The sequence below is a fragment of the Rutidosis leptorrhynchoides genome, chromosome 11 (genome assembly GCF_046630445.1).
Source record: "Rutidosis leptorrhynchoides isolate AG116_Rl617_1_P2 chromosome 11, CSIRO_AGI_Rlap_v1, whole genome shotgun sequence".
NCBI classification, from domain to species: Eukaryota; Viridiplantae; Streptophyta; class Magnoliopsida; order Asterales; family Asteraceae; genus Rutidosis; species Rutidosis leptorrhynchoides.
In genome coordinates, this window is record NC_092343.1 from 38,841,851 (window position 1) to 38,913,939 (window position 72,089).

The window sequence follows — 72,089 nt, forward strand, 5'->3', positions numbered from 1 at the left end:
GTTTAAATGACTACAAAATGGTGACGACGATGGTTTGTTTATAGTGTGTGGTGATTCACTGTTATGGTGGAGAGTGGTGCAGGTGGGTATGTATTGGCTCATGAAAAGATGCAGCAACAGCCGTCATTAGTTTATGATTTTAAGGTTGTTCGATGGTGGGTTTGATCGAAGTAGAACACAGAACAAGTACTAGTAGTATAGCAATAAACCTAGAACTGTAGCAGTAACATCGAGCGGTTTTTGTTGGGTTTAAAATGGTGTTTTACAATCGTGAAAGATGGTGGTTTGGTCGTGTTTACGGTTGTCTTACAGCAGCTACAACAATGTGTAAGTGTTGTTGGTGGTATTTGTATGATCCACGAAGGAAAAGAAAGAGAAAGAAAAAAAATATATAAGGAGGTGGTAAGGGTGGTGGTGCTTCAGTGGTTGAGAGAGTGGTGATGGAAGGCAATTCATGGCGTTAGGATGAAGTTAAAGGTGACATGGTGATGGTCGAATGATTGTAGGTGGTGATGAATTTGTAGAGGTTGAAGCACAAATACATGTGTGATTAGATCGTGATTCAAGTCCAGTTATAGAATGGTATTGGTCATAAGTAGCCATGTATATGTTGTTATGAATTAAAATAAGTTGAGGTTGAACTAAGTTTTCCAATGTTGTGGTGTTTGTCGATAGTGGGTTGTGTTAGGAGGTGGTGAAAGGCCAGGTTAAACGAACAATAAAAGCTCTAGTGTGATGGTGGTTTTCGACTAGTGGTTGTGAACCATGGTTGTTTGTGAAGATCAAATAGTAAGGTTGCAACAAGCTTGCTAATATAACTTGAATATGAAAACAGCAAAGGCCATAGTTGATGGGTGGATCGTGGTTGAGTCTTGTGTTTTATGAGAGTCAAATATGTTGTTTTGTGGATACACCACTCACATGTACGTGTGTATATATATATATATAGTGATAATATTAGAGAAAACAAAGATAGTGGCAAATAAAATATTCAGAAATCAAAACATGTGAATCAACAATAGCTGTCATTTTGTACCATTCCTACCGACACTTTTTCATGGACCGAAATATCGTACCCCGTTGTTACTCAGTGGCGAATTAAAAGTCTTCAGAAAATTTTCAAAATTTTAACTTAAGCATCTTTATTTATTTAGATCATTATGGTATAAAATTTATTCATTAATTTACTAAATAAAAATTACATCAACTGTCCCTCTCATTTATGGGTAAAATATAAAAACTGTTAAAATTAAATAACTAGATCCTAAATATATTTTTGGTAAGCCTAAAATTTATAGAACTTATTTCCGTATCACCGTTTATTTTAAAATCATAAATATTTTCAATATTTATATACGCGTTGCGAGTTATTTATATATTTAATTCTAATAATTGGTATCCTATTTATATAATCAACTTATGTTCTTTAAACAAAACATTTTCATAATCAAATTCTATTAGGTCGAAAAGCGTTTCCGCACATTTGAAAATAAATCAGTCAATTATTATGAAATTCAATTCTCCACTAACTTTTGTCTAATTTTCGTTAATTGATACATTTGTTCTTACTTGTAATCACTTTACCATTTATTTCGAATACCGTTAAACAGAAATGATTTTCTCAAATCAACGTGGGCCTTGAAACAGAGACTCATAACCATACAATGTACCTGATAAATCAATCATTTGATATTATCTTCTAATTCCATCTATAAATATATTGAACAAATACGTTCATGTAAAGTATTATACGTTTAATACTTTGTTAATATTTTCAATTTATGATACATATAATCATATTCATTTATATAATGGTTCGTGAATCGTCGAGACTTGGTCAAGGTTGAATGAATGTATGAACACAGTTTAATATTTATGAAAATCAACTTAACAACTTTGCTTATCGTGTCGGAAACATATAAAGATTAAAGTTTAAATTTGGTCAAAAATTCCCGGGTCATCACAGTACCTACCCGTTAAAAAAATTTCGTCCCGAAATTTGAGTGAGGTCGTCATGGATAACAATAAATATGTTTTCCTGACGAATATGAGATGATAAATAGAGTTTTTATCATTATTGAATAATACAGATAAAATAATTCAATTATTCGAAGAGCACGAATGAAGCTATCACAAAAGAGCGAAATGAATAAATGAAGTTTCGTTTTAACTTTTGACGTTGCCTTGGTTGAATTCCGGAATTCAAGGGATTTAAAGAAAATCTTGAAAATCTATAAGATCTGATTCTTCGAGATTTATGGGAAATAAGATCTCTATAATTAAATGCGATCACTTGTCTCGATTGCTCTTGTCTGGTATTTTCACTATAAATGAACTTCTTCCGTTTCATTATTTCCCATCACTTCCAATTTCTATATTTTAATTCATTCTTCCAAATCATCAATCAATATGCTTCATCCAGTTTTAATTCTGGATATATTCCTGACTTTCATATTGATCATTCTCCTTTTTCATCTATCACCGGAGAAATCTGTCTACTTCTACTATGCTCTTGGGTTGATACTATTCTTAATTATACCGTGCCTTTATATTGCTATTTGTATTAATATCCACAGTTTGTAACTTCTGAGTTGTTGTTGGGTTTTATATCTTCCTTTCTATTTCGATGTCTCTGCTTCTGTCCTTCTGTAATTATTGACATCCACAGTTAATACTCTCTCCAATTTACTGTGATTTGTACTCTCATTTATTTCAGATCTTCATTCTTTTGTTTTCTCTTCCCGACTTTAAATCAAGCGAATAATGATCCAGAATTCCTAAATGTGGAGTTTTGAATGAATTTAATGTTCTAAACAAGAAAGAACGAAATCGTACGATTTTATTTGTCAAATTACTCGAACCGCTGAGAATGGAACTATCAAGAATATATATTCTTGATATGTTCAGAAGTTAAGCAGAATGAAAGAGTTATGTAACATGGCACATGATGACGTTATGATCTGTGAATCATCACGTCACATTAGAACTCAGCATGACTTACTGTAATATAATCACGTTGATCAAGTGTCATTATATTATACTAACTCATGCATCAATTCCCAACATTACTTCAATAACATTCATATTTTAATCTCGAAAGTTTATAGAATATAGAAACTAACAGTTTCTATATGATGTAACGCTGATAGCGCGAAGAGATTAATAATTTCAGATAAGAATAGTTATGAAAATATCTTCAAAAATATGGAGAATTATTTATAATGAAAGGTACGATGATATCTTGGAATTTCTAATATCGAATGATAGTGAAGAAAATTTTTCGCACGATTTTAACATGACTTCGGAGCGAGATATTCTCTAAAGATTTTATCGGATCCAGAATTATCTGGATTCTTTGAATATAGGGTATGGTCCTTGTATTTGTCCTTGGTCTCCTTCGTGGTTAGTTCAATCCGTTTTCCAGTTCCAACTTTTCTGAGCTTTTCCAACATACTATTCTTTATCATCAAACTGCCGATGAGTAAGGTCATTTACGGTTGTCTACGGTTTCTGCTGCTTCATTCAGCTTTTTCAACATCCAGAGTATTAATTTGTAGACCGAGTGATTTTCAGAATTTCAGAATGAAGGATCATAATTCTAAGAGATAAATGTCATACATATAACTGTTGATGTAGATATACTGTGAGTTTTCAAAGTACTGATTGCTGATTCTCGATGTTTGGTACGGCAATTCTCGTTATCAGATGCAGATGAGTAGATGATAGGATTTCAATGAATATAATAAATTTTTATAAAGTCAAAGATCAATGATGTTGCTAGTAAGTTTACTGCTAATGTAGTGAGACATAAACGGTTTTTCGGTATCGATAACGAAAGGCAACTTATATATCAGGGTTATAATAAGCTATTCCGAGTGAAAAGTCGAAGTTGACTTGTTGGAGCTGTGATAAAATCGGCTAATTTGGAAAGGGATTGCAAAGTTATGTTGGGCAATAATAACACTAAAGGGATTAACACAGCTATGTGTTAAATGTTTACTCAAGTTCCGAGTGTTTTCAGGTGCATAACTATATGCATAAATCTTTCCTTCCGTAGATAAAGTGCAGTTGGTTCATCCTCTTGATTGAGGTGTTTTCAAGAATTATGAAAGTTTGAATGCAGATTGGAATCGTCAAGATACAATTAAGGTTTAAGATGAAATCAAGTGGCAAACTTGAAGAATTGTTTAGTTTCATAAGTTATAATCAATATTTTAATTCATTTTAATTGTCCAATGTTGATAGTCCTCAGTTGATAGTCCACAGTTAGCAATTCAATAATTCATATATAATTATATATATAACATTCGAATTAATACGTATCGTGACCCGTATACGTCTCAGACTCGATCACAACTCAAACTATATATATTATTGTAGAATCAACCTCAACCCTGTATAGAGAACTCGATCATTGCTGCATATAGAGTGTCTATGGTGATTCCAAATAATATATATAGATGCGTCGATATGATATGTCAATACCTTGTATACGTGTCCCGATTTTTAAGTGCGTAAAGTAAATAACAGAAATTAAATGACGATAAATTAAATTGCGAGAATATAAATTGTGATAAATAAATTGCGATAAATAAAATGTAATCAGTTAGCTAGGAATAGTTTGCTAGGAACAGTTAGCATGGATTCTTACCAAAATTTTCTCCTTGTTAAATTGTTTCTTTCTAACAAATTTTATTTTGTCCAATGTGCTCTTCATTATGCCACTTGTTGGATTCTGATAGGTCAAAATCTGAATATGAAATTTAATGAAAATGATTATTCTGCGGTGAACGGATACGTTTATCGATGGATGTAAGTAGAATAGTAAATGACTGTTGAATCAGATTCGAAGAATGTACAATGTAACTTATTAATGTGAAATCTAAATATTCCTCGGGTATTACCTACCCGTTAAAATATTTTCACCATTAACAGTTTGTACGAAAGAATTTTTAATTTACAATCTTTATGAAATTATATAAACATATATATTTTTTCAGATGTAATTATAGATTTAATGAGTTAATATAATATTAATCTCATTTGATTTACCGTTAGAACTAGAATACATAATCTTTAAAATATTAGAGATTACATAATTTCCATGAAGAACGAAGATAATTGATGTAGAACGATACGTAGAACGATGATTATACTCGAGATACAGAATGAGATGTTGAGGCATGTATTGTTAATGGTACGGGTGCTGTTATTGATGGTACTGTTGGTACCGGTGATGTTGCTGAAGCTGGTACGTTTTGCACCATATTTTCCAAATTGATTACTCGATCGCGAAGTTCGTTGACTTCTTGTATTACTCCGGGATAATTGTCGGTAGGAACGAGCAGATGAATAAGGTTTCAACTTGTGGATAGAATATAATCATGTCGAGCTACTCTGGAAATGAGGGTGAAGATGGTGTTTCGGATTGATTCACCGATAAGTGCTTCGGGTTATCCGTCAAGAGGTGAATTTGATTGATGGAAAAGATCGCTTTCTTCGCGTCTCCATTGATTAAGTCGATTACGAACCCATCTCCAATTCATCCAGAATAAATAATGGCTAATTGGTTGACTCATTCCGGTTACACTGCTTTCGGAGCTCGAGTGGAAATCCACATCGGAATAGTTGTTGGAATAATTATCGGAATAGCTATCGAAATCTGAGGGACTCGAATTGGTTGAGTGATTCATCTCGTATGATTAAATGAAGTATTTTCGATACGAATTAGATTATAGGATGTAAATTAGTACCCTACAATACATAATTTACATATGCATATATAATACTAAAATCCCATAAGTTACGGAGGAATCTATGGAATATGTCAGACAAAGTTACAGTAACAGATACGCTAAGATATAAATTTATCTATACACTATTCATGCAATCAATGCAGTAATATGTGTCTAGACTAAGAATGATAAGCAGATAATTTCCTAAGGATGATAAGTAGATGATTTTTGACACGAAATGATAAGCAAAACTTTTGACATGCAGACACGGTCAAAGTCCAGACTTACTAATGCATCCTAATGACTTATCAGTTAGACACACTAATGCAGACCTGGTTCGCTAAGACCACCGCTCTGATACCAACTGTAGAGACCCGTCCTAATCCATCCGGACGAAGTCCATATCGATTACAAACGATTCACGAGAGTTGATTACATCGCGAGGAAATTGACCTCTATATGATACATTTTACAAACATTGCATTCGTTTTTAAAAGACAAACTTTTGTTACATCGACAGTTGACAGGCATGTATAGCATTTCATAATATATCCAAATATAATTGACTTAATAATAATCTTGATGAACTCAAAGACTCGAATGCAACGTCTTTTGAAATATGTCATGAATGACTCCAAGTAATATATCTAATATGAGCAAATGCATAGCGGAAGATTTCTTTCGTACCTGAGAATAAACATGCTTTCAAGTTTCAACCAAAAGGTTGGTGAGTTCATTAGTTTAACATAAATAAACATTTCCATCATTTTAATAAACCACAAGATTTTCATTTCTCATAAACATACGTCCCATGCATAGAGACAAAATATCATTCATATGGATTGAACACCTGGTAACCGACATTCACAATATGCATATAAGAATATCCCCATCATTCCGGGATCCTCCTTCGGACATGTTATAAATTTCGAAGTACTAAAGCATCTGGTACTTTGGATGGGGCTTGTTGGGCCCGATAGATCTATCTTTAGAGTTCGCGTCAATTAGGGTGTCTGTTCCCTAATTCTTAGATTACCAGACTATAAAGGGGCATATTCGGTTTAATAATCCAGCCATAGAATGTGGTTTCGATATTTGTGTCTATTTCGTAAAACATTTATAAAATCAATGCATGTATTCTCAGCCCAAAAATATAAAGGGTAAAAAGGCAAATGAAACTCACCTAATGTATTTTGTAGTAAAAATACATATGACAACATTAGTCAAACTGAACAATGCAGGGTTGGCCTCGGATTCACGAACCTATATCAGTAATATATATTAAAACCTATAATCACATAATTCCATCTAATAATTATATAGTATTTATTTATTAAGTATTTTATAATACTCATACCCAATTCTAATTAAGATATATATATATATATATATATATATATATATATATATATATATATATATATATATATATATATATATATATACACATATATATACATACATATATATACTTTACTTATATTATATTTTTAATTATGTTACATATACTTATTTTGTAAAATAATTAATATTCATACATATAGCTATATTAATATATGTATATAAGTAATTAGTAAAAATTAGTAGTTTGTTATATGTAATATTTATATAATTAATGTTAATAGGTTTATTCTAAAATTTTATGTAATACTAATATCATTATATTATGTATCAAATATACTTTTATGTATCTAATATCTACAATATCTATTTGAATAATTAATGTTAATAATAATTATTTTAATAAAAGTCATGTTAATAATAACAATGATAATAATAATAATAATAATAATAATAATAATAATAATAATAATAATAATAATAATAATAATAATAATAATAATAATAATAATAATAATAATGGAAATGAAAACAAAAGTGTATACCCTTCTAAATTGTTTTTCCAAAAAGAAATGCTCCAAACAAGATTCGAACCCGAGACCTCTCGTTGACCCGCTAACACCCATAACCATCTACTCCGATTTTGTTTCTCTGTTTTAATGCAGCCCTATATTACCTTAACCCGTCGTCGCTATTCCCATAAAACTGGCCCATTCGGCCCAAAAGTAGAAATTCACGGCCTACCCGAATAAATGATCCATTAATCATTTAAGGAAGCCCAACAATATAAATCAAAAGCAGCCCAAATCATTGTCAATTAATTTATCAAATAGGTTTTAGTTTTGGAATTCAGTCGTCGTCAGTTAGAAGTAGAAACAGCAACAAAAAAAATGCGCCGGTAGTCATCAAACATTATAGGATCGTATTCTATATTCATCATCATACTATCGATATCCACCATCATCATTATTATCTATTAACATCATTAACTTCATTCTTCTTCGTCATCAATCATCATCATAAATCGTCTCCATATATCATCATCATAAATCATACCTCACGGTTTCTTCCATCACCGTGGATCATCATTATCATAATCAATCGTCATATACTGTACATACCCCTAACCATCATCGTTCGTTCAATCATAATCAAAGATTCATCATCGTTTTTATCATAATAATATCATCATCACCACTCACCATCATATATAATCGTTATCGCCATCATTAACAGAACTGGTGATGGTTTCACGATCATACTTAAGAGAGAGAGAAACAAGTGTGATGATCAAGGTGGTGGTTTAAATGACTACAAAATGGTGATGATGATGGTTTGTTTATGGTGTGTGGTGATTCACTGTTATGGTGGAGAGTGGTGCAGGTGGGTATGTATTGGGTCATGAAAAGATGCAGCAACAGCCGTCATTAGTTTATGATTTTAAGGTTGTTCGATGGTGGGTTTGATCGAAGTAGAACACAGAACAAGTACTAGTAGTATAGCAATAAACCCAGAACTGTAGCAGTAACATCGAGCGGTTTTTGTTGGGTTTAAAATGGTGTTTTACAATCGTGAAAGATGGTGGTTTGGTCGTGTTTACGGATGTCTTACAGCAGCTACAACAGTGTGTAAGTGTTGTTGGTGGTAGTTGTATGATCCACGAAGGAAAAGAAAGAGAAAGAAAAAAAATATATAAGGAGGTGGTAAGGGTGGTGGTGCTTCAGTGGTTGAGAGAGTGGTGATGGAAGGCAATTCATGGCGTTAGGATGAAGTTGAAGGTGACATGGTGATGGTCGAATGATTGTAGGTGGTGATGAATTTGTAGAGGTTGAAGCACAAATACATGTGTGATTAGATCGTGATTCAAGTCCAGTTATAGAATGGTATTGGTCATAAGTAGCCATGTATATGTTGTTATGAATTAAAATAAGTTGAGGTTGAACTAAGTTTTCCAATGTTGTGGTGTTTGTCGATAGTGGGTTGTGTTAGGAGGTGGTGAAAGGCCAGGTTTGTAACGACCCGGATTTTTCCAATCGTTTTATACTTATGAGATTAATATTTACATAAATTAAACCTTACCAACATGATAAGCAATCCAAATTGTTGAGACTTGTGTTTTTGAAAAGAGTTTTACACAACGTTTGACCGTCCAATTTAACCGATGATATCACGAACTATATAACATACGATAATTATACATTTGTGTATATATATATGTATTTATATATATTTAATATGATCTGAGGATGGTTTAACATCTCATTGTGTACTAATGACAATGAGTTATAAGTATATTTTGAAACTACTAACTTAAGTTTTCAAAACGATAACTATACGTAACATTCTTTGATATATATACTTATAACCTGTAATGCTTATACATGTATCGTATATATAATGTATTTAATCACTTTTTAAGGACTTAAATACATAAAACAATATAAGTATATTCACAAAAGATAGCTATATTTGAATTCTCATTCCGTTTCCTCAAGATTTCTATACGTATATCTAGGGTATATGTACCCGTATCATACCCAGCTTCTATATGTATTTACTATTGGAATATACACATCAAATCAACATCCTAATCAACATTATTACTGCCCTAGATATGAGGTAACTAGGATTTGTCAAGTAGCATGAATTATTAGTAAGAAAACAAAATTAGGAATCCTTTTCTTTCTTTATAAACTAAAAACGTTTTTATGAATGAACACCATTTCTTCACTCCATTTTCTCATACCTACATCCTCATTTCTCTCTCAAAATACTCCTAACTTCATACTTGATCATCTCCAAGCATTTTCCCCATCATTTAGCTTCAATTACAAGCCTTAAACACCATAAGAAAACTCTTTCAAGAACATATCAAAATAACCACCCATTTGAAGAAGTATACTTCCAACCTTTTGATCTAACTCCACCACTCTTTGATTCCAAGATTTTTTCTTATCTCTTACAGTAACTTTGTCCAAGTAACTTGAGGTAGTAACCTTGTTCATAATCTTGTTTGATTCATAATTATATAGCTATCTTATTTTATGTTGTAAAATTTTAACAACAAGAACATAGTTTGAATGATTTCAAACTTGTTTGCAAACTAAATAGATCCTTCTAACTTAACTTTTAAAACACTTCAAGACCTGTAATACATCATAATGATATGCTAACTTAATAAGATATAACTTGGTTTTACAAAGAACACCTTAAAAACTGAATCTACGTCGTCGGAGTGCAACCGGGGGCTGTTTTGGGTTGGATAATTAAAAACCATCTTGACCTTTGAATTGGAAGTTCATCTTTTGGAAAAATGATATTTCTTATGAATATGTTAACACATAAAAATTTCATGGTTTAACTCAAAGTGTAAGTATTTTTAGAAAAATGATCATTAAATGTTGTTTTTATGATGGAAAATGATCACTTTCATAAGTTTTACCAAAGTTTGACCTATAACCTGTGATTTTGAATACAAACTAAGGTATTTTCAGTTCATATTCTTAAAATTTGACTCGATCCAAGGAAGTGGCAAGTTGAACCAACAAAAACGGAGTTGTAATGAAGAAACTACGACTAAAACAAGATTGGGTATCCGAAACTAGTTTAGCTACAAAAATATTTGGAGATAAAGTAAATTAATCATATCTTTTCTAATTAATATGATATTTTATATATAATTACTTATGATTTGATTTTATATATTTCAGGACCACCCGTAAACAACACGAGAAGATTAATCATAAGACCTCATGATTGTACGCAACACGTCATTTGACAACACGGTACTTTATGTACGCAACACATCATTTGACAACATGGTACCATGGGTCGAGATTAATTCTGATCAATACGAATACGATGGGGTCTTTATTTATTTTATTAAGCAACTAATTGTGGACCACTAACATCGGACTGCTAACTACGGACTAAGAAAATATTAAAAATATTATAAGTATATATATATGTAACGATTACTTGAAAAGAAAATATGTTGATATATTATATATATATGGTTAGGTTCGTGATATCTATCGGAGACCACATCGAGTTAAATACCTTCAAGGCAAAAGTGAGTATATAGTCCCACTTTTAAACTCTAAATATTTCGGGATGAGAATACATGCATTTTATGATTTACGTTATGGACACAAGTGATAAAAAAATATATTCTACGTTGACTTGTACCACTGGCATACTTCCCTGTAGCTTGGTAACTACTATTTACATGTGGTATTGTAAACACGAATCCTGTTGATAGATCTATCGGGCCTAACAACCCCAACCGAACTGGACGACCAGTATTCAACGGTTGCACAGTACTTCATTTCGGTGACTACACTTGGTACAGTGTAGTGAGATTTCATAATAAAGGGAATATGCGACGTTGATTAAATGTTAAGTATAGTTATCAAGTGCTCAACCACTTAGAATATTTTTATTAAAACATTTATGTATATGAAATCTTGTGGTCTATATTTATAACGCTGCTAGCATTAAACCTATATCTCACCAACTTTATGTTGACATTTAAAGCATGTTTATTCTCAGGTTCCTAGAAGTCTTCCGCTATTTGAATATATGTTAGAGAAACCATGTGCATGGAGTCATACATGTTTTATTCGAGGAAGCATTGCATTCACAAAATCATCACCGTGTATTTATTTTGACTGCATTGTCAACGGAAGTATTCTTGTAAACTGTTATTTACGGTGATTGTCTACATGTAGAAATCATCAGATGTCGAAAACATTGAATTTTAAATATTCATTTATGGTATATCTTTTCAAAAGAATGCAATGTTTATAAAACGTATCATATAGAGGTCAAATGCCTCGCGATGTAATCATATGTTATTGTATTCGTCCCTATGGATTGGGTCGGGTTGTTTCATGTGGTATCAGATCGGTGGTCTTAGCGAACCAGGTCTGCATTAGTGTGTCTAACTGATAAGTCGTTAGGTTGCATTAGTGAGTCTGGACTTCGACCGTGTCTGCATGTCAAAATTTTGCTTATCATTTTGTGTCGAAAATCATCTACTTATCATCTGTAGGAAATTACCTGCTTATCATCTTAAGTCTAAACGCGTCTTACTGCATTCATTGCATGAATGGTGTATAGACAAAATTCATATCTTAGCATATTTGCTAATTCATATCTACGCGTATCTGTTACTGTAAACTTTGTCTGACATATTCCGTAAATCCCTCCGTAATCTATGAGATCTTTTGTTCTATATATGTGGATATTCTATATAATTAGAATACCACCCGATAGCCGAAAAATCATTTCATATCGAAAAATCCTTTATTCAATCATACGAAATGGAACTCTTCACTAGTTGAAGTCCCTCGGATTCCGATATGGAATACCACTCAAGCTCCGAAAGCAGTGTGACCGGAATGGATCAACCAATCAGTCATCATCTATTTTGGATGGATTGGGGATGGGTTCGTAGCCTCCTCAATCATTGGAGACAAGAAGAATATGATCCCTTCCATCCACCAAATTTCCCTCTTGACGATGAACCTGAAGCACTTACCGGCGAACCTGTTCGAGAAACCATTTTCTCTCTCATTTCTAGAGTATCTCGTCACGATTATATACTACATCAAATTCTAGATTTTATTTATCCGCTCGTCCAAACCGACAATCACCCCGGTGTAATAGAAGAAGTCAACGAGCTTCGCACTCGGGTAGTGGCTTTGGAGAATACGGTACGAAGGTTACAAACACCATCAGCAGCATAACCAGTACCGTCAATAACATCAACATCGCAAGCCTCAATACCCTAAGCACCAGCAGCATCACCAGCATCAACGTTATCACCATCATCAACATCAACAGGATCATTACCACCACCAACAATCACATCCGCATCACACGCCTCAATATCACCATCCGTACCTCGGATATCAACGTCACACGCACCATAGATACCAAGAAGTACCAACAACAACAAACGATGAAGTATTGATTCATAACTTCATCGGAGAAACATTCTATGGTGAATATGTAATCTCTAAAGACATAGATATTACCTATTTCTGCCTTAACCATAAATCAGATGAGTGGACAGAAATGATAAAAGGAAGAATAGAAACTCTGACAAGAATGATGCGTAAGGTACAAGCTAGACTTGTTTTACCAACAGCATCAGCAGTACCCTTAGCCTCACCAACACAGTCAGTGCTGTCAACATCGTTAGAATCGTCAGAAACTTTAACATCATAAGCTCCACCAGTTCAAGAATCACCGTGGACATCATCAATAACGCGTATATTGCATCAACGAGTTATGAAGTATTAACTCATTCTTCTGAAGAATTTATATAAGTATTTTATATATATGAATTCGGAAACCAAAATAAATCTTTTCGTACTAAGCTATTAAGTATGAATTGAAAAAGGGTAGATACTACTCGTTTAAATTCATATTACAAATATGCAATGATGTACGTCCTTCGTCAGCAACTTAATCATCGTTAACTACAATCCCTGTTTCAATTCAATGAATTTCATTTTATAATAAACCAAGTGTATTATTCAATAATATGTTTGATTTTACACTTTCATCTTCAATGTACTAGAAGCTTACTGGGAAACAACATTCATATCTTGCGAAGTTAGCAAGAGTTCAATGAGTATCAGCATGATTCACTAAGGAAATATATATAAGAATAAATAATGAAGTATTGATCCATAACTTCATTAATATTCTGTGAATAATATGTGGTTCCTAATCGTTTTAGAGATTACTTATTCTAGCTCAAACTGAAAATCAAATGAGTCTAATATTATATTGACTTATTAAATTCATGATTACATCTGAAGAAGATATATATGTACATATATTTTCATAAAGATTGTAATAAAATTCTCTGGTACAAAACATTACTTGTGAATTTTTTTTTAACGGGTAGGTAATACCCGAGAGATATATAAATTCACAATTAATATGATTATATTCTTCGACTCTGATTCAACAATCATCAACTATACTCACTACCTTCACAATAATATACATTCTTTCATAAAATCAAAACAACCATTCTCATCCAAATTTGATTACGACAAAATGAAATCCAAGTCAAGACTTAACAGAAGACATCACTCTTAGGACTCTTACATCTTTCAAAACTATACTTCGACTTCAAAACTATGCTAGAACATCATTCGATTCTTAGAACCCAGAAAAAATATTTGTATCATTCAAAGTCCTAAAACATCATATGTATATTAATGATTACAATCTATGATCAAACCCTTCAAAATTCCTGAAGACACTTCAAATAATGGACAATCGAGATGATGATCCAACCACACATTACCCGCAGTCTTGCACCTAAAAAGCTCTCGAAACCAAGGACATAATTTAACACGTATCCGCGTTAAATCTTTTAGCATTTATTAGCAAAAATAACTTTGCGATTGCTTTTCAAAATAGCAAATTTTGTCACAGTTTCAGCAAGTCAACCTCGACTTTCCATTCGAAGTAGCCTTATTATAACCTGTAATACATACGATTACCCTTTTGTTACCAGGGAACCTTTTATATTCCACGACATTATCAGCAGATGTACCAGCAACTCGTTACCCCTTTGGCGGAATCAACAATTGGTATTTTGAAATCTCGCAGCATTTCTATTTTGGCAGTTATATATATATATACAACGTCTATCCCCAAGAATTACATATTTCAAATGTGAAGTTTCTGAAAAATGCTCCAGTCTACGAATTAGTGCTATTAAGTTTTGGAAAAGACTGATAAAGTGGTAAAGACAGTAGACAACAATTACGGTCAGAAGTTTGACAATAAAGAATAATAGATTGGAAAAGCTCGAACGAAAAATTTGGTACTGGAAAACGGATTGAGCAAAGTATAAAGGAGGTCGTGGACAAATCACAATGACGAAATCTACCTTCAAAGGATTCAAATGATTCAGTGTCTGCTGAAACCGTTAGTAAACCTTACTCCTTATTCTAAACCTTCACAGACAGATTTTCCGCGTCATTCCCTGATCTTAGATATTCTAAGATATCATCGTATTTTTCATTATAAATATCTCCGATATTCCTGAAGATATATTCCCAACTATCCTCATCAAAAATCATTTATCTCTTCACAATATTTGCGTTACAACATAAAAGAAACTGTGTTAGTTTCTAAATTCTGAAAAATTCGAGTTTAAAATATGAATGTTTTGAAGTAGTGTTGGAAACTGAAGCATGAATTAGTATAATATAATGACACTTGATCAACGTGATTATATTACAGTAATTCATGCTGAGTTTCTAAATGGAACATAATAATTCACAGATCATAACGTCATCATGTGCCATGTTACACAACTCTTACATTCTACCCAATCTCCAAACATATTAAGAACATATCTCCTTGATAATTCTATCTTTTCGAACATTCTAGTAACTTACCAAATCAAGATCGTGCAATTACTATTTCCTTCTTAGAACATTAACTATGTTTATTTCAAAATCCATACCTACGAATTCCGTACCATTATTCGCTTGACTCGAAGTCGGGAAGAGGAAACAGAAGTATGGAACTGTTGAATATAAAAGAAAATATAAAGCTCGACAAAAACAAATAAATTACAAACCGTGTATATCAATACGCATTGCAACGTAAAGGCACGGGAGAATTAACAATACTATAACCCCAAGGTAATAGTAGAAATAAATAAAATCCTCCGAATGTAGAATGAAAAAGAAGAATGACAGAGATGAAATTTAAGAGTATATCCAGGATCAGTACTGGATGAAGCATACTGATAAATGTTTTAAAGTATGAATTGAGGGAGGAAGAATAGAAGGTATGAGTTGTAAGAAAATGAAGGGAGGTGGATTTATAGTAAAAGATCCGACAGAGCAATCAAAATAGATGATCGCATTTAAAGCGGATTCTAATTTCCTTGATTATCGAAGAATCAAATCTCATTATGAAGATTTTACTCCAAATCTCTTGAACTTGGAAATCAATCCTATCTACGTCAAAAGATATGATGAATCTATACCTACTCATTTCACCCTTTGGTGATAGCCTCACTCGTACTCTTCACAAAAATCAAATTGCTTTATCAATATTACTTGATGATAATAAAACTATAATTTCCAACTCATATACGTCATGCAAACATACTTATTGTCAGCCATGACCATCCCATTCAAATTTCGGGACGAAATTTATTTAACGGGTAGGTACTGTAACGACCCGGATTTTTCCAATCATTTTATACTTATGAGATTAATATTTACATAAATTAAACCTTACCAACATGATAAGCAATCCAAATTGTTGAGACTTGTGTTTTTGAAAAGAGTTTTACACAATGTTTGACCGTCCAATTTAACCGATGATATCACGAACTATATAACATACGATAATTATACGTTTGTGTATATATATATGTATTTATATATATTTAACATGATCTGAGGATGGTTTAACATCTCATTGTGTACTAATGACAATGAGTTATAAGTATATTTTGAAACTACTAACTTAAGTTTTCAAAACGATAACTATACGTAACATTCTTTGATATATATACTTATAACCTGTAATGCTTATACATGTATCGTATATATAATGTATTTAATCACTTTTTAAGGACTTAAATACATAAAACAATATAAGTATATTCATAAAAGATAGCTATATTTGAATTCTCATTCCGTTTCCTCAAGATTTCTATACGTATATCTAGGGTATATGTACCCGTATCATACCCAGCTTCTATATGTATTTACTATTGATATATACACATCAAATCAACATCCTAATCAACATTATTACTGCCCTAGATATGAGGTAACTAGGATTTGTCAAGTAGCATGAATTATTAGTAAGAAAACAAAATTAGGAATCCTTTTCTTTCTTTATAAACTAAAAACGTTTTTATGAATGAACACCATTTCTTCACTCCATTTTCTCATACCTACATCCTCATTTCTCTCTCAAAATACTCCTAACTTCATACTTGATCATCTCCAAGCATTTTCCCCATCATTTAGCTTCAATTACAAGCCTTAAACACCATAAGAAAACTCTTTCAAGAACATATCAAAATAGCCACCCATTTGAAGAAGTATACTTCCAACCTTTTGATCTAACTCCACCACTCTTTGATTCCAAGATTTTTTCTTATATCTTACAGTAACTTTGTTCAAGTAACTTGAGGTAGTAACCTTGTTCATAATCTTGTTCGATTCATAATTATATAGCTATCTTATTTTATGTTGTAAAATTTTAACAACAAGAACATAGTTTGAATGATTTCAAACTTGTTTGCAAACTAAATAGATCCTTCTAACTTAACTTTTAAAACACTTCAAGACCTGTAATATATCATAATGATATGCTAACTTAATAAGATATAACTTGGTTTTATAAAGAACACCTTAAAAACTGAATCTACGTCGTCGGAGTGCAACCGGGGGCTGTTTTGGGTTGGATAATTAAAAACTATCTTGACCTTTGAATTGGAAGTTCATGTTTTGGAAAAATGATATTTCTTATGAATATGTTAACACATAAAAATTTCATGGTTTAACTCAAAGTGTAAGTATTTTTAGAAAAATGATCATTAAATGTTGTTTTTATGATGGAAAATGATCACTTTCATAAGTTTTACCAAAGTTTGACCTATAACCTGTGATTTTGAATACAAACTAAGGTATTTTCAGTTCATATTCTTAAAATTTGACTCGATCCAAGGAAGTGGCAAGTTGAACCAACAAAAACGGAGTTGTAATGAAGAAACTACGACTAAAACAAGATTGGGTATCCGAAACTAGTTTAGCTACGAAAATATTTGGAGATAAAGTAAATTAATCATATCTTTTCTAATTAATATGATATTTTATATATAATTACTTATGATTTGATTTTATATATTTCAGGACCACCCGTAAACAACACGAGAAGATTAATCATAAGACCTCATGATTGTACGCAACACGTCATTTGACAACACGGTACTTTATGTACGCAACACATCATTTGACAACATGGTACCATGGGTCGAGATTAATTCTGATCAATACGAATACGATGGGGTCTTTATTTATTTTATTAAGCAACTAATTGTGGACCACTAACATCGGACTGCTAACTACGGACTAAGAAAATATTAAAAATATTATAAGTATATATATATGTAACGATTACTTGAAAAGAAAATATGTTGATATATTATATATATATGGTTAGGTTCGTGATATCTATCGGAGACCACGTCGAGTTAAATACCTTCAAGGCAAAAGTGAGTATATAGTCCCACTTTTAAACTCTAAATATTTCGGGATGAGAATACATGCATTTTATGATTTACGTTATGGACACAAGTGATAAAAAAATATATTCTACGTTGACTTGTACCACTGGCATACTTCCCTGTAGCTTGGTAACTACTATTTACATGTGGTATTGTAAACGCGAATCCTGTTGATAGATCTATCGGGCCTAACAACCCCAACCGGACTGGACGACCAGTATTCAACGGTTGCACAGTACTTCGTTTCGGTGACTACACTTGGTACAGTGTAGTGAGATTTCATAATAAAGGGAATATGCGACGTTGATTAAATGTTAAGTATGGTTATCAAGTGCTCAACCACTTAGAATATTTTTATTAAAACATTTATGTATATGAAATCTTGTGGTCTATATTTATAACGCTGCTAGCATTAAACCTATATCTCACCAACTTTATGTTGACGTTTAAAGCATGTTTATTCTCAGGTTCCTAGAAGTCTTCCGCTATTTGAATATATGTTAGAGAAACCATGTGCATGGAGTCATACATGTTTTATTCGAGGAAGCATTGCATTCACAAAATCATCACCGTGTATTTATTTTGACTGCATTTTCAACGGAAGTATTCTTGTAAACTGTTATTTACGGTGATTGTCTACATGTAGAAATCATCAGATGTCGAAAACATTGAATTTTAAATATTCATTTATGGTATATCTTTTCAAAAGAATGCAATGTTTATAAAACGTATCATATAGAGGTCAAATGCCTCGCGATGTAATCATATGTTATTGTATTCGTCCCTATGGATTGGGTCGGGTTGTTTCAAGGTTAAACGAACAATAAAAGCTCTAGTGTGATGGTGGTTTTCGACTAGTGGTTGTGAACCATGGTTGTTTGTGAAGATCAAATAGTAAGGTTGCAACAAGCTTGCTAATATAACTTGAATATGAAAACAGCAAAGGCCATAGTTGATGGGTGGATGGTGGTTGAGTCTTGTGTTTTATGAGAGTCAAATATGTTGTTTTGTGGATACACCACTCACATGTACGTGTGTGTGTGTGTATATATATATATATATATATATATATATATATATATAGTGATAATATTAGAGAAAACAAAGATAGTGGCAAATAAAATATTCAGAAATCAAAACATGTGATTCAACAATAGCTGTCATTTTGTACCATTCCTACCGACACTTTTTCATGGACCGAAATATCGTACCCCATTGTTACTCAGTGGCGAATTAAAAGTCTTCATAAAATTTTCAAAATTTTAACTTAAGCATCTTTATTTATTTAGATCATTATGGTATAAAATTTATTCATTAATTTACTAAATAAAAATTACATCAACTGTCCTTCTCATTTATGGGTAAAATATAAAAACTGTTAAAATTAAATAACTAGATCCTAAATACATTTTTGGTAAGCCTAAAATTTATAGAACTCATTTCCAGATCACCGTTTATTTTAAAATCATAAATATTTTCAATATTTATATACGCGTTGCGAGTTATTTATATATTTAATTCTAATAATTGGTATCCTATTTATATAATCAACTTATGTTCTTTAAACAAAACATTTTCATAATCAAATTCTATTAGGTCGAAAAGCGTTTCCGCACATTTGAAAATAAATCAGTCAATTATTATGAAATTCAATTCTCCACTAACTTTTGTCTAATTTTCGTTAATTGATACATTTGTTCTTACTTGTAATCACTTTACCATTTATTTCGAATACCGTTAAACAGAAATGATTTTCTCAAATCAACGTGGGCCTTGAAACAGAGACTCATAACCATACAATGTACCTGATAAATCAATCATTTGATATTATCTTCTAATTCCATCTATAAACATATTGAACAAATACGTTCATGTAAAGTATTATACGTTTAATACTTTGTTAATATTTTCAATTTATGATACATATAATCATATTCATTTATATAATGGTTCGTGAATCGTCGAGACTTGGTCAAGGTTGAATGAATGTATGAACATAGTTTAATATTTATGAAAATCAACTTAACAACTTTGCTTATCGTGTCGGAAACATATAAAGATTAAAGTTTAAATTTGGTCGAAAATTCCCGGGTCATCACAACTACTTTTTCTGTTAAGGGTGATTTGATGGGAGTACGGAATTCTATTTCATCTTCAACGGTAACAAATAGCTCACCTTCTTCCAGGCTATTATCCGGCACCGGTGACTTGACTTCCGGTACAAAATTTTCTGATGTGTTGACCATCTCTTCTGCAGCCTTGACTTTCTCTTTACTCAAAGCTAAATTTACCTTTTCCATTGAGTAGTGTAATTCTTTTGGTTGAATTGTAACCGGATTGGTTATCTTTTTGGGGGTTTCGTAAATTGGGTTTTGGAACCCAACGGTCGGATTTTTCGTGACAGAAATTGGTGGACCAGCAGGTGAAGACACCGGAGGAGTATCCGGGATGCCTTGTTCTGAATCCGGCGAGTGAGATACCTTAATACCTTGAACTTTGTTATGTTCATCTGAGTTTAACAAGAAATCAATAAGTTCTTTAATTAACTCTTCTGATATGATTTCAATAGGTTCATGTTGAATGATTTCTTCAATCCATATTTTGCAAGTTATTTCATCTATCAAGCTTGCAGACTCAAATTGACCGATTTGGCCAGGGTCATTGGTTTCGATTAGAGCATACATGATTTCAGGATTAACAAGATTATGTGTGTTCCGATCGATATGAATGGTTCTGCCTATATTTTTCACAGCTTCAATAGTGCATTCAGGGGAGCAACAATCGAAGGGTATTCCCCTAATACCCACTTTTACAATCCTTGTAAACCTATTCTTTCTTTGCACCATTGGAATAACTTCCAAAAATTCCATTACATTCAATGAAGGACCCAAGTTTAACCTTTTGAAGCTTTCAATATCTTTACACTGGATGATGTATGCAAACAAGCCCCATGACGAAATAGAATCAACAGCTATCAATCTGCTCTTTAACCAATAAATTAACTTACTTGCTTTGATAGGATTTTTGTCGATGACCATAGCAGTTAGATTTAAACGTGAACAAGTTGTTTGATTTGGAGATATGTAAACAGGTAATTTTGAAATCTTATTTGTATTAAGTTGAACAAAAGGGGATGGAAGGATACTTGTATTTAACTCTTTCTTTGCGAAACCCACATAGATATTTCGATCGTTAAGAAATTTGCCGTTTAGTTTGAGTGATTCTTCAGCTTGGAATGAATTCTCGAATCGAACAAATGCAAAAGAACGGTCCTGTTTCCACGAAATTCCAATGATGATGCCAAACCTTTGAAAAGTATTATTGATGATTGTAGGATCTACGAGCTTGGAAAGATTACCAAGGAAAATGGTTGAGTTTTTGATAAAGTTAGGGATTGATTTGTTTGAATGTTTTGGCTGATAGGGATAAGAATGATGTGTTGATTTGTTAAATTGTTTGATAGGAATTGAGTTTGGGAATGAAGGCTTGAAGATGGAAGGGTTTTTTGGGTGAGAGAAAAAAAGGAGCCATTTACAATTCAATTATTCTTTCCGGTAACTTGACCTATCGAGTCGAGTTATATTTAATACATAAATATATTTAATAAAATAAAATAAAGGAATACAAATAAATAGTGAGCTCTACTTTTTCTCTTCACAAAAATCATAACAAGACGCAGCAGCCTAGACTTCCACCCACGTGCATTTTAATTAAAAAATTGATGATGGATGGATGTCATTTGGTAGTTAGACAAATGAGCTATTGACGACACTCAACAAGTGTTAATATTAACTTTTAACAATCTTTTGAATACAATTATGGCTTGTATTAACAAGAGAACTTAAGTTTAACGAAGATATACATATATATTTTTTTGGACAAAAATAACGAAAACTTTTATTAAACAGAAAATGTTTTCGAAAACAAAAAAAACGAATTCAACAAGAATTACAAAAGAAAATCCCGACGAGGCTCGAACCTAGAAAGCGATACCGACAAACTATCTATACTGAGCCATACCTACCCATAACCGGAATTACAAAATACTAAATGCATCCGAAAGAACGAGATACAAAATTTTAAGAAAACAACTAAACAAGAAAGTAAAAATTTTAACAAAGATATATGTTAGTTTTTGTATTCGTTTTATTAGCTTTCCATTCGTTTTGTAAGCTTTACAAATTAAATTAAATTTAGTTTGATACATATCTTTGCAGATATTCTTTTAGAATATAATATCTAAATTTGTCTTTCCATCGTTTAAGCACATCATACAGACTTTAACGATGGAGGATTGTTACATTCGTTTTTTTTTTTTTTTTTTTTTTTGAAAAGCAAGCCAAATTACATTCAATAATCAATAGAACAATACCATGAGAGATGATGGTTACTTGCTTTTATTTGAAACTTTTCAGATTTGTAATTTATGAACGTAATTGTAAAGTAAATATTTTTCTTTTAATTATTAGAAAATGAGGATTAGAAACCTGTATTTAGTAGAAAACATGTTCTTTTTTGTCACAATAGAAACTAGTTTAAGAAAAATCAGTCTCTACATTGCACAAAAGGAATCGGTTTTGAAAATAAGAACCTCTTTTAAAACAGGTTTCTATAGGTCTTAAAATAAGTTCCTTGAAAAGTAATACAGATCGAACACCAGAATAACATCTCAATCACAGAGGATCGAATAATATTAATAAAATTTCAATCACAAAGAGATCAAGATTCAAGCTCTAACAATCTTACAATTACTAAAAAGAAAGAACTGTTTTGTATTGATAAAACAAGTAATTGACAAGGGTATTGGTCGTTTATTGATTCAAAGAATTGATAAGCTTGTATTGATTCTTTTGTTCTATTACAACAGACCCTATTTATACAGAAAAGATGCTAACGGCTCTATGCTAAAATTGTGGAACAAATCTTCTATTTCTGGAAACAATGCTGGCATGATTGTATGATGTGCTGTCATATGAGGGATATGATGATATTTTTCTGATCCCCTAAAATCTTTAAACTTTACTTTTTTTGATTTCTAACACTCCCCCGTACGTTGAATAGTGGGATTCCCAATATTTAACTTGGAGAGTATTTCTTTGTAGAGTCTTCCATTAACGGACTTGGTTAAGATATCGGCTAGTTGGTCTTCAGATCGGACATGAGGAAGAGAGATTATTTCGGCTTCGAGCTTTTCTTTGATGAAGTGTCTGTCTATCTCTATATGTTTGGTTCGATCGTGTTGAACAGGATTTTCGGAGATAGCTATTGCAGCTTCGTTATCACACATGATTTTGATAGGAGCATTAGGAGGAAAACCAATTTCTGTTAGAAGTTTTTTAATCCATAAAGCTTCGGTTACGCCTCGAGTAATTCCTCTAAATTCTGCTTCGGCACTTGACAAGGCAACAACCTTTTGTTTCTTGCTTTTCCATGTGACTAAGTTACCTCCAACAAGAGAAAAGTATTCGGACATTGATTTTCTATCCCCTTTTTCTCCCCCGTACCCTGCATCTGTATATATTTGTGTTTCTAGGTGATTGTTTTTGCTGAATAAGACCCCGTCTCCTGCGGTCCCTTTTAGATATTTGATTATCCTCCATACGGCTTCCATATGATGATGTTGTGGTTGATGCATGAATTGACTAACAACTCCAACATCCGGGAAAGTATGAGCAAGATATATGAGTTTTCCCACGATCCTTTGGTATTGACTTCGGTCAGCTAATTTGGCTTCTTCCTCCATGTATAGCCTTTGATTTGGAATCATAGGGGTGTCAGCAGGCTTGCAATCGATCATACCTGTTTCAGCAAGAAGATCAAGGATATATTTTTTTTGACAAATAAAGATTCCCTTTTGGGATCTCAAGACTTCAATCCCTAGGAAGTATTTAAGGCCACCCAAATCCTTCATTTCAAATTCTTTAAATAAGTTAGCTTTTAATTTTGAAATTTCCTCTTGGTCATTTTCGGTAATGATCATGTCATCAACATAGATTATCAGACATGTGATAAGATTGTTTCTTCGCTTTAGGAAAAGTGTATGGTCGGAATTACTTTGTTTGAAACCGTAGTTTTTCATTGCTATGGTAAATCGCCCAAACCAAGCCCTGGGATATTGTTTTAAGCCATAGAGAGATTTTTTAAGATGATAAACTTCCCTTTCTTTAAAGGTAGACGTGAATCTGGGAGGTCCTTCCATATAGACTTCTTCCTTAAGTTCTCCATGTAGAAAGGCATTTTTAAAGTCGAATTGATGAAGTGGCCAATCTTTATTTGCTACAACTGAGAAAAGAACTTTGATTGTATCAATCTTGGCTACTGGTGAAAAGGTTTCTGAGTAGTCAACCCCATAAGTCTGAGTGTATCCCTTTGCCACAAGTCGGGCTTTGTATCTTTCAATAGTTCCATTGACTTTGTGTTTAATGGTAAACACCCATCGGCATTCAACTGGTTTCTTTGATTCCGGAAGTATACATTTATCCCATGTATCGTTAGCCATAAGGGCTTCCATTTCATTTTCCATTGCTTTCTTCCATTTGGGTGATTTTAGGGCTTCTTCAACGGTGTTGGGAATTTTTTCAGAGTATATAGCAGAAGTAAACTGTTTTGCTTCTTGTGATAGATTTCCTTTGGCGATGTTTGCCATTGGATATCTTGATCCTGGATTTTCTCTTTTGGGAGAATATCTTTTTGGTGGTATTCCCCGATTAACTCTTGGAGGAAGAACATATTGCTCTTGTGGTGGTTCGGGTTCAGGTTCGTTTGTTTGATCAGGTTGACTTTGTTGATTAGGTTCCACAGTTTGATCGGTTCTTTCCTGTACTGAAGAATTCATCTCATTCTCAAAGTTAGTAGTATTAGTTTTAAAAGGTTCAGAACTAACCTCAGTATGATTGGAAAGATTGTTGTCGGTAGTACCAGCAGGTGGGTTATTATGAGTCACTTCTTCGAATGATGGTAGATCAAGCCAACTCACAGTGTCACTGGATTCTGACTCCCCCTCACTCGTGTGTTGGGTATAGAAGTATTCAGTTTCTAAGAAATCACAGTTCATAGAGGTGAACACGTGTTTTCTTTTTGGACTGTAACACCTATACCCTTTTTGATTAACCCCATAGCCAACAAAGACACATTTTTCAGCACAAGGGTCGAATTTTGTTCTTTCCCCTTTGGGAATATGAACAAAGACCGTGCATCCAAATATCCTAGGCTTTAGAGTAAGGTTTGACGGAGGTTGTAACGACCCTGGATTTTCCAACGTTTATTTATTATTAATTATTATTATTAATACGTATGATTAAACGAATGTATGTTATTACATTTACTTGATGCCATGATTAACCGTACTTGACTTTTATTGTCCGAAACGTCTTTGTGACATGCGAAACTTACACGAATAATATTTTCAAGTATTATTTACATTCATGATTAGTTTTATTAATCATTTTAATTAACTAAGACTATTAGTTAGTTACTTGGGCTTTTAATTGAATTTATTTGTTAATTATTGAACTTGGGCTTTGATTAGTGTAATGGACTCTTGAATATGGGCTTATAAACCCACCCTACACCTTAAATGGTTTAACTAGCCCAACCTAACATGTAAGTACCACTTTAGAACTTAACTAGTTGGTAAATACTTGTAGGAATCTTGTTACTTGTATGGTTACTTGTTCTTCCAACACCATGCACACTAGTAACCACCTTTTTGAACCTTTACATGTTAGAACCTAATGGACCCTCTTCTTCCCCTTCCTTTTTCTACTGGCCGACGGTTAAGCCTCATGGGGAGGTGGTTTTTGCTTTCAAACTTTGTTTATTTCTCACTTGTATTCTCTCATTCAAACACACACATTACTTGCATCTTATTTTCTCTCTTTACTCTCTCTAATTCTTGTAAGTAACAAGCTTCTTCCCCTTTCTTTTCTTTGGCCAAAACCGTGGCCTAACACCCCAATATCATCATCATTCTTTGCTTGTTAATTACTTGTTCTTGTTATTGATTAGTTACTTGAACTTTATTGTTACTACTTACTTACATGTTTCAAGAATCAAACTCTATAGTTTGATTCTTCATATCATCTTGTTCTTACAAGACAAACAAGAACATAAACTTACTAGTTATGTTCTACATATACTTTCTTAAAACATTGCAAGTTCATGTGTTGATTAAAGTCATACTTGAAGCTCATGAAGTAAACTTAAAGTTTACTTTCTAAAGATCAAACTTTGGTTTGAATCTTTAAAGTATGAACAACCATGACTTATTAACTTGTTTATTTAGTTACTACTTCATTACTTGCACTTTAATTTTATGATTTTGGTTGTTGTTGGTCAAGTACTACAAGTTAGTCTTGATCTCATTTCTCTTGAACTAAAAGTTAACTTTACTAGTTCAAGAACATGTAAATGAAACTTTTTAATTATAACTTTGTACACTTATGTTAGATCTAGACTTTTGAGTCTTGGATCTTCAAGATCAAACTAAGAACTATGTTCTACAACTTAAGATCTTGATTTCATAAGTTCACTTTCAAGTGTGTAACTTATTATTAGTTTTAAAGTTCATATATGTGTTAGATCTAAGACTTTGATGTAACTTTGGTTCATCAAAACACTTGCAACACTTAAGTGAGTTGTGCTTCATGTCTTAGACTTGCACTTGGGTTATGATGGTCAAAACATGGTAAAGATAATGTAAACACATCAATGAGTTGTACACTTGAAGCTATAGGCATCAAGGATGAGAACCATGATGAACATCAAGCACCAAACTCACCGGAACCCATTATTTTTCTGCTTTCTGTCTTCTACCTACTGTTTTCTGGTTTCTGTAACAGACCATTAGACCTGGGCTGTTGTGATTATGATTTTCAAATATCTCTGTTCGATTAGATAACTTTTCATATAGGACTCATCTTAATCCGAGTTACGGTTTAGGATTTATGGCCCTCCGATCGTCACTATGTCCTTTTAACGTTGTGCAGAAATTTCTGACCTACTCGCACTTAGACCGTCGCCACGGTCAAACGAAGACGAGTTTTCTTCTGTAAATTTTACCACACTTAAAGGACTCATATACGGAACCATGACCACTGGTATCACCTTAATTCAGTAAGGGTAGAGGCCGTGGTTACTGACCGAAGTCAGCCTTTGTTTTAAACTACTTTCATAAACGAAACCTACTTTACGCCTTTTGTTTGATGATGAATGATGATGACCTTTAAGACCTTATTTACATACTTTTAAACCTATTTGGACAATTAACTAACTTAGTACTATTTGACTTAGGTTGAGGACCCGTTTGGACAACCTTCATTACTTGCTTACTTTCCGAGTCATACTTTACCGCTACTTTATCATTGTGAGTTATAGCATTCCCTTTTTACTTTAACTTATTTTGGGAACTGAGAATACATGAGGATTTTATGTTTTACATACTAGGAACGAGTACTTAAACTTATATATGTGTGGGTTATATAACGGCAGAAACATTCCCTTTAGCTCGGTAACGTTTAGTCATTGTTTTTTGAACCGGTGAACGCGAATCTTAGATATGGATCCATAGGGTTTGACATCCCCACTCGGGCTAGTAGCACTAGCATTTAACGAGTGTTTAATACTTCGTAGACATACACACTTGCCAAGTGTACTTTCAGGGGGTATAAACGTTAAGTTAGTTACTAAGTGCCCACGGTTAACATATACTTTATCATACTGTTTTGAAACGATCTTTGTAGCACTGAAATCTCGTGGCCTACCTTACATACTGTTATACTTAAACTATAGCTCACCAACCTTTGTGTTGATGTTTTTAAGCATGTTTTTCTCAGGTGCTTAAGGTTATTTGCTTCCGCTGTCGTGCTAGTCTTGCCGTAGACACCCGCTGCTCTAGTGTTATCACCACATGAACTGTTTAACTGCATTCAAACTTTAATACATTTGAACTATGTTTGTAATGACCTAAGGGTCACATACATTTATTCATGCTTGCTATTCGTAGAAGCATACTGTTGGTGTAAAACAATTGACGTCGGTTATGACGTCATCTTTTTATCGTGAATGCAACTTCTTTTATTACAGCATGTAGTACTTAACCTTATAATGATCCTGTTGTTGATGATTCGTACACGATGGTTTTGTACGGGGCATTACATTTGGTATCAGAGCATTGGTTGTAGGGAATTAAATTTGCATTAGTGAGTCTAAGACCGACCCGAGTAGGATTCACTAATAGGACTAATCTACAACTTGCTAGTTTACTTGTTTCTGCTGAACTTACTGCATGCTGCTGCTTACTTTTACTGCTATATGCCGTATGATATTACATGATTTCACTACTGTATGATATTACTTGCTTTCGATTGCATGCTACTTCTGTGTGATTCCTTATTATTGCCATGCTACTTATTGTTATACATGATTTAAACTGTTGGCCTAATACGTGCTTGCTTTATGACTTACTGACATGGAAAATTTATTTTTCCTTGTTCAGATGTCGGATGTTCCACATGCTATCGTTTTGGGTAGTTTAGACTCGTCAGCTACCCCACCTACCACCGTTGCCGATCCACCGATCCCGATACGCACGAGTGACCCCGGCGCTTCATCTTCCGGGACTAGCAGCCAGCCGCCTGCACCAGTGGCTACTATCGACAGACACGTGGACCCTACGGAGATTCCAGCTCCGTCTGCTCCCGGACCCTCGGAGCCACAGCCCTGCATCGGTGGTGTTGTGATTTCCGCAGAGTTCGGGGAAGGGCCATTCCGTAACCATATGCGCATGCCGTGCCGACGCGCTCCTAATGGACGTTTAGTGCCGATTCTGCCATTCAGACACAGAGAGATGTTGGCCGCCTTCGGACTGCCAGTTCAGCCACCCGTGCCACCACCACATGATTCGGATGACTCATCATCCGCCGATTCTTCATCAGATGATTCTTCATCAGACTCCAGTGATGATGAGGACCCTACCGATATACCTATTTAGCCACCCTCCACCCCGCCGAAAAAGCGGTATCGCTTCGATGGTACCATCATTCCGGGGATCAACGGAGGCCGTGCTTTCACTGACGCATTTGGTCGGCATCGTAGGGTTACTGCTCGTAAGCGGCTTGTGCCGTACCCTGCCGACCCACAAGTGCGTAAGAAACCCCATTACGTACTGACTATTTCTGGAGCCGGAACGTCTGCACCTCGTTTCGTGCGGTCTGCACTACCTGCACCACCGACACCACCCGCACCACCAGCATCACTACACCGCCTACCCTACCATCTCCCTCTAACGAGAAACTGAGGAGGGAGGTGGGAATCCTCCGAGCTCGGGTTACTGAGCTCGAGTAGCAGTTGGCTCAGGTTTTAGACATCCTACACCCACCGTCACCGTAGGACCATTTGTATTAGATTTCATGATGTAATCTAGTTGTAGTTTCATATTTCACTTATGTATTGTACGAATCTATCATGATGTATGAAACTTATTATTAATGAATGGAAACTTTGTAATGTTACTTTTTGCGCAAGTGTTCTATTTACGTTACCGTATGGTGTTTTGCGGTACTTGTATCAACTTGCGTTACTTAATTAACATGTGTTGTGCTGTTTACATGTTGGTTGTTATATACTATATTATTATATATTGAATGCTGGATTTTGACTTGAGTCAAAATGTTTGTATAGAACACCATGGCTAACGGTCGATCCACACCTACTGCTGCTCTAATTGAAGAGATGATCCAAGAACGTGTAGCCGCAGCCATTGCGGAAATGCAACCCCAAGCTCCACCGCCACTGCCACCACCACCGGTTATTCAACTCGTTCGAAATGGGTGTACTTACAAGGAATTCCAGAGCTGTAAACCACATAACTTCAGCGGCACTGAGGGACCGGTTGGTCTCACCAGATGGTTCGAGAAACTTGAATCAGTATTCCGAGTTAGCAACTGTTCGGAGGACAACAAAACCAAATTTGCTTCTTACACGCTATCTGACGGAACGCTCACGTGGTGGAACACAATGGCACAGGTACAAGGCATTGATGAGGCGTATGCTACGCCATGGGAGGAATTTAAGTGTGCTATGATTGAGGAGTATTGTCCGAGAACCGAAATCCAAAAGATGGAAATGGAATTCATGCAGTTAAAGGCCATTGGGAACGACCTTGATGGTTACAACAGGAGATTTTTGGAACTAGCCCTGATGTGTCCGACAATGGTCACCCCAGAATTCAAGCGAATGGAGAGATACTTCTGGGGACTCCCTAAGAGCATTAAGGGAAACGTCACCTCGTCCAAACCACCGAATGTTCCCGAAGCGATACGCATGGCGCATACTTTAATGAATCAGATAACCATCGATGAACCGGAGAAAACTAAGTCTGAAGCGGGTACTAGTGAGAAACGCAAATGGGATAACCACAACAATAACAACAACAGGGGAAGAAACTATGAACAGAACCCGGTGAAACGACATGAGGGTTTTAGGGGAAACAACAACGGTGAAAACCCCAATCCGAACACCAACACGAACCCGAACTACAAGGGAACCCTACCTCAATGCAAGAGGTGTTACAAACACCACACTGGGTATTGTAATGTTGTCTGCGAGAAGTGCCAACGGTCTGGACATGTTGGAAAAGACTGCAAGGTCACCACTTTGAATGGGAAGCTAAACCCCACAGGGCCAAGGAAGTGTTACGAATGCGGACAGACATGCCATTTCAGAAATGTGTGTCCAAATAAGCGAAAAGATGGCGGACCACCCCGCGCTAGAGCTTTCAATGTTAATGCAAGGGACGCACGCGAAAACCCCGACTTGGTGACAGGTATATTCAAAATCAACAATCTTTTAGCTTCTGTCTTGTTTGATACTGGTGCAGCTAGAAGTTATGTATGTAGACATTTTTGCAATAAGATTAATTGGTCATTAGTTCCATTAAAAGAGAGTATGCTTGTTGAGGTCGCCAATGGAAAACTTGAAAAAGTTGACCATATTAGTCGAGGAGCTATTATCAACATAGCTGGTGCAGATTTCAAAATTGATTTGATACCTATCAAACTGGGAAGTTTTGACGTGATCGTTGGTATGGATTGTTTGAGCAAGATAAGGGCCGATATTATCTGTGGAGATAAAGCACTTCGCATACCACAAGGAGACGGTGAGCCACTGATCATCTACGGAGAGAGATGTACCTCGAAGTTGAACCTCATTAGTTGCGTGAAAGCGCAAAAGATTATGAAGAAGGGACGTCTTGCTGTCCTAGTGCATGTGAAAACAGTAGAAACTGAGGTGAAGAGCGTGAACGACGTTCGAATTATGAACGAATTTTCCGATGTCTTCCCAGAGGAATTGCCTGGATTGCCACCGCAGAGAGCAGTAGAGTTTTAGATTGACTTAGTACCAGGAGCTGCACCTGTAGCTCGCGCACCTTATAGACTCGCACCTTCCAAGATGCAAGATTTATAAAGCCAACTACAAGAACTACTTGACCGAGGGTTTATCCAACCAAGTTTCTCGCATTGGGGCGCACCTGTTCTGTTTGTGAAGAAGAAGGATGGATCCTTCCATATGTGTATCGACTACCGTGAACTCAACAAATTGACTATCAAGAATCGGTATCCTCTTCCACGATTTGACGATCTTTTTGATCAACTACAAGGATCGAGTGTCTACTCAAAGATCGATTTGTGATCCGGTTATCACCAGTTGAGGGTGAAGGAAAGTGACGTGATGAAAACTGCGTTCAGAACTCTTTATGGTCATTATGAGTTTCTCGTGATGCCATTCGGGTTGACAAATGCACCTGCCGTGTTCGTGGACCTCATGAATCGTATCTGCAAGCCGTACTTGGATAAGTTTATTATCGTCTTCATAGATTATATCCTCATCTACTCTAAGAGCGAAGAAGAGCATGAGCAACACCTCCGATTAGTACTTGAACTCTTAAGACAAGAGCAACTTTACGCCAAATTCTCCAAGTGTGAATTTTGGTTGAAGGAAGTTCAATTTCTGGGTCATGTTGTGAGCGACCAGGGTATCAAAGTTGACCCCGCCAAGATTGAAGCCATCAGCAAGTGGGAGACCCCCACTACTCCGATGCATATTCGCCAATTCCTAGGTCTCGCCGGTTACTACCGAAGGTTCATTGAAGGATTTTCTATGATTGCGCGTCCTTTGACCGCGCTGACTCACAAGGGTAAGAAGTTCCTTTGGGAACCCGCACACGAATCAGCATTTCAAACTTTGAAGAAGAAGTTAACCACCGCACCTATCTTATCTCTTCCCGAAAGCAGTGACGACTTTGTTGTTTATTGCGATGCGTCGAAAAGTGGTTTTGGTTGTGTACTGATGCAACGATCAAAAGTTATTGCCTATGCCTCCCGTGAACTGAAGATTCACGAGCGAAACTACACTACTCATGATCTTGAACTTGGAGCCGTTGTCTTTGCACTCAAATTGTAGAGGCACTATTTGTATGGAACTAAGAGCACTATCTTCACCGATCACAAGAGTCTCCAACACATATTCGATCAGAAGCAATTGAATATGAGACAGCGTCGATGGATCGAGATGCTCAACGACTAAGATTGTAAACTCCGTTATCATCCTGGCAAGGCCAATGTTGTAGCTGACGCTTTAAGCCGAAAGGAAAGGACGGCACCTCTTCGTGTTAGGGCTCTGAACATCACCATTCATTCGAACCTCAACAGCCAGATCAGAGTAGCCCAAGATGAGGCTCTCAATGAGGAGAATATAACTCATGAACATTTGAACATACTTGTCTCTCGATTCGAGGTTAGGGAGTCTGGACTCCGATGTTATGCCGGAAGAATTTGGGTACCTCTTTATGGAGATCTACGGAACCTTATACTTGATGAAGCACACAAATCGAGATATTCGATTCATCCCAGAGTGGGCAAAATGTACCACGACCTTAAAGAACAGTATTGGTGGCCGAACCTTAAGAAGGACGTTACGACTTATGTTGGTAAGTGTTTGACTTGCTCGAAGGTTAAAGCCGAGCATCAGAGACCTTCTGGTTTGCTTCAACAACCAGAAATCCCACAATGGAAGTGGGAACGGATAACAATGGATTTCATCACCAAGCTACCAAAGACGGTGGGCGGATACGATACCATTTGGGTTATTGTTGACCGCCTCACCAAATCTGCACACTTCCTAGCGATGAAGGAAACTGATACAATGGAAAGACTTGCTCATCTATACATCAAGGAGGTTGTATCTCGTCATGGTGTACCTTTATCGATCATCTCCGATCGCGATCCCCGTTTTGCTTCTAGATTTTGGCGTTCTTTGCAAGAAGCCATGGGAACTCGTCTTGACATAAGTACTGCTTATCACCCTCAGACTGACGGGCAAAGTGAACGAACAATTCACACCTTGGAAGACATGTTGCGTGCATGTGTTATTGATTTTGGAAAAGCCTGGGAAAGGCATTTGCCACTAGCCGAATTCTCGTACAACAACAGTTATCACTCGAGCATTAATGCTGCACCTTTTGAAGCATTGTATGGCCGCAAGTGCTGATCTCCTATTTGTTGGGCCGAAGTAGGCGAAAAGCAAATCACCGGACCCGAGGTAGTCCATGAAACAACGGAGAAGATTGCTCAGATTCAAGCTAGACTTAAGACTGCCCGCGATCGCCAAAAGAGTTATGCTGATCTTAAACGTAAAGACTTTGAATTCAACGTTGGTGACCATGTAATGTTGAAGGTTGCACCTTGGAAGGGTGTGATTCGCTTTGGAAAACGCGGAAAGCTAAACTCGCGATACATTGGTCCTTTCGAAATTTTGGAACGTGTTGGACCCATTGCTTACCGTTTGGATCTACCAGCACAATTGAGCTCAGTTCATCCTACCTTCCACGTGTCAAACTTGAAGAAGTGTCTTGCTGCACCTGAACTTATCATACCACTTGAGGAACTTACAATTGACGACAAACTTCACTTTGTGGAAGAACCAGTTGAAATTATGGATCGTGAGATCAAAACTTTGAAACGCAACAAGATTCCGATCATCCGAGTGCAATGGAATGCCAAACGAGGACCTGAGTTTACTTGGGAGCGAAAGGATCAAAAGATGCGGAAGTATCCTCACCTTTTCCCGACTCCTCCATCTACCTCAGCTAAAATTTCGGGACGAAATTTTCGTTAACAGGTGGGTAATGTAACGACCCTGGATTTTCTAACGTTTATTTATTAATAATTATTATTATTAATACGTATGATTAAACGAATGTATGTTATTAGATTTACTTGATGCCATGATTAACCGTACTTGACTTTAATTGCCCGAAACATCTTTGTGACACGCGAAACTTACACGAATAATATTTTCAAGTATTATTTACATTCATGATTAGTTTTATTAATCATTTTAATTAACTAAGACTATTAGTTAGTTACTTGGGCTTTTAATTGAATTTATTTGTTAATTATTGAACTTGGGCTTTGATTAGTGTAATGGACTCTTGAATATGGGCTTATAAACCCACCCTACACCTTAAATGGTTTAACTAGCCCAACCTAACATGTAAGTACCACTTTAGAACTTAACTAGTTGGTAAATACTTGTAGGAATCTTGTTACTTGTATGGTTACTTGTTCTTCCAACACCATGCACACTAGTAACCACCTTTTTGAACCTTTACATGTTAGAACCTAATGGACCCTCTTCTTCCCCTTCCTTTTTCTGCTGGCCGACGGTTAAGCCTCATGGGGAGGTGGTTTTTACTTTCAAACTTTGTTTATTTCTCACTTGTATTCTCTCATTCAAACACACACATTACTTGCATCTTATTTTCTCTCTTTACTCTCTCTAATTCTTGTAAGTAACAAGCTTCTTCCCCTTCCTTTTCTTTGGCCAAAACCGTGGCCCAACACCCCAATATCATCATCATTCTTTGCTTGTTAATTACTTGTTCTTGTTATTGATTAGTTACTTGAACTTTATTGTTACTACTTACTTACATGTTTCAAGAATCAAACTCTATGGTTTGATTCTTCATGTCATCTTGTTCTTACAAGACAAACAAGAACATAAACTTACTAGTTATGTTCTACATATACTTTCTTAAAACATTGCAAGTTCATGTGTTGATTAAAGTCATACTTGAAGCTCATGAAGTAAACTTAAAGTTTATTTTCTAAAGATCAAACTTTGGTTTGAATCTTTAAAGTATGAACAACCATGACTTATTAACTTGTTTATTTAGTTACTACTTCATTACTTGCACTTTAATTTTATGATTTTGGTTGTTGTTGGTCAAGTACTACAAGTTAGTATTGATCTCATTTCTCTTAAACTAAAAGTTAACTTTACTAGTTCAAGAACATGTAAATGAAACTTTTTAATTATAACTTTGTACACTTATGTTAGATCTAGACTTTTGAGTCTTGGATCTTCAAGATCAAACTAAGAACTATGTTCTACAACTTAAGATCTTGATTTCATAAGTTCACTTTCAAGTTTGTAACTTATTATTAGTTTTAAAGTTCATGTATGTGTTAGATCTAAGACTTTGATGTAACTTTGGTTCATCAAAACACTTGCAACACTTAAGTGAGTTGTGCTTCATGTCTTAGACTTGCACTTGGGTTATGATGGTCAAAACATGGTAAAGATGATGTAAACACATCAATGAGTTGTACACTTGAAGCTATAGGCATCAAGGATGAGAACCATGATGAACATCAAGCACCAAACTCACCGGAACCCATTATTTTTCTGCTTTCTGTCTTCTACCTAGTGTTTTCTGGTTTATGTAACAGACCAGTAGACCTGGGCTGTTGTGATTATGATTTTCAAATAGCTCTGTTCGAGTAGATAACTTTTCATATAGGACTCATCTTAATCCGAGTTACGGTTTAGGATTTATGGCCCTCCGATCGTCACTATGTCCTTTTAACGTTGTGCAGAAATTTCTGACCTACTCGTACTTAGACCATCGCCACGGTCAAACTAAGACGAGTTTGCTTCTGTAAATTTTATCACACTTAAAGGACTCATATACGGAGCCATGGCCATTGGTCTCACCTTAATTCAGTAAGGTTAGAGGCCGTGGTGACTGATCGAAGTCAGCCTTTGTTTTAAACTACTTTCATAAACGAAACCTACTTTACGCCTTTTGTTTGATGATGAATGATGATGACCTTTAAGACCTTATTTACATACTTTTAAACCTATTCGGACAATTTAGTGACTTAGTACTATTTGACTTAGGTTGAGGACCCGTTTGGACAACCTTCATTACTTGCTTACTTTCCGAGTCATACTTTACCGCTACTTTATCATTGTGAGTTATAGCATTCCCTTTTTACTTTAACTTATTTTGAGAACTGAGAATACATGCGGATTTTATGTTTTACATACTAGGCACGAGTACTTAAACTTATATATGTGTGGGTTATATAACGGCAGAAACATTCCCTTTAGCTCGGTAACGTTTAGTCATTGGTTTTTGAATCGGTGAACGCGAATCTTAGATATGGATCCATAGGGTTTGACATCCCCACTCGGGCTAGTAGCGCTAGCATTTAACGAGTGTTTAATATTTCATAGACATACGCACTTGCCAAGTGTACTTTCAGGGGGTATAAACGTTAAGTTAGTTACCAAGTGCCCACGGTTAACATATACTTTATCATACTGTTTTGAAATGCTCTTTGTAGCACTGAAATCTCGTGGCCTACCTTACATACTGTTATACTTGAACTATAGCTCACCAACATTTGTGTTGACATTTTTAAGCATGTTTTTCTCAGGTGCTTAAGGTTATTTGCTTCCGCTGTCGTGCTAGTCTTTCCGTAGACATCCGCTGCTCTAGTGTTATCACCACATGAACTGTTTAACTGCATTCAAACTTTAATACATTTGAACTATGTTTTGTAACGACCTAAGGGTCACATACATTTATTCATGCTTGCTATTCATAGAAGCATACTGTTGGTGTAAAACAATTGACGTCGGTTATGACGTCATCTTTTTATCGTGAATGCAACTTCTTTTATTACAGCATGTAGTACTTAACCTTGTAATGATCCTGTTATTGATGATTCGTACACGATGGTTTTGTACGGGGCATCACATAGGTTTATAGAACTTGGCTAGGGTTTCAAGGGGATTTTTAAATTCTAAGGCTCTGGTAGGGAGTCTATTAACAAGGTAAGTTGTCGTTGCAAGGGCTTCGGGCCAAAATGACTTCGGAACATTTGACTCTATCATTAAAGCGCGAGTTATTTCAAGAAGGATTCAATTTTTCCTTTCAGAAACACCGTTTTGTTGAGGAGTAGGAGGGCATGTAGTTTGATGGATGACCCCTTTGGTTTCGCAAAAAAGTTTCATTTGAGTGTTGACAAATTCTCCACCATTATCAGATCTTAAAATTTGTATTTTACTTTTGAATTGTGTTGTGACCGGTCCTAATCCACCTGGACGAAGTCTTCAACAGCTGGTCCCATTGTGAGGTACTGACCTCTATATGTCATGAACGACTCCATGTAGTATCTTTAAAATGAGCAAATGCACAGCGGAAGATTTCTTTCATACCTGAGAATAAACATGCTTTAAAGTGTCAACCAAAAGGTTGGTGAGTTCATAAGTTTATCATAAACAATAAAATTCATAATTTTGATAGACCACAAGATTTAATTGTGCATGGTACAAATGGGCCTGAATCCTATACCGACCTGTAATGTACATGCGATATCTTTTAAATACAGTACACATTTCTCGTGTACGAAATCCTTTTTCATAAATCTTAGTAACCGTACACATATCTCGTGCACAAAAACTAATACACATAACCTGTGTATAAAAATCATTCTCTCGATACATAACATCACATCAATTGGTGGCAATTATCATGTCCACATAATTCAATGGTGGCAATTATCATGTCCACATAATTCAATGGTGTCAATTATCATGTCCACATAATTCAATGGTGGCAATTATCATGTCCACATAATTCAATAATAATCCGCAGAACTTCTGTCTGCATAATAATTCATTCGAGGAATGTTTTGCTTGTGTCTATCTTGTCAAACATTTATAAAAGCATTTCATGTATTCGCAGTTCAAAATATATTTCAAAAGTATGTAATAAAGCAGTTGTAAAAACAACGCATGTATTCTCAGTCCCAAAAATGTAAAGAGTAAAAGGGAATCAAATAAACTCACAATACAATATTTTGTAGTAAAAATATGCATACGACGGAACTGAACAATGCAGGGTTGGCCTCGAATTCACGAACCTATATCAAGTATATATATTAACACATTGTAATATTAATCAACTAACTTTATATATATTTTATAATATATATAGATGAATATCCATATATATAATTATATTAATTCCTATAATTTGTTATAATACTTATATGATGTATACACTTTAATAATTGTTATGTTAATATAAATAATATTATATTAGTTAATATATTTAAAATCTTGTAATAAATATATATTTTTTATAAATATCTTTTGTTTATAAACATAATAATTGTAATAATAATAGTAATAAGGTAATGATAATAATAATATCAATGATAAAAGTATTAATAATAATGTTAAAAATAATAATAATAATAATGATATAAATAATAATAATAATAATAATAATAATAATAATAATAATAATAATAATAATAATAATAATAATAATAATAATAATAATAATAATAATAATAATAATAATAGAGAACTACCTCAAAGAATTGGTTTCAAAAAAAAAAAAATATAAGTGCCCTTGTCCGGACTCGCGACCTCTCGTTCACCCATCAAACACACTATACCACTCCTCCGTTCCAATTTTTCTGATTTATATCGATAACTAAACTATATAACCCGTTCATTTTCTTTTCGGCCCAACAATCAAAAGCCCATTATTATCTTAAGAGAAACCCAATATAATTAGTCCATTTGTGTTTTAATTATATCCATAAGTCCATTAGTAATCAAAAGCCGTTTACAGACGAGGGTTTCGATTCATCCTTGTTCACCATTGATCTTCAACCAATAATCCATCATCGTCAGCATCAAACATCATCTATCATTATCATAATCACCTCATCATTATAGGCTATCATCATAATCATGATTAACCTCATAACATCTTCATCATATATCGTTACTTCGTGACTGTAGGTGGTGTTTACAACGTGGTAGTAGTTTTTGTGGGGTTTGATCTAGTAGAGCAGAGGACAGAAACAGCAAAAAAAAAACGCAGTTGTAACAGGTATCATCGTGGTTTTCACTTGGTATCGTTCAAACAGGAACCAGAATTTAAAGGCTCACGGCCCATAGGAAACAGGATCCTAACAGCCCAATTACAGCCCAATTTAATGAAAGCCTGGGTAGCTTTTAGAGGCCCAAGAAAGATTATTTAGCCCGTATTTTGAACAAGTCTTCATATCGGCTGGGGAAAAAAACGCAAGGGAAGAATAAAGAAAAAGGAGTGTACGTGTAACAATTCAATTCCCTTTATCTTTTTAAATCAAATGGGGTTAACTACTTAATACTTGTCGGCCACACTCTTAACTCATCCCACATTCATAACATGGGTCCCGAACCTTGTGAATGATAGCAACATATATAAAAGAAAGCGTTGGCACTAGACAATATTTTATCATCATCAGACAGCCCCACATACATCATCCTATATCATCATTCGCTATCTCAACAAAATGATTATCATAATTTAATTAACCTTCTGCCCTCGGTTTTGGACTTTGTACAAACGGACCCGTTAGGAGAATTGCAAGACCCCGCCAATGATCATTATAACTTCTATTCTCATTATATGGTGATTGATTCGAGTCCAAAGGTGGCCCCTTATGTTCGAAAGATTTGTAACAAGTACACTTTGGATCCCATTTAACTCGTTACCAGTATCAATTATTAAAGAAAATAATTAGAATGTGCACTCAACATTTCCTTTATTAAGCTTTAAAGGTCATCCCAACATTTATATTTAAATCGTTGTGCAAGTTTGGAAGAGGAGAAAAAAATTATTTACACAGCTTCAGTTCAATGGTTGTAGTTGCAGGTGATGGTGTTATTATGTATCATATTTTTATAGAGAAGGAGATGAAAAGGTGGTGGTTTGGTTTGGTGGAAGCAATTCTATGGTGGTGATAGAAGTGATCATGTTTGTTTTCGGTTCACAACAGAAAAAAAATAAAGGTGGTGAGGGTTTTCGTGATTTGGTGTTGTAGTGATTAACCGTAGTGTTAAGGTGGTGATAGCTGATAGTGTGCTCAAAGTGGGTTTGTTGTAGTTTGGTGGTTCTCATTGTTGGTTTCCCAGAAGAGTAGAGTGATGGATCATTTTATAGCAGTGAAGAGTTCGACAGATATATTCGAGCCAGGAAGAACAAACAAGAAAAATAAAGCAGATTATGACCTGTAACAATTTCGTACATTTTTCTGTTACTGATTTCTATCCAAATTTGTTTTATAATGAAATTGAAGTTGTTTTGTAGTGTTTGATTGAAGTCGTCCAAGAATCTTGAGCAGTGGAAGGAAGGACGGTCGACATGTATCAAACGCAGACAGTGTTCTTCAAACAAGAAGAAAAAAAACAAGAAATAAATAAGTCAGATTATGACAAGTAACAAATTCGTACATTTATTCGATATTTATTTCATAAAAATTTTGTTTTGTATCTATGATTGAGTCGACAAATTTTATTCTGTCAGAAGAAAATAAAGAAAAGTGAAATCGACATTCAACAGAATTTGTTTGATTCTTATGATTGAGTTTTAATTTGTATGATTTTAGAGACAAAGAACACAGTATGATTGTGATTTAAAACAGATTCCAATTATCTAATTCGTTGTTTTTGCTAAAAATGACACACACAGAGATATCGAGCTTTATGTATATTTTTTAGTTTGATTTTTCTGTTTCTTTTCCTGACTTGTAGCAGAGTTACATATAGAATGTAAATATATGAATGATGCAGTAACGAGAATTGATAGATGTTGTAATGTAGTGATCAGTTCATTGACAATTAGAATCAATCAGGAATAGGAGAAATAAAGTGGATGGAGATGTTAAACAGAATTTGGAATTGGTTTGTACGATCCTTGATTTGAATACAAAAATAATGAAGTTTGATGTGGATGTGCAACAGAATTCGATTCTATGTGTGATTATGTATATTACACTTAATTTTAGTAGTAATAAATATGAATATGTTAGTAATTATAATACTGTAAATAAATTAGTAATAATAATAATAGAACTACTAATAAAGGTATTAATAGTAATAATATCCAAATAATACTAATAATAATAACAATCATATTAATAACAAAAATCATAATTATGATAATGATAATATTAGTGATACCAATATAAATGATAATAATAATAATAATGATAATTTTTAACAATGATAATGATTCTTACTAGTAATAACAAGTTACAGGTTTTAAATTTTTTATACTTATATATTATATATTATAATTATACAAATAATTAATATTAATATTAATATTAATATTAATAATTATAATGAGAGTGATAGTATTGATATAACACTATATTTAAACTTGTAATTAAATTTAATACATTAATATTACATATGTCATTTCTAACAATTATATAATATATATATTAACATATTTTATTTACAACAATTGTTCATGAATCGTCGGGAGTGGTCGAAGATCAATTGAATATATGAAACAGTTTAAAATTTTTGAGACTCAACCTAACAGACTTTTCTTATAGCGTTAAAAATATTAAATCGTATCGAGAGTTTAGTTTAAAATTAGTCGAAAATTTCTGGGTTATTACAGTACCTACCCGTTAAAGAAATTTTTCCCGAAATTTGAGTGGTGACAGTTGGAATTGAAATCGAGAATGTTTTAGTACCAGGTTTGAACTCAGATTCTTAATAGAAAGATTTTAGTCGTCTAAGAATGTTTCATCAAAGAAATTGATAAGATTAAATATTTCTTCAAGGTTGATACACAGATAAATTTATGAATTCCCTTCTCGTGTCGAGTTCGGTTTCATGATGAATTCGAATCAAGTAACATGGTTCATGATGAATACAAGTCAAGTAACACGGTCCGTGGTGACAGTAAGGTCGATCAAGCATTACCATCATCACATTCCATTAGAACTTCCGCATGACTTACTGTAATATAATCACATTAATCAAGTATCATTATATTATATTAACTCACGCTTTCATTCAAATATTACTCTAAAATATCAAAGGATTTAAAACTTCAGTGTTTCACCGAAATTTAGAAGTCAAAATAGTTTTCGATATGATGTACTAAAGAATGACAGCGAAGATAATTACGAACAAAAACGATATAAAGATACCTGCGAAAATGTCGAGGATATTCAAGATTAAGGAAGATATAACGATATCATAGAAATATTGAAGATATTCATAATGAAGAAAGAAGATTTTGATCTTTTTTCCGAGCTTTTCCAACGTACCATTCTTTTATTATCAAACTTTTGACCATTAAGACCATCTATGACTTTTGCTGCTTCATCAGCATTCTCATATCTGAATCATTGGTTATCGATCCGAGGTGTTTTCAAGGATTTTGAATGAAGATTGTAATTGTCATGATATATATGATGTTTAAGATGAAATCAAGTGGCAAACTTGAAGAAATGTTTAACTGTAGAATATAGAATTTATTAATGATATTTTAAATTAAAATGTGTTGTAATTAATGTTTCCTACTCTTTTAATACTTTTTAATTGTCCAAGGTTAGTAGTCTAATAGTCCAATAGTCCCATAGTCCAATATGTAATCTTAGAATTTAAAATATTTAAGATTAGAAGATGAAGAAGAAGTTTTACGTAGTTAATTAATTGGTTACTAATAAATTTTATTTTGTCCATTATTTTCTTCATTATGCCACTTGTCCAATCTTGACTTGGATTTTGATCGGTCAAAATCCAAATATGAAATTGAATTTGAATGAAAATAGTTGTTCTTTGGTGAACGGATACGTATATTTGTGGATTTGGGCAGTATTGTTAATGACTGCTGAATCTGAAAAAGAATGTACAGTGTAACTTATTAACGTGAATTCTAAATATTCCTCGGGTATTACCTACCTGTTAAAATATTTTCACCATTAACAGTCTGTACAAAAGAACTTTTAATTACAATCTTTATGAAAATATATATACATATATACTTTCTTCAGATGTAATCATGAATTTAATGAGTCAATATAATATTAATCTCATTTGATTTATCGTTAGTTCTAAAATACATAATCTCTAAAACATTAGAGGTTACATAATTTCCATGTAGAATGAAGATAAATGATGTAGAACGATATGTAGAACGATGATTAAGCTTGAGGTATAGATTGCGATGTTGAGGCGTGTGATGTTGAAACTTAGGTTGTTGGGGGTACTGGTGTGGATGTTGGTGGTGTTGTTGGTCCTGGTGATGTTGCTGAAGCTGGTAAATTTTGCACCATATTCTCCATATTGGTTACTCGAGCGCGAAGCTCGTTGACTTCTTTCACTACTCCTGGATGATTGTCGGTCGGAACGAGTGGATGAATAAGGTTTAGAATTGTAGATAGTATATAATCATGGCGAGATATTCGGGAAATGATGGTGAAAATGGTGTTTCGAACTGGTTCACCGGTAAGTGCTTCAGGTTCTTTGCCAATAGGGCAATATGATGGGTGGAAAGGATCTCCTTCTTCGCATTTCCATTGATTAAGTCGACTACGAACCCACCCCCAATTCATCCAGAATTGATGATGGCTAATTGGTTGCTCCATTCCGGTCATACTGCTTTTGGAGCTCGAGTGAAACTCCATATCGGAATCTGAGGGACTTGAACTAGTGGCGAGTTCCATTTCATTCAATTGAATAAAGGATTTTTTATATAAAATGATTTTCGGCTATCGAATGGTATTCTAATCACATAGAATATCTATATATATAGAACAAAATATTTCGTAGATTACGGAGGAATTTACGGAATATGTCAGGCAAAGTTTATAGTAACAGATACGCTAAGATATGAATTTTTGTCTATACACTATTCATGCAATCAATGCAGTAAGACGTGTCTAGACTAAAGATGATAAGCAGGTAATTTTCTAAGGATGATAAGCAGGTAATTTTCGACATGAAATGATAAGCAAAACTTTTGACATGCAGACACGGTCGAAGTCCAGACTCACTAATGCATCTAATCAACTAACAGTTAGACACACTAATGCAAGACCTGGTTCGCTAAGACCACCGCTCTGATACCACATGTCATTACAGTGGGGATAACAACCGTCCCACCCAGTGCCTTAACTTTTCGGCGACCACTGAGTGTACCTCATATACTGATTTTAGGGTCTGCCTCTCGGCTACTGCCAACCCTCGTAAAGGATCGCAAGGAGTAAGAGCCAATGCTTCGTCACAGGTCACACTGTGAGAACCTCCTTTACGACTAACCCGTACCAACGGCGTTAAACCAGCTCTGATACCACCTGTAGTGACCCGTCCTAATCCACCTAGACGAAGTCTTCAACAGCTGTCCCATTGCGAGGTACTGACCTCTATATGCCATGAACGACTCCAGTAATATCTTTAAAATGTGCAAATGCACATCGGAAGATTTCTTTCATACCTGAGAATAAACATGCTTTAAAGTGTCAACCAAAAGGTTGGTGAGTTCATAGGTTTATCATAAATAATAAAATTCATAATTTTGATAGACCACAAGATTTAAATGTGCATGGTACAAATGGGCCCGAATCCTATACCCACCTGTAATGTACATGCGATATCTTTTAAATACAGTACACCTTTCTCGTGTACAAAATCCTTTTTCATAAATCTTAGTAACCGTACACATATCTCGTGCACAAAAACTAATACACATAATCTGTGTATAAAAATCATTCTCTCGATACATAACATTCACTTCAATTGGTGGCAATTATCATGTCCACGTAATTCAATGGTGGCAATTATCATGTCCACATAATCAATGGTGGCAATTATCATGTTCACATAATTCAATGGTGACAATTTTCATGTTCACATAATTCAATGGTGGCAATTATCATGTCCACATAATTCAATAATAATCCGCAGAACTTCTGTCTGCATAATAATTCATTCACGGAATGTTTTGCTTGTGTCTATCTCGTCAAACATTTATAAAAGCATTTCATGTATTCGCAGTTCAAAATATATTTCAAAAGCATTTAATAAAGCAGTTGTAAAAACAGCGCATGTATTCTCAGTCCCAAAAATGTAAAGAGTAAAAGGGAATCAAATGAACTCACAATATGATATTTTGTAGTAAAAATATGCATACGACGGAACTGAACAATGCAAGGTTGGCCTCGGATTCACGAACCTATATCAAGTATATATATTAACACATTGTAATATTAATCAACTAACTTTATATATATTTTATAATATATATAGATGAATATCCATATATATAATTATATTAATCCTTATAATTTGTTATAATACTTATATGATGTATACACTTTAATAATTGTTATGTTAATATAGATAATATTATATTAGTTAATATATTTAAAATCTTGTAATAAATATATATTTTCTTTAAATATCTTTTGTTTATAAACATAATAATTGTAATAATAATAGTAATAAGGTAATGATAATAATAATATTAATGATAAAAGTATTAATAATAATGTTAAAAATAATAATAATAGTGATATAAATAATAATAATAATAATAATAATAATAATAATAATAATAATAATAATAATAATAATAATAATAATAATAATAATAATAATAATAATAATAATAATAATAATAATAATAATAATAATAATAATAATAATAATAATAATAGAGAACTACCTCAAAGAATTGGTTTTAAAAAAAAAAAAAAAATATAAGTGCCCTTGCCCGAACTCGCGACCTCTCGTTCACCCATCAAACACACTATACCACTCCTCCGTTCTAATTTTTCTGATTTATATCGATAACTAAACTTTCGGCCCAACAATCCAAAGCCCATTATTATCTTAAGAGAAACCCAATATAATTAGTCCATTTATGTTTTAATTATATCCATAAGTCCATTAGTAACCAAAAATATTTCGGTTATACTCTTTAACCGATCAAAACAAAAAGAGGCCGTTTACAGACGAGGGTTTCGATTCATCCTTGTTCACCATTGATCTTCAACCAATAATCCATCATCGTCAACATCCAACATCATCTATCATTATCATAATCACCTCATCATTATAGACTATCATCATAATCATGATTAACCTCATAACATCTTCATCATATATCGTTACTTCGTGACTGTTTTAAAAAAAAATGCAACGATAGTAACATTGCAGGTTGCAGGAAATCATCATGGATCATCATTTATTATCATTATCCTTACTTCCTTCAATCACGGCTAATAGAAAAGAAATGGAAATTGCAGTATTTAAACGAGGATGGTGGTGGTTTCAAGGTATTGTTTATCAGAAACGTTTGAGCAAAAAAATAAAATAAATAAAACACGAGTGGCAGCTGCACTGCTGCAGTCGGACAGTAGGTGGTGTTTACAACATGGTAGTAGTTTTTGTGGGGTTTGATCTAGTAGAGCAGAGGACAGAAACAGCAAAAAAAAAAAAGCAGTTGTAACAGGTATCATCGTGGTTTTCACTTGGTATCGTTCAAACAGGAACCAGAATTTAAAGGCTCACAGCCCATGGGAAACGGGATCCTAACAGCCCAATTACAGCCCAATTTAATGAAAGCCTGATTAGCTTTTAGAGGCCCAAGAAAGATTATTTAGCCCGTATTTTGAACAAGTCTTCATATCGGCTGGGAAAAAAACGCAAGGGAAGAATAAAGAAAAAGGAGTGTACGTGTAACAATTCAATTCCCTTTATCTTTATAAATCAAATGGAGTTAACTACTTAATACTTGTTGGCCACACTCTTAACTCGTCCCACATTCACAACATGGGTCCCGAACCTTGTGAATGATAGCAACATATATAAAAGAAAGCGTTGGCACTAGACAATATTTTATCATCATCAGACAGCCCCACATACATCATCCTATATCATCATTCGCTATCTCAACAAAATGATTACCATAATTTAATTAACCTTCAGCCCTCGGTTTTGGACTTTGCACAAACGGACCCGTTAGGAGAATTGCAAGACCCTACCAATGATCATTATAACTTCTATTCTCATTATATGGTGATTGATTCGAGTCCAAAGGTGGCCCTTTATGTTCGAAAGAATTGTAACAAGTACACATTGGATCCCATTTAACTCGTTACCAGTATCAATTATTAAAGAAAATAATTAGAATGCGCACTCAGCATTTCCTTTATTAAGCTTTAAAGGTCATCCTGTCATAACCCGTCCTTAACCATAAGAACGAGTTAGATAACGTATGATTTCATTGCGAGGTATTGACCTCTATATGCGACATTTTTAAAAGAACAACTGCATTTATTTTACATTACAAACCATAACTCTTATGTTAATACAAGCTTTAGACAATATAAAGATGATTATCGTTTAGCGATAATCTTAGACTTACAAAGTTTACATGTGATGATAACAATACGATTTCTAGCATATTTTACATTACAATTCCTCGGATATGCAGTTTTATTTTTGACACAAATATGCATACTCAAGATCTTGCTTAAATTCAACATGTTGCAGCGGAAGCTTTTAGTTATCACCTGAGAATAGACATGTTTAAAACGTCAACATAAAGTTGGTGAGATATAGGTTTAATGCCGGCAGCGGTATAAATATAGACCACAAGATTTCATATGTAAACATTTTAATAAAAATATTCTAAGTGGTTGAGCACTTGGTAACCATACTTAACATTTAATCACATCGCATATTCCCTTTATTATGAAATCTTACTACACCGTACCAAGTGTAGTCACGAAACGAAGTACTGTGCAACCGTTGAATACTGGTCGTCCAGTCCGGTTGGGGTTGTCAGGCCCGATAGATCTATCAACAGGATTCGCGTTTACAATACCGCTGTAAATAGTAGTTACCAAGCTACAGGGAAGTATGCCAGTGGTACAACTCAACGTAGAATATATTTTTCAGTTACTTGTGTCCATAACGTAAAACATAAAATACATGTATTCTCATCCCGAAATACTTAGAGTTTAAAAGTGGGACTATATACTCACTTTTGCCTTGAAGATATATATATTTTGACTTGGTCTCCGGTTGATATCACGAACCTATCCATATATAGTTTATCAATATATTTCCATTTTAAACAATCGTCACATATATATACTTATTATACTTTTAATAGTTTTAATAATTTCTTAGTCCGTAGTTAGCAGTCCGATGTTAGTAAATTCAATTTTAATGGTTCATATTTAGGTGTTTAATAAATAAAACCCCCATCGAAATAAATAAAACCCCATCGTATTTGTATTGGTCGGGATTAATCTTGACCCACGGTACCGGTGTTGTCAAATGACGTGTTGCGTACATAAAGTACCGGTGTTGTCAAATGACGTGTTGCGTACAATCATGGGATCTTATGATTAATCTTCTCGTATTGTTTACGGGTGGTCCTGAAATATATAAAATTAAATTATGAGTACATATATATAAAATATCATGTTATTTTAGAAAGATGTGATTCATTTAATTTTTCTCCAATTATTTTCGTGACTAAACTAGTTTTGGATATCCGATCTTGTTTTGGTCATAGTTTCTTCGTTACAACTCCGTTTTCGTTGGTTCAACTTGACACTTCCTTGGATCGAGTCCCTATTTAAGAATATGAACTGTAAATACCTTAGTTTGTATTCAAAATCACAGGTCATAGGTCAAACTTTGGTGAAACTTATGAAGTTAATCATTTTCCATCATATAAACAATATTAAATGATTATTTTTCTAAAAATACTTATACTTTGAGTTAAATCATGAAATTTTTATGTGTTATCATATTCATAGTAAATATCATTTTTACAGAAAATAAACCTCCAATTCAAGGTTCAAAATAGTTTTTAATTATCCAACCCAAAACCGCCCCCGGTTGCACTCCGACGTCGTAAAAACAGTTTTTAAGGTGTTCTTTGAAAAACCAAGTTATACCTTGTTAAATTAGCATATATTTATGATATATTACATGTCTTGAAGTATTTTAAAAGTTAAGTTAGAAGGATCTATTTAGTTTGCAAACAAGTTTGAAAACATTCAAACTATGTTCTTGTTGTTAAAATTTTATACCATAAAATAAGATAGCTATATATATATGAATCGAATAAGGTTATGAACAAAGTTACTACCTCAAGTTACTTGGACAAGATTGCTGTAAAAGAGGAGTAAAAACCTAGAACCAAAAGAGTGATGGAATTGGATGAAAGATTGGAAGTAAACTTGTGTTCTTGGAAGGATTCTTGAAGTGTTTTTGTAAGGGTTTTCTTATGATGATTAAGTGATGTTTTTGGAACTAGATCTTCATGGTTGTGAGCTGAGATGGTTAAGGGGTTTAAGGCTCATAAGTGTGTGTGTTTTTAGCTAGAGAATTGAAGTAAAAATGAATCAAAATGATGATCCCCCATGGCTCTTAAAAAACGTGAATGGGGGGGGAACCAAGACAAAATTTTAGTTTGTAATTTTATGTATTTAGTCAAGCAATCATACAAAAGTAATTACCTTATACATAAGGCATGAACAAGGGCTGTTTGGTGGTGATTTGATGTGTATTTACCAATAGTAAATACGTATAGAAGCTAGGTATGATACGAGTACATATACTCTAGATATACGTATAGAAATCTTGTGAAAACGGAATGAGAATTCAAATATAGCTATCTTTTGTGAATATACTTATATGGTTTTATGTATTTAAGTCCTTAAAAAGTGATTAAATACATTATATATATGATATATGTATAAACATTATAGGTCATAAGTATTTATGTCAAATAACGTTACGTATGGTTATCGTTTTGAAAACTTAAGTTAGTAGTTTCAAAATATACTTATAACTTATTGTTATTAATACAAAATGAGATATTAAAACATCCATAAATCATGTTAAATATGTATATATACATATATATACACAAACGTATAATTATCATATATTATATAGTTCGTGATATCATCGGTCAAACTAGACGGTCAAACGTTGTGTAAAACTTTTTTCGAAAACATAAGTTTCAATAATTTGGATTGCTTATCATGTTGGTAAGGTTTAATTTATGTAAATATTAATCTTATAAGTATAAATTGATCGAAAAAGTCCGGGTCATTACAGTACCTACCCGTTAAATAAATTTCGTCCCGAAATTTTAAAATTTTACCTATTTTGCGTCATCGGGAAACAAATGTGGATATTTTTGTTTCATCTGATCCTCCCGTTCCCATGTAAACTCGGGACCCCTTCGAGCATTCCAACGAACCTTAACGATCGGTATATTGCTCTGCTTGAGCCGTTTAATTTCACGATCCATGATTTCGATTGGTTCTTCGATAAATTGTAGTTTCTCGTCGACATGGATTTCTTCAAGAGGAATGGTGAGATCTTCCTTTGCAAGACACTTCTTAAGGTTTGAGACGTGAAATGTATTATGTACTCCGGCGAGTTGTTGCGGTAATTCGAGTCGATAAGCTACCGGTCCAATGCGTTCGATGATCTTGAACGGGCCTACGTACCTTGGGTTCAGTTTACCCCTTTTGCCGAAACGTATTACACCTTTCCATGGTGATACCTTTAACATAACCATGTCACCGATCTGAAACTCTAATGGTTTCCTTCGAACATCAGCGTAGCTCTTTTGGCGACTACGGGCTGTTTTCAATCTCTCCTTAATTTGTACTATCTTTTCAGTAGTTTCATGTATGATCTCGGGACCAGTTAATTGTCGATCTCCTACTTCATTCCAACAAATAGGAGATCTACACTTCCTTCCATACAGTGCTTCGAATGGTGCAGCTTTAATGCTCGCATGATAACTATTATTATACGAGAATTCTGCTAACGGTAAATACTTATCCCATCCGTTTCCAAAATCGATCACACATGCCCTGAGCATGTCTTCAAGAGTCTGAATTGTTCTTTCACTCTGCCCGTCAGTTTGCGGATGATATGCGGTACTCATATCCAAACGAGTTCCTAGTGCCTCCTGTAGTGATTGCCAGAACTTTGAGGTAAATCTACTATCACGATCGGATATAATGGAAATAGGTATTCCATGCCTTGAAACAATTTCCTTTATATATAATCGTAATAATTTCTCCATTCTATCAGTTTCCTTTATAGGCAAGAAATGTGCAGATTTGGTAAGACGATCAACAATCACCCAAATGGTGTCGTATCCCCAGGCAGTCTTTGGTAACTTCGTGATGAAATCCATGGTAATACCATCCCATTTCCATTCTGGGATTTCTGGTTGTTGAAGTAACCCTGACGGCTTCTGGTGTTCTGCTTTGACCTTGGAACAAGTTAAGCACTCCCCAACATATGTTGCAACGTCTGTCTTTAAATTAGGCCACCAATAATGTGTCTTAAGATCTTGGTACATCTTTCCAACTCCAGGATGTATCGAGTATCTTGTCTTATGTGCCTCATTCAATATCAACTTCCTTAATCCACCCAACTTCGGTACCCAAATACGGTTTGCAAAATATCGAATTCCGTCTTCCCGTATAACGAGTTGCTTCTCATACTTCTTCATTATTTCATTTCTTATGTTTTCTTTAGTAAGTGCTTCTCGTTGAACTTCTTTGATTTGTGAGTTGAGATTCATGCGAATTTTTATGTTCATTGCTCGTACTCGAATTGGTTCTCGTTCCTTTCTGCTTAGAGCATCGGCCACCACATTCGCCTTCCCGGGATGATAACGAATTTCACAATCATAGTCGTTTATCAGCTCGACCCACCTACGTTGCCTCATGTTCAGCTGTTTCTGATCAAAAATATGTTAAAGACTTTTATGATCAGTGAACACAGTGCATTTAACCCCATACAAATAGTGTCTCCATATCTTCAATGCAAACACGACTGCTCCCAGTTCTAAATCATGCGTCGTATAATTCCGCTCGTGAATCTTCAATTGTCGGGATGCGTATGCAATAACTTTCTTCCGTTGCATAAGAACGCAACCAAAACCTTGTCGCGAAGCGTCACAATATATTTCAAAATCATCGTTCCCTTCTGGTAACGATAAAATAGGCGCCGTAGTTAACTTCTTCTTTAGTAATTGAAATGCACTCTCCTGCTCAGATGTCCATTCATATTTCTTCCCTTTTTGCGTTAACGCTGTCAACGGCTTAGCTATTCGGGAAAAATCTTGAATAAACCTTCTATAATAACCGGCTAAACCCAAAAATTGGTGTATCTGCGTTGGTGTCTTAGGAGTCTCCCATTTTTCAATGGCTTCAATTTTTGCTGGATCAACCTGAATTCCTTTGCTACTAACAACGTGGCCAAGAAATTGCACTTCTTTCAACCAGAAAGCACATTTAGAAAATTTAGCATATAGCTGTTCTTTTCTCAACAACTCTAATATCAACCTTAAATGCTGCTCATGCTCTTGCTCACTCTTGGAATAGATAAGAATATCATCAATGAAAACGATAACAAACTTATCTAAATATGGACTACAAACTCGATTCATGAGGTCCATGAATACAGCTGGCGCATTTGTCAACCCAAACGGCATGACCAAAAATTCGTAATGACCATAACGTGTTCGAAAAGCAGTTTTCGGTATATCTTCTTCTTTGACGCGTAATTGATGATAGCCCGATCTTAGGTCAATTTTCGAGTACACACATGATCCTTGGAGTTGATCAAATAAGTCGTCAATTCTCGGTAGTGGATACCGATTCTTGATAGTTAACTTATTTAATTCACGATAAACTATACATATCCTAAAAGATCCATCTTTCTTTTTAACAAATAGAATCGGAGCTCCCCACGGTGAAGTACTTGGTCGTATGAATCCACGATCCAGTAATTCTTTTAACTGACTCTGAAGTTCTTTTAACTCGGACGGTGCAAATCTATATGGAGCACGGGCAACTGGTGCAGCTCCTGGTACTAAATCTATTTGAAATTCTACAGATCTAAATGGAGGTAATCCCGGGAACTCTTCCGGAAAAACTTCAGGAAAATCTCTTGCCACAGGCACGTCGTTGATGCACTTCTCTTTTTCTTTCTTTTCGACTTTATTAACATGTACTAGAATAGCATAACATCCCTTTTCTAAACACTTCTTGGCTTTCAAACAGCTAATGAGTTTTAGCTTTGAGTTACCCTTCTCTCCATAAATCATCACCGGCATTTTATCCTTACAAGGAATGCGAATTGCCTTCTTGGCACACACAACTTCAGCTCCTACTTTGGACATCCAGTCCATGCTGACTATTACATCAAAACTTCCTAATTCTACGGGTATTAAGTCAATTTTAAATGTTTCTTCGGCTAAATTTATTTTACAATCACGGCAAATTTTATCGGCTTTAATTAGTTTACCATTAGCTAACTCAATCATGTACTTAGCATCTAGAGGTAATGATGAACAATTCAATTTAGCGTAAAAGCCTCTACTCACGTAACTTCTATCGGCACCAGTATCAAATATAATAGATGCGGATAAGTTATTAATGGTAAACGTACCCGTAACAAGCTCCGGGTCTTCACACGCCTCTCTAGCATTAATAACAAATGCTCTTCCACGTGCAGATCCATTATTCTTCTCTGGATTCGGACACTGGCTCTTATAGTGACCTTGTTTTCCACACCCATAACAAGTAATGGTAGCCAAAGCAGTTCTATTTGCATTGGTGGCAGGAGTCTTGGTACCATTTGTATTTGTAACGAGAGCCCTACAATATTCAGCAAGATGACCCTTTCGATTACATTTGTTGCATACCACATTACAGTAGCCAGAGTGATGTTTGTGGCATCGGTTACATAAAGGATTTTGTCCTTTGTAACCAAAGCTTAAACCACTACCCGCACCTTGCGTGATTTCTTGTTTCTTAAAAGATTGTTGTTGGTTACCTCGATCATAATTTCCATTCCACTTTCTTTTGTTACCTGATACCTTCACATCAGTATTGGATACTTTCTTATCCATGATGACCTGATCCATTAGCTCGTTTGCCATGGTTATAGCTTCATGAATTGTCTTAGGTTTCGATGCTGTAACATTTGCCTTGACCTTTTTGGGCAAACCATCTTTGTACATTTCAATCTTCCGTTCTTCGGTTGGAACCAATTCAGGACATTGCAAAACTAATTCCATGAATCGCTGATTGTAGTTGGTGATTTCAGTACCAACAACCTTCAGGCTTCGTAATTCATCTTCCAACTTCCTAACCTCGTTCCTTGGACAATACTCGTTGATTAACATTATTTTGAATTCTTCCCATGGGGTATCATAAGCTACATCTCCTCCTACAGCCTTCACGTAATTTTTCCACCACGTGAATGCACTATCTTGTAAAGTGCACGATGCATACTTGGTCATGTCCTTTTCAACACAACCACTGATTTTAAACACAGTCTCCATCTTTTCTATCCACCGGGTTAAACCGATCGGTCCTTCCGTTCCACTGAATGATGAGGGCTTGCAAGCTTGAAAAGTCTTGTAGGTACATCCTACACGAGGATTTGGGTTAACTGCAGCAGCTCTTGCAGCTTCGACCCATAACATTCTATCGTTCACTCGCTGGTTGATGAATTCCTCGACTTCTTGTTCCGTCATTCGATTCAATCGCGCCATTTCCTAATGAAAGAAAATAATTATTCACATGGAATATTATAGATGTAGTGTGTATTTATAGTACATTATAGCTTGTTAACAATATGAACCAGGTATTATTATAAAAGCCTTTTCTTCTTATTAGCATTTTATAATTATATCTAGGGTAGTACCTACCCGTTAATGTTCATACTTAATAGCTTAGTACAGAACCAATTACTACAATCTAAATAATACTTAACCATGGAAAATTATTGCATTTCATACTTCACTATTTTACATATGCTTATCTTACATCGAACATTAAGCAAACCACACTAATAATATTATACAAAACATTATATGATCCCATGGTTTAATACGGCAGCGCATCGTTTGGTCTATTTTCTAGGACGTTTAGGTTCAAGGAATGGCCTAACGCTTATCCTAGCTGTCTGCCTATATTTTGGCTGTGGGGCTGAAGAACTAGATGCCGGGATAGAACGAATAGGAATAGCGGGAATAGGGGTGGTAGTGTCTAGTGGAGTTGGTGCCACATCATCCTTACTAAACTCAGGATTTGAATTTTCTAATTCATTAGCCTTTCGTTTCTTTCCTAGTTCGAACTTGTCTTTCGTAATTTCTTGTATTTCTTCCTCGGGTTCACTTTCCTCCTCGGGTTCACTTTCCTCCTCGGGTTCACTTTCCGGGTTCTTTATTGTTGGTTCATCCGGAATTTGTGAGTCTTCCCCAAAGATATTATTTTCGTCATCGGATAGGTTAATGACTGAAACACCATCTGAAGATTCTGATTCGGAGTCGCTGAATGTGATAATAAGTTTTGAGCCCGACATCTATCACACAACAACTAACCCATTAGTACTACATAATATTTACATATAAATTTTAACCAACAATGATAAGCAATGGTTGTTAAATCAGATCCGGTCAAAGTCCAGACTTACTAATGTATCCTAACGACTTATCAGTTAGACACACTAATGCAAACCTGGTTCGCTAAGACCACCGCTCTGATACCACATGTCATAACCCGTCCTTAACCATAAGAACGAGTTAGATAACGTATGATTTTATTGCGAGGTATTGACCTCTATATGCGACATTTTTAAAAGAACAACTGCATTTATTTTATATTACAAACCATAACTCTTATGTTAATACAAGCTTTAGACAATATAAAGATGATTATCGTTTAGCGATAATCTTAGACTTACAAACTTTACATGTGATGATAACAATACGATTTCTAGCATATTTTACATTACAATTCCTCGGATATGCAGTTTTATTTTTGACACAAATATGCATACTCAAGATCTTGCTTAAATTCAACATGTTGCAGCGGAAGCTTTTAGTTATCACCTGAGAATAGACATGTTTAAAACGTCAACATAAAGTTGGTGAGATATAGGTTTAATGCCGGCAACGGTATAAATATAGACCACAAGATTTCATATGTAAACATTTTAATAAAAATATTCTAAGTGGTTGAGCACTTGGTAACCATACTTAACATTTAATCACGTCGCATATTCCCTTTATTATGAAATCTTACTACACCGTACCAAGTGTAGTCACGAAACTAAGTACTGTGCAACCGTTGAATACTGGTCGTCCAGTCCGGTTGGGGTTGTCAGGCCCGATAGATCTATCAACAGGATTCGCGTTTACAATACCGCTGTAAATAGTAGTTACCAAGCTACAGGGAAGTATGCCAGTGGTACAACTCAACGTAGAATATATTTTTCAGTTACTTGTGTCCATAACGTAAAACATAAAATACATGTATTCTCATCCCGAAATACTTAGAGTTTAAAAGTGGGACTATATACTCACTTTTGCCTTGAAGATATATATATTTTGACTTGGTCTCCGGTTGATATCACGAACCTATCCATATATAGTTTATCAATATATTTCCATTTTAAACAATCGTCACATATATATACTTATTATACTTTTAATAGTTTTAATAATTTCTTAGTCCGTAGTTAGCAGTCCGATGTTAGTAAATTCAATTTTAATGGTTCATATTTAGGTGTTTAATAAATAAAACCCCCATCGAAATAAATAAAACCCCATCGTATTTGTATTGGTCGGGATTAATCTTGGCCCACGGTACCGGTGTTGTCAAATGACGTGTTGCGTACATAAAGTACCGGTGTTGTCAAATGACGTGTTGCGTACAATCATGGGATCTTATGATTAATCTTCTCGTATTGTTTACGGGTGGTCCTGAAATATATAAAATTAAATTATGAGTACATATATATAAAATATCATGTTATTTTAGAAAGATGTGATTCATTTAATTTTTCTCCAATTATTTTCGTGACTAAACTAGTTTTGGATATCCGATCTTGTTTTGGTCATAGTTTCTTCGTTACAACTCCGTTTTTGTTGGTTCAACTTGCCACTTCCTTGGATCGAGTCCCTCTTTAAGAATATGAACTGTAAATACCTTAGTTTGTATTCGAAATCACAGGTCATAGGTCAAACTTTGGTAAAACTTATGAAGTTAATCATTTTCCATCATATAAACAATATTAAATGATTATTTTTCTAAAAATACTTATACTTTGAGTTAAATCATGAAATTTTTATGTGTTATCATATTCATAGTAAATATCATTTTCCCAGAAAATAAACCTCCAATTCAAGGTTCAAAATAGTTTTTAATTATCCAACCCAAAACCGCCCCCGGTTGCACTCCGACGTCGTAAAAACAGTTTTTAAGGTGTTCTTTGAAAAACTAAGTTATACCTTGTTAAATTAGCATATATTTATGATATATTACATATCTTGAAGTATTTTAAAAGTTAAGTTAGAAGGATCTATTTAGTTTGCAAACAAGTTTGAAAACATTCAAACTATGTTCTTGTTGTTAAAATTTTATACCATAAAATAAGATAGCTATATATATATGAATCGAATAAGGTTATGAACAAAGTTACTACCTCAAGTTACTTGGACAAGATTGCTGTAAAAGAGGAGTAAAAACCTAGAACCAAAAGAGTGATGGAATTGGATGAAAGATTGGAAGTAAACTTGTGTTCTTGGAAGGATTCTTGAAGTGTTTTTGTAAGGGTTTTCTTATGATGATTAAGTGATGTTTTTGGAACTAGATCTTCATGGTTGTGAGCTGAGATGGTTAAGGGGTTTAAGGCTCATAAGTGTGTGTGTTTTTAGCTAGAAAATTGAAGTAAAAATGAATCAAAATGATGATCCCCCATGGCTCTTAAAAAATGTGAATGGGGGGGGGGAACCAAGACAAAATTTTAGTTTGTAATTTTATGTATTTAGTCAAGCAATCATACAAAAGTAATTACCTTATACATAAGGCATGAACAAGGGCTGGTTGGTGGTGATTTGATGTGTATTTACCAATAGTAAATACGTATAGAAGCTAGGTATGATACGAGTACATATACTCTAGATATACGTATAGAAATCTTGTGAAAACGGAATGAGAATTCAAATATAGCTATCTTTTGTGAATATACTTATATGGTTTTATGTATTTAAGTCCTTAAAAAGTGATTAAATACATTATATATATGATATATGTATAAACATTATAGGTCATAAGTATTTATGTCAAATAACGTTACGTATGGTTATCGTTTTGAAAACTTAAGTTAGTAGTTTCAAAATATACTTATAACTTATTGTTATTAATACAAAATGAGATATTAAAACATCCATAAATCATGTTAAATATGTATATATACATATATATACACAAACATATAATTATCATATATTATATAGTTCGTGATATCATCGGTCAAACTAGACGGTCAAACGTTGTGTAAAACTTTTTTCGAAAACATAAGTTTCAATAATTTGGATTGCTTATCATGTTGGTAAGGTTTAATTTATGTAAATATTAATCTTATAAGTATAAATTGATCGAAAAAGTCCTGGTCATTACACATCCCAACATTTATATTTAAATCGTTGTGCAAGTTGGTGATATTTCAATCGTTCCCGCTCCCTTGACTTGAACACTCCCGCCATTAGCTGTTTTAATTCGCGTTTTATTTGGTTTTGTTTCGGAATAAAAATCCGTTTTATCAAAAGTCATGGTGTCGGTGGCACCACAATCGATAATCTATTCCTTATTTTTCATTTTATTAGAAATAATATTAGCATACGAAACATCGTTAGTTGGAAGGGACTGATTTTGCAAACCCTTTTTATTTTTAGATTTGGAAAAGGACTGAACATGCAAAACCTTTTTAACCTTGGGTCTGTTTTTAACACTATAAGACTATTCAAGACAAGTTATGTCCTTTGAGGGGCTATTCGTGAACTTTTTTATCAACCAGGGGGTTGATTTCATCAAAACACCTAAAATTAGGGTTTTTATTTAATGTGAAATAGGGGAAGGGTTCCTTTTGCAAAACCTGGAAACGATTTAGGCATAAAAAACCCTAGATCGTTCAATTGATCTGTATGATTGGGTTTGAGTACAAACCCTAATCCTAAATTACCTCCACCTAAAGAAGATGAAGGTTGTTCGGCTGCCATTAATCCGAATCCTCCCTGAGCAGTGGTGGTGCCGGAGTTGTTGATCTCTTGATTACCTCTGGTTGCCGCCACTGCTGTTGCTACCGATGCTTTCCCTTTTTTGTGACCATCGTTCCACCATTCAGGGTACCCAATTCGCCTAAAGCATTGATCCTTGGTGTGTCGTTTCATTCCACACTCTTCACATGTAAGATTATCTTTATCTTTGGATGATAGATAATTTGAACGGCGTTGGTTCTTTGAAACGAGCACATGGCCATCTGCTTCTTTGATTTTTGATGCTGGTTAAAGTAGCCCAGAAACTATGCCTGAGTGATTGATGGGTTCGATCTTGTTGCTAAAGATACTCTGGTGAGCGTTTTCTTTTCTAATAGCGGCATAAGCTCCTTCAACCGTTGGTAAGGGCTCAAGTCTGAGCAATTCCCGTTTGATATTATCATGTTTATGATCAAGGGCATTCAAAAATTGAAATTTTTTTTGCTCTGATCTAATATTGTTATATTTGATAATATCGTTTGGGTGTTCCATTGGATTTGGATCCCTTAATTCAATTTCGCCCCAAATCCCCTGCAACTTTAACCATAACTCTTCAATTGATTTACCTTCTTGTTTGATGTTGTTTGCTCTGACGTGTAGATCAAAAGTTTGAAGTTTATCTTTGCTAGAACTATAAGTTGTAACAAGGGCATTCCACAGTGATTTTACAGTTGGGAATTGTGTGAGATTACTTGCAATTTGGGGTTCAATATTTTGGATCACCCACGAAAAAACAACCAGATCATCCTGGTTCCATTTTTGATTATTGTTTTCTGGTGGATCTTTTGTAAGGTGATTAAGGAGGGCCTCGGATTTTCCTCCGATGGCAACCTTAATCATTCTTGACCAAAGTGAAAAATTGGAATTGTTCAGGTTAACACTGATTTTTAATGAGTCAGGTAACCTTTGTGGTTGGTTTTCATTGTTGGACTAAAGTAATCTAGCCAATTGGCTGGTTAGTTCAGTGATGAGTTGATTGTTGGGATTTTGAGTGCTGTCTTCTCCAGACATGTTGGCTTAATCGAAGGAACAAAGAATGAAGAGATGAAGAAGTGTTAACAATGATCTAAGATCATTAACACAGCTCTGATGCCATGTTTTGAATTGATAAAACAAGTAATTGACAAGGATATTGATCGTTTATTGATTCAAAGAATTGATAAGCTTGTATTGATTCTTTTGTTCTATTACAACAGACCCTATTTATACAGAAAAGATGCTAACAGCTCTATGCTAAAACTGTGGAATAAATCTTCTATTTCTGGAAACAATGCTGGTGTGATTGTATGTTGTGCTGTCATATGAGGGATATGATGATATTTTTCCGATCCCCTAAAATCTTTAAACTTTACTTTTTTTGATTTCTAACAAGAACAGTGTTGGACAATAGTCCAAATCATGATAAACATTTAGTAGACAAATACAAATTGTCTTTTGCATGATGAAGACATCAAATTGAATTTGTCTTGTGCATGGTCAAATAAGAATGCACTAGAACTTACAACTTGTTAACAACTTGGTTACAACTCATTTACAACTTGTTTTAAACAAATGATAAACGGAAAGAGTAGGCAATTTGAAGTCTTCTTCCTAACATACAAGTTCAACTATAAAAGGAAGTGCATGGATTTCATTTTAGAGTATCACAAAGAGATAGAAAAACATAGTTGATAGGTTTATCAACGGAGTGTGTTTATTTGTGAGGTCAAGCGTTTATTCTTGTAAGGATTGTAAAAGAGTGTACGGAAAACTTAGATTTTATACTAAAATCTAAGGGGCTTGGGTTTGGGTTTAACTCATAGTGTACTATTTCTTGTACAGGGTTCTTTTATATTATAAGAATAAAGGGAACTCTTGGGGTGGACGTAGGCAGGGTTTTTGTAACGATCCGTCAAAATCGCTATTGACGCGGCACGTTAATCATTGATTCCACAGTGAGGTTTTGACCTCTATATGATACGTTTTGATAAAATATTGCATTCATTAAAATAAGTGACTTTCTAAACATAAAAAGTTATAAGCATGTGGGCGAGTGCTTAGGTATAAGCAAATCCCCAAAATACATAAGTCTTTATTTTACAGGTTGACATCACAGTCAATTTATTTATTACACAACGTAGTTTTATTTTGAATGCAATAAACTTTATACAAAGCATGAGAGACTCCATGCAGGCAACAAGCACATCAAAGTGGAAGCAGTCTAAGGACCTGAGAATAAAACATTATAAAAAGGTCAACACGAATGTTGGTGAGTTATAGGTTTAATTGCTCGAGTCATAAGTATATATAAAGATAGACCAAAAGATTTCATCAAAATTTTATCAATAGATTCTACGTAACAGAGCACCCTGGTAACTAAACTTAACGCTATAATAACAATTACCCTATTCGTTTTAATACACGCAAACCAACGTGTTATAAACTCAAATAACATACGTCCGTTAAAAGGCTAGCACTACTAGCTCGGACGGGGATGTCAAGCCCTATAGATCCATATATAATTATTTGCGTCCACCAGTCCATATCCTATGTACTGGCAGCTACTAGTTACCAAAGCTAAGAGATTTTCAGTTTAACTCAGTGTAGAATTAAGTATGTACATGTGTCCATTGTGTTTAAAATAAATTGCATGTATTCTCAACCAAAAATATTTAAAGTATTTAAAAAGGGAGACTATAAACTCACTGTTCAATATTGAGATTCAATATTGTAGGCAAATTGCGTAGACGTAATGATGGTAGACGACTGTATGGTTGGCCTTGGATTCAAGAACAATACCCCGAACAATACCCAATATTCCTTAGTTTTAAAATGGCTTGAAACCCGAATTAAAACACCCGCGTATTATACCTTATTATTATAAAACTTAAATTATAAATTATAAATTATAAATATAAATATATCTTACTCTCAAGGATGAAAACATCTCTCTCGAACGCTTAAACGTCCTCGCCTCACGATTCGAAGTTAAGGATACCGGACTCCGATATTTCGCCGGAAGAATTTGGGTGCCTAGTTATGGGGACTTGCGAAGCCTTATTCTAGACGAAGCCCATAAGTCAAGGTATTTGATTCACCCTGGTGCCAATAAGATGTATCACGACCTCTAAGAACAATATTGGTGGCCGAACATTAAAAGGGATGTCGCTACTCACGTTGGAAAGTGCCTAACTTGCTCCAAAGTCAAAGCCAAACATCAAAGACCATCCGGATTACTTCAACAACCCTAAATCCCGCAATGGAAGTGAGAAAGAATAATGATGGATTTTATCACCAAACTACCAAGAACGGCGGGCGGTTATGATACCATTTGGGTTATTGTTGACCGTCTCACCAAATCCGCCCACTTCCTAGCCATGAAGGAAACCGACAAAATGGAAAAACTTGCACAACTTTACATTAAAGAGATCGTATGAAGCGACCCGTCCTAATCCATCAGGACGAATACATTATATTTGGTTACATCGCGAGGTATTTGACCTCTATATGATACATTTTACAAACATTGCATTCGTTTTTAAAAGACAAACTTTCATTTCATCGAAAGTTGACGGCATGCATACCATTTCATAATACATCCAACTATAATTGACTTAATAATAATCTTGATGAACTCAACGACTCGAATGCAACATCTTTTGAAATATGTCATGAATGACTCCAAGTAATATCTCTAAAATGAGCAAATGCACAGCGAAAGATTTCTTTCATACCTGAGAATAAACATGCTTTAAAGTGTCAACCAAAAGGTTGGTGAGTTCATTAGTTTATCATAATCGATCATTTCCATAATTTTAATAGACCACAAGATTTTCATTTCCATTTCTCATAAATATAAGTCCCATGCATAGAGACAAAAATAATCATTCATATGGATTGAACACCTAATAATCGACATTTACAAGATGCATATAGAATATCCCCATCATTCCGGGACACCCATCGGATATGATAAATTTCGAAGTACTAAAGCATTCCAAATTCCAGAATGGGGTTTGTTAAGCCCATAGATCTATCTTTAGGATTCGCGTCAATTAGGGGCCAGTTCCCTAATTCTTAGATTACCAGGCTAAAAAGGGGCATATTCGGTTTCGATCCATTCAACCATATAATGTAGTTTTGATTACTTGTGTCTATTTCGTAAAACATTTAAAAAAACGCTTGTATTCTCAGTCCCAAAAATATATATTGCAAAAGCATTTAAAAAGGGAGTAATGAAACTCACGGTACGATATTTTGTAGTAAAAATATTCATACGACTGAACTGAACAATGCAGAGTTGGCCTCGGATTCACGAACCATATCAGTTATATATATTAAAACATATAATTGTATTTGAACAATTTATATATTATTATTAGTGATATAATTTTTATATTTAATAATTTATAGGTTTTATTAATTAATTAAGTATATTTATTTTATATATACTTTAAAAAATATTAATATAGTTATGTTATATGTATTAAATATATTTTATATAATTAATATTTATTTGTTATAATATTAATAATAGGAATAGTATTAATAATAATGATACTTATAATAATAATGATAATACTAATAATAATGTTAATGTTGATAATAAAAATGATAATAATACTAAAATATATAAATTTTTTTAATAATGATAGTAATAATAATAATAATAATAATAATAAGATAAAAAGGTTGTATTATTTTTTTTACAATAAAAATACTAATTTTGATAAAAACTCTCAATACTAATAATACTTAATAATAATAATTGTTAATAAATATATTAATTTTAATAATAGTAATAATAATAATAATGATAATAATAATAATTATAAAAATGATAGTTATAATAATATTAATAATAAAAATAATAAAATGTATTATTTTTATAATAATAATAATAATAATGATAATATTAAAAATAATAATAATAATAATAATAATAATAATAATAATAATAATAATAATAATAATAATAATAATAATAATAATAATAATAATAATAATAATAATAATAATAATAAAAATTTTAGAATACAACCTTTGAAGAAACAAGCTTCTAAAATAAAACACCACTGCCAGGACTCGAACCTAAGACCTCTCGATCAACCATTCTATCCAAAACCACTTAACCATTAGTTATTTCTTGTAACAATAAGCGAGTTTAATTAATTAACATTTACGACCGTCATGACTTCATAATCATCGTCTAATACCACAGTATACAATACCACCATCATATTGCATCTCGTCATCATCATATTATAGTATCATCTCGATCATCATCTATCAGGCATCGTCCAAAAAAAAATTAAACGAAGTAGCAGCAGCACAGCAGGATTGTATCAAGCATTTTGGGTTTTTAATATGGCCCAACAGAAGGTGTAGTCTGGTTATCGGCCCAAGAACACCAAAGGGGCACGGCCCAACAATTAGAAAAATTGCAGCCCAATTTCTTAAAGCAATTTAGCCCATCAACAATATTTAAATCAACTTGCACGATGTAATTGGGGTGGTAGGGCTAGTCTGGTAACACAGGAACAACAAACACATATTTTACAACTCATCATTCCATTTATCATTCTCATTAACATAACCGACAATATTTTTTTTTCATCAATCATCTTTTCTGTCTAATCATTTCGTGGTAGCATTAACAACTTCTTCAATGAGGTTTCGTGGTTGTGCAAACATAAGAATCTAAATATACCGGTCGTTGGAACAGGAACCGTAAGTGTGAAAATACAGTGGTGGTTTCAAGATGGTGATGGAGGTGAAAGGAAACGTTAATATTAGTAGCTATAATTGGGTTTCATGATGGTTCTTGGTGATTGTTTTGACAGAAAACAGAATGAATAAGCAGCAGATATGGTGGTGTTTTCATGGTTGCAGCTTGTGGGGGCTTTGTGGTGTGTAAGATGGTGATTGAAGGTTGATCAAGGTGGTGATTGTTGTGGTTGTATGGATTGAACAAGAAACAGAAAATACTCGTAACAGTGGTGGTTTGATCATGGTGGTTATGGTTTGAACCCGATTTTAAAACAGAAAAAAGGAGAGATGAGAGAGAGAAAAAGAAGAGAGGGTGTGATCGATGGTTATGGGTTGCAGATGGGTCTTATACGGTTGATGGTAGCCGATTATGGTTGTAAAGATGGCTGTGGTGGTGATGGATTGAGTAGTGTTTTTGTCTGTTGACCAAACAAGATATAACGGGTATAGCAACTGCAAGTCTCGAGCAACTATAGATGGTGATGGTGAGGTTGATCTCGATTAGAAAAACAATAGCAGTAAATAATCGGGTTGTTGTTTTACTTTTCTAAAACAGAATCATATAAGTCTTCGAACAACAACAAGGAAAAAATAAAAGAGGCCTGTGATGATGGTGATGATCAATGGTGGGTTGAGAATGTTTTTCGAATATACAAGATCACAACAAGTAGTCGATGGTGGTTGTAATGATTCCTAATGGAGATGATAGTCGAAGCTAGTGTTTTGGGTCGGTTCTAGATTGTCAATTGATCATTTTGTGATGGTGATCGCAGGTCTGATCAGCCACAATAGGAACGAAACTACAGCCGGTTTGTAATCGATGGTGGTGGCGTTTATAGTGATCTTTGGGGTGATTCACGACTGTACAAATAGCAGCAATGATAGCTGTGTTTTTGCAGTTCTTTTGATTGACATAATCATGGAAACAAGTTACATATTTAGGAGAGAAAGAGAGAGGAGAGTGATCGGGTGTATGTATTAGATATAAAGGATGTGTAAGTTTATTTTTTTGTAAATAATTCATGAATGATTTATAATATTTTTTGTAATTTTGTGAGATATTTCATGCTAGTTGTCAAATGATGGTTTAGGTGACTCACAAGGGCTGCTAAGAGCTGATCATTAAAGTGTATATACCAATAGTAAATACATCTAGAAGCTGTGTATTGTACGAGTACGAATACGGGTGCATACGAGTAGAATTGTTGATGAAAATGAATGAGGATGTAATTGTAAGTATTTTTGTTAAGTAGAAGTACTTGGATATGTGTCTTGAAGTCTTTCAAAAGTGTACTAATACATCTAAATACACTACATGTATATACATTTTAACTGAGTCGTTAAGTCATCGTTAGTCGTTACATGTAAGTGTTGTTTTGAAACCTTTAAGTTAACGATCTTGTTAAATGTAATTAATTCAGTGTTATTATACTTAAATGAGATGTTAAATTGTTATGTTAACATGATAACATGGTGTATGAATATATCTTAACATTATATATATATATATATATATATATATATATATATATATATATATATATATATATATATATATATATATATATATATATATATATATATATATATCTGTGTGTGTGTGTGTGTTAAAATACTATTACAACGATAATCGTTACATATATATATTGTTTCGAAATCCTTAAGTTAGTAGTCTCATCTTACTTGTATAGTTCATTGTTAATACACTCAATGATATACTTAATTATCATTTTATCATGTTAAATATGGTATATCAATATCTTAATACAATACATATGTATTTAGTAAGACGTTGTTATAACGATAATCGTTATGTATATCATTTCGAGCTTCATAATTCAATATTCTCATTTTTTATGTATATCACACATTGTTAATATACTTAGTGAGATACTTACTTATCATAATCTCATGTTAACCATATATATGTCCATATATATATATCATCATGTCATTTTTACAAGGTTTCACGTTCGTAAATCGTCGGTCAACTTGGGTGGTCAATTGTCTACATGAAACTCATTTTAAATAATCAAGTCTTAACAAGTTTGATTGCTTAACAAGTTGGAAACATTTAATCATGCAAATATAGTTTTCATTTAATATATAATCATGGAATAATCATGGAAAAGTTCGGGTCATTACATCGTATCCCGTCATGGTGTACCCTTATCAATTATTTCTGACCGAGATGGCCGTTTTGTTTCTAAAAATGATAATAATACTAAAATATATAAAAAAAATTTAATAATGATAGCAATAATAATAATAATAAGATAAAAAGGTTGTATTATTTTTTTTACAATAAAAATACTAATTTTGATAAAAACTCTTAATACTTATAATACTTAATAATAATACTTGTTGATAAATATATTAATTTTAATAATAGTAATAATAATAATAATGATAATAATAATTATAAAAATGATAGTAATAATAATATTAATGATAAAAATAATAAAATGTATTATTTTTATAATAATAATAATGATAATATTAAAAATAATAATAATAATAATAATAATAATAATAATAATAATAATAATAATAATAAAAACAAAATTTAGAATACAACCTTTGAAGAAACAAGCTTCTAAAATAAAACGCCACTGCCGGGACTCGAACCTAAGACCTCTCGATCAACCATTCTATCCAAAACCACTTAACCATTAGTTATTTCTTGTAACAATAAGCGAGTTTAATTAATTAACATTTACGACCGTCATGACTTCATCATCGTCTAATACCACAGTATACAATACCACCATCATATTGCATCTCGTCATCATCATATTATAGTATCATCTCGATCATCATCTATCAGGCATCGTCCAAAAAAAAATTTAAACGAAGTAGCAGCAGCACAGCAGGATTATATCGAGCATTTTGGGTTTTTAATATGGCCCAACAGAAGGTGTAGTATGGTTCTCGGCCCAAGAACACCAAAGGGGCACGGCCCAACAATTAGAAAAATGGCAGCCCAATTTCTTAAAGCAATTTAGCCCATCAACAATATTTAAATCAACTTGCATGATGTAATTGGGGTGGTAGGGCTAGTCTGGTAGCACAGGAACAACAAACACATATTTTACTACTCATCATTCCATTTATCATTCTCATTAACATAACTGACAATATTTTTTTTCATCAATCATCTTTTCTGTCTAATCATCTCGTGGTAGTATTAACAACTTCTTCAATGAGGTTTCGTGGCTGTGCAAACATAAGAATCTAAATATACCGGTCGTTGGAACAGGAACCGTAAGTGTGAAAATACAGTGGTGGTTTCAAGATGGTGATGGAGGTGAAAGGAAATGTTAATAGTAGTAGCTACAATTGGGTTTCATGATGGTTCTTGGTGGTTCTTGGTGATTGTTTCGACAGAAAACAGAAAGAATAAGCAGCAGATATGGTGGTGTTTTCATGGTTGCAGCTTGTAGGGGCTTTGTGGTGTGTAAGATGGTGATTGAAGGTTGATCAAGGTGGTGATTGTTGTGGTTGTATGGATCGAACAAGAAACAAAAAATACTCGTAACAGTGGTGGTTTGATCATGGTGGTTATGGTTTGAACCTGATTTCAAAACAGAAAAAAGGAGAGATGAGAGAGAGAAAAAGAAAAGAGGGTGTAACCGATGGTTATGGGTTGCAGATTGGTCTTCTATGGTTGATGATGGCCGATTATGGTTGTAAAGATGGCTGTGGTGGTGATGGATTGAGTGGTGTTTTTGTCTGTTGACCGAACAAGATATAACGAGTATAGCAACTGCAACTCTCGAGCAACAATAGATGGTGATGGTGAGGTTGATCTCGGTTAGAAAAAGAATAGCAGCAAATAATCGGGTTGTTGTTTTACTTGTCTAAAACAGAATCATATAAGTCTTTGAACAACAACAAGGGAAAAATAAAAGAGGCCTGTGATGATGGTGATGATCAATGGTGGGTTGAGAATGTTTTTCGAATATACAAGATCACAACAAGTAGTCGATGGTGGTTGTAATGATTCCTAATGGAGATGATAGTCGAAGGTAGTGTTTTAGGTCGGTTCTAGATTGTCAATTGATCGTTTTGTGATGGTGATCGCAGGTCTGATCAGCCACAATAGGAACGAAACTACAGCCGGTTTGTAATCGATGGTGGTGGCGTTTATAGTGATCTTTAGGGTGATTCATGACTGTACAAATAGCAGCAATGATAGCTGTGTTTTTGCAGTTCTTTTGATTGACATAATCATGGAAACAAGTTACATATTTAGGAGCGAAAGAGAGAGGAGAGTGATCGGGTGTATGTATTAGATATAAAGGATGTGTAAGTTTGTTTTTTTGTAAATAATTCATGAATGATTTATAATATTTTTTGTAATTTTGTGAGACATTTCATGCTAGTTGCCAAATGATGGTTCCCACATGTTTAGGTGACTCACAAGGGCTGCTAAGAGCTGATCATTGAAGTGTATATACATATAGTAAATACATCTAGAAGCTGTATATTGTACGAGTACGAATACGGGTGCATACGAGTAGAATTATTGATGAAAATGAATGAGGATGTAATTGTAAGCATTTTTGTTAAGTAGAGGTACTTTGATATGTGTCTTGAAGTCTTTCAAAAGTGTACTAATACATCTAAATACACTACATGTATATACATTTTAACTGAGTCGTTAAGTCATCGTTAGTTATTACATGTAAGTGTTGTTTTGAAACCTTTAAGTTAACGATCTTGTTAAATATAATTAATTCATTGTTATTATACTTAAATGAGATGTTAAATTGTTATGTTAACATGGTGTATGAATATATCTTAACATCATATATATATATATATATATATATATATATATATATATATATATATATATATATGTTAAAATACTATTACAACGATAATCGTTACATATATATATTGTTTCGAAATCCTTAAGTTAGTAGTCTCATCTTACTTGTATAGTTCATTGTTAATACACTCAATGATATACTTCATTATCATTTTATCATGTTAAATATGGTATATCAATATCTTAATACCATACATATGTATTTAGTAAGACGTTGTTATAACGATAATCGTTATGTATATCGTTTCGAGCTTCATAATTCAATATTCTCATATTTTTTATGTATATCACACATTGTTAATATACTTAGTGAGATAATTACTTATCATAATCTCATGTTAACCATATATATGTCCATATATATATCATCATGTCGTTTTTACAAGTTTTAACGTTCCTGAATCGCCGGTCAACTTGGGTGGTCAATTGTCTACATGAAACTCATTTTAAATAATCAAGTCTTAACAAGTTTGATTGCTTAACATGTTGGAAACATTTAATCATGCAAATATAGTTTTCATTTAATATATAATCATGGAATAATCATGGAAAAGTTCGGGTCATTACATCGTATCCCGTCATGGTGTACCCTTATCAATTATTTCTGACCGAGATGGCCGTTTTGTTTCTAAAAATGATAATAATACTAAAATATATAAAAAAATTTAATAATGATAGTAATAATAATAATAATAAGATAAAAAGGTTGTATTATTTTTTTTACAATAAAAATACTAATTTTGATAAAAACTCTTAATACTAATAATACTTAATAATAATACTTGTTAATAAATATATTAATTTTAATAATAGTAATAATAATAATAATGATAATAATAATTATAAAAATGATTGTAATAATAATATTAATGATAAAAATAATAAAATGTATTATTTTTATAATAATAATAATAATAATAATAATAATAATAATAATGATAATATTAAAAATGATAATAATAATAATAATAATAATAATAATAATAATAATAATAATAATAATAATAATAATAATAATAAAATTAGAATACAACCTTTGAAGAAACAAGCTTCTAAAATAAAACGCCACTTCCGGGACTCGAACCTAAGACCTCTCGATCAACCATTCTATCCAAAACCACTTAACCATTAGTTATGTCTTGTAACAATAAGCGAGTTTAATTAATTAACATTTACGACCGTCATGACTTCATCATCATCGTCTAATACCAGAGTATACAATACCACCATCATATTGCATCTCGTCATCATCATATTATAGTATCATCTCGATCATCATCTATCAGGCATCGTCCAAAAAAAAAAATTTAAATGAAGTAGCAGTAGCACAGTAGGATTGTATCGAGCATTTTGGGTTTTTAATATGGCCCAACAGAAGGTGTAGTCTGGTTCTTGGCCCAAGAACACCAAAGGGGCACGGCCCAACAATTAGAAAAATGGCAGCCCAATTTCTTAAAGCAATTTAGCCCATCAACAATATTTAAATCAACTTGCACGATGTAATTGGGGTGGTAGGGCTAGTCTGGTAGCACAGAAACAACAAACACATATTTTACAACTCATCATTCCATTTATCATTCTCATTAACATAACCGACAATTTTTTTTTCATCAATCATCTTTTCTGTCTAATCATCTCGTGGTAGTATTAACAAATTCTTCAATGAGGTTTCGTGGCTGCGCAAACATAAGAATCTAAATATACCGGTCATTGGAACAGGAATCGTAAGTGTGAAAATACAGTGGTGGTTTCAAGATGGTGATGGAGGTGAAAGGAAATGTTAATAGTAGTAGCTAC